This window comes from Pinus tabuliformis, chromosome 4_2 (assembly GCF_031772625.1).
Source record: "Pinus tabuliformis cultivar Carrire ecotype Pingquan chromosome 4_2, CPIR1, whole genome shotgun sequence".
NCBI classification, from domain to species: Eukaryota; Viridiplantae; Streptophyta; class Pinopsida; order Pinales; family Pinaceae; genus Pinus; species Pinus tabuliformis.
Genome location: NC_142304.1, coordinates 529,111,855 through 529,183,943, shown reverse-complemented (window position 1 = coordinate 529,183,943; position 72,089 = coordinate 529,111,855). Strand labels below are relative to the sequence as shown.

Genomic DNA, 72,089 nt, shown 5'->3' with positions numbered 1-72,089 from the left:
CCTAATTGTTGCCCTGGCGGATGGTTATGTGCTAAGGGAGCAAGTCAACGAATGGTCAGGTAACTTTGCCGTGGAAAACTAACAACTGTACCCACTCCCCCAACAACTCCACCAATGCATCACTAACAACAAGACCTGTAGGGACAAAGGCCAGGTAAAGAAAATCGATGACAAGATCAACTCCCTCGAGGCTAGGGTACAAAAAATTGAGGAGGAATCGAACAAGACAAAAAAGAAAATTCTTGATATTAGGCCACCAGTCGATAAGCATTTGATTACTCTGCGGGAGGTATGTGATGAGGTCGAAGAATAGTGGAGCACCATGTAGAACACCCACCCCAATCAACTGAACTGCATATCAACGTTTGAATTTCTCAAAAAGGCAGAAACCCTCATACGCATCTGGGAGATGACATTGGAAGATTATAACCGTTTCCACGAGGAAACAATTGTTGCAGTACCTGAGTTGGCGCCTTCATTTGGAAAAGAAGGAAAAAGTGTAGCAAAAGTTGTCCGGCATGACTCAAGACCAACACAACTAGAGGCAGAATCAGCAGCACTGAAAGAAGAAGAACCAGCACATCAATAAGAAATAACAGCAGAGTCTCTGCCAGGAACAAAAACAGAGCTGACAACACTTGAGATAGATGGTCGGGGCCTCTTCGGGCCTTTGTTTTGAATTTTGGAGTTTGGAGGGAAGAAATGTCAGGAATAGGTGGCAGGGATAATGGTTCAGGTTGCAGAGCTGATAACCAAAGGAAAGGGACAGGAATAATGGTTCAAGTTGCACTGCTTAATATTAAGTGACTGCTGGTTCTAGTAATGATTGCTTCTTCGTGCGTGGTGCATTAATCCGACTAACTTCGGAGAGATTGTTTTCAAAAGCCTGAATTACGTTTTCAAAATATTGGCTCGTCGATTTTGTGAGCTTTTCAAGCCTGATACATAAGTCATCAAAATCACACAACGTCTTTTTCCCAGTCGAAGTATCAGTGTCAGCTTTAAGGGTGATTTCTATATGATCTTGCAACTCTTGTTCAACGCAATGATGAAGTCGTTCTAAACTAATTTCAGCTTCACCTTGCAGGAATTCGAAAATAATTTGTTTTATGCGAACAATATCGGCTTCCTGATCATGATCGCTGGATGCTGGGGTTAAATAATAGCCATATGCATATGTCCATTTAAGCATGTGCCTGCATTCTGCTATCTGCAACCATGCATCTACCACACATTTGAACTCTGTTAAACCAGATCGACTCATTCTCGTCTGTTTACACTCATTCAATAACGCATGCAGATCAGATAACGCCTCTTCCTCTGACTTTTCATTTGCCTTCCATCTTTCCATATAAAATACCAACCTATCTGATGAAGAATATGTTTTAGCTGCAAACCTTTTCCTAGAATCGACTGAGGCCAAATTCCTGGATTAATTCCCTGCATCAATTCTTCCTGATGTTGTTGCAACCTGATCAGGACTATATTGATTGCAAGAATCATGTTTAAACCAATCACCAAGGCATAACCAACTGAATTGAAATTCACACGGGGACGTACATGTCATGTGCATACACCCTTGATTTTTCTCTATTGGTCGATCACACTTTGGACACGGTTTGGAATTACAAAATATCCAGTACGCATTAAGTGAATCACCATTATTAATTTGATCAATCCATTTTTTGATATTGTCGCAGCCTATTGGACGATGAGACTCCTCTAAACAATTCCGGAAAAATTTATGTGAACAATTGCAGACAACCTCCTCATGAGATACATTGGAATTAGCAGAGTCAACCTCCACACAGTTGTTGGAAACTTTTCTGGTAAAATTCCAAAAACAAACAAACTGAACACAGAGACAATGCTCTGTTTCTGCCACAGGATCTTAGCACAGGGAAGCTTTAAAAGAAATTTCTAAGAATAGAGTATTGCACACCCATAAAAGGATTTGTATTCATTAAAATAGAATTCCTGATACAAAATTCATCCTCTTTCACTCAGAGGGATTCACCAAAAAAAAATATACACAGTGCAACTCTATTCATTCCTTTCCCATTACATTGTATATACTACGATGCTACGTATTACATTTCACGTTCAATAACAACATTTCATTCACATGCGCTGCTGTGCTTCTACCCTCTCTCTAAACAGGCAACAAAGCAAAAAAAATTAAATTACTTTTAAAATCTGAATGATTTAATGAACAAAAATGGAGTCCCATGCTGTGAACTGCTCGAGGTTGTCCTTCTCGTCCTTGGCTGAGGAGCACTTTAACTGCAGTAGCTAAGAATTCAATGTGCAAGAGTTGGATCGCAACCTACTTCTTTGCGTGCCATACTGTGAATTGAAGGCAGTTGCCTGCTGCGCTGTACTTCTCCATGCTTGCTTTAACCAGTTCCACGCCACTGAGAAATCCTGCCCGCTTTGCCATTTTTTTTTAATATCAAAGGACCACATATATATGTCTTTTCTATCGAGTCCGCCTTTCGGGTCGCAATGTAGATCTTAACCGGCCAATCCTCTGTTTCTTTATATTTGAAAATACACGCAAAAATGCTGAAAATTTATCAGAAATTTTTATAATGCTATCGGGTCTGTCCCATTGGGTCGGATGCATGTCATATGTATAGGCCCCATCCCTTTGGCTATCCTGATAGTGAAATGCCGATGCGATATATTTTGACTTATGCCTAGAAAACATTAAAAACATGGGAAAAAGGCCACTGGAGGAACTGAAACAATATGAAATAAAATGTTGAATACCCGTCGGGTCCGGCTCATCGGATCGCAAATATATATATATATATATATATATGTGTGTGTGTGTGCGAAAGGCCCTGCCCCCTTTGAGAGCGTCGATGTGACATGCCGATGCGATATCGACAATCGCTCATCGCAAGATATAAAAGCCCAGACCTCTTTGTAAGTCCTCCATTGCGACTCGCCGATGCGATATCGGCGATCACTCATCGGCGATGTCTTGTGCCCCGACCCTTGGTGATTTTCTGGAGCTGTTTTAGTAGGAATACATGCGCACGGTTATTGTCTTAATGCTGCTACACGGCTCATCTGTTCTGCAGTTGAAATTACGTTTTCAACAACAGTATGCAGTGTTTGGCACTAGACTTTTTTTTCGGGCCTTGCGGAATTCACATAAACAAAACGCGGAATCCACAGAAACAAAATGCTCTGAACGTGTTTAAGCAAGTTAAAGTTAAACTGCAATGTTGTGAAGAAACTCTGTTTGCTACCTTTTTGTACTAAATCAATTTTTGCTTCGCTGATATTTATACTCATGTCACTTGGCGCAGATACCAAAAACCATTCAAGAGCCGACATTGGTGATTATGGGCTTGATTTTAAACGTAATTTAAAATAATGCTTACAACCCAAAGTAAAGCGCTTTCCCAACCATATATTTCTCCGAGGAACATTCAGTTGTCATTATTAATGAATCACAAATCTTAACATCCACTAAATATATCTCTGAAATTACATTGAATTAAAATATTAAATTTTAACCAAATTTTTCTTGATATTTCTCTTAAATATGCCTAAAATTTCACTACTTGAAGTATCCCAGAAAAAAATGTAATGAAAATGTAAAAGTGATTCATTCAAAGTATAAAAACCCTAGGATTATACGCTCTCATACCAAATGTTATAACCCAAATACATAGGATTCAATAGTTCACACCATGTACAACAATGTGGGCATTAATGACAACACAAATATATATAATAATAGCAGAAATGCCTCAAAATACCTCAAATAGATTCGTACATCAAAATAACATCCATACCATCCATAATGAATACATCCTCACTATATACACCAATCCACACATTACACATGCAATCCCTTCATTATTAGGATGATCCTATTACATATACATTTACATATTCCATAATAAGGCTGAGAATGCAAAATATGTTCATTTAAGGCATCAAAATGACTCTTGATGTTTTTGACTTGAATTTTCCAAACTAGTACTGCTGGAAAAAATAGCCTTGTGCATTGATTCCTCCACTTTTTCTACTTTGAAAGCATCAAGATGGATGAAAAAGAAGATACTCATCCAATCCAGATCATACACCCCCATTTTGGGAGGATTTTAGTCCCTAAAAGCATCTACTGAAGGAGGTGAGTATATTTTGATGAAAACTTGACTAAACTGAGAGGGTGGGGGTGACTCAGTTTCGTACATTCATGGACATCAAAATTATTTTCCTGTAGCTGATTGTCTGAAAAATTAAATGAGCATATTCAAACATAATTACCAATAGATTTAATATACGAACATCTAGTAATAAGTTAACCTAAACATCACTTATCTCCATTAAAGGAATAACCTCTTCTATTTTTTTCTTAGCTTGAAACACATCAACATAAGTCTAGTCACACCTCAAGTGTTTTGTTAGGGGAGAAAGATGACAAGTATACCAAGCTTTTGATAATATGGGTTAAACACATTCCCTCGTGTTACTCCACTCTGAGCGAGCCTATTCAGTAACCCAACAGAACCGCCTCAAGGAGATGCAAGCATGGCTTCATTTCCAGCAGACCTGTTTAATACCATGATGAAGTTGTTTGCATCACCTCGTTGTGGAGGAAGCCTTTCTCTTCATCAACCTTTATTTTATTTCCTCAAAGGTATGCTTGAAGCATTTATTGAATATTTGTAGTACGGGTGGAAGAGGCATTGTGACTTATTGAGAACAAGAGAGGCTGCTCCATGTTTAAGCGATTTGAAATATAACTGAAGTTAGCATTTTGAAGTTTTCTCCTCTCCCTTTTTACTTCGTATATTCAATATATCAAAACACCATTAAATACAAGGCTTTCTCGGAATGAAGATCCTAATAAAGATATGGGCTTTCTTAGGTCCCTATAATACTAGTGTATTCCCTTATTATTATTGTCATTGTAACCCTTATTGTTATTCTTGTGCCCATGTTGTCCCCATATTGTTATTATTGTGCCCCATAGAAGCCCACTATTGTTATTGTTGTGCCCTTACATTATTATTGTTATGTTGCCCTAACAGAGTCTACAAAGTTACCTCACGACGATTTCAAATCAGCATCATGATCTCCTATAATGTTTCCAAGATTTGTTGAAGCTTTCCAACAAGATATTTGTGCTAAGCCTCAATGTATGCACAAAAGCAATTCTCTACGGCTTACTTCTGTCCTTTTGCTTACATCTCTCTCACTTGATCCTCACCTTCTTTTGTATCTTCATCATCTGCCAGAACTTTGGCTTCTTGACCTTTCGACCTCTTCTTTTGTTTGCTTGACCTTCCAGATTCCTCCGTTCCTTCAAGTTCACGAGTTGTGAACTATTATCTCTTCTCTATGATATATTCTCGTGATACATTAGCCATATGGAGGCCCCACATGCCATGTCATCACCGTTAATCGTGATTTTAACTTCATTAAAAAATGTAATTATTCCTTTAATCCCACAAACGAACGCTAGTCCCACGTGAATGCACAAGCCCGAACCCCAAATAAAATAATCCTGTGTCCATAAAATTCTCGGGTCCACTCAGTCCCAAGTCTTATCATATTAATTCTCCACCATTGATCTCATCATCAATCCGACGGTTGTTGATCCACCCGATCAACAAACCAAATCACCGATATTCCATCGTTTGATCAAGGCATGCTGGATCTAATGGTTCACAACGATATTGGTCTGGGAACTTTAACGACGCTTAACTGCCCTTACAGAGCCGATAAGGATTATAAATCCTTGATATATAAAATTTCGGGTCCATTTTGAGATTAACGTCTGATCACTTTTTGACCTGATATCCATTGGATATATGAGGATATCAAATCTACGGCCTGCGGGTCTTCAACTAGCACATGGTTTAAAAACATGCCTAACCCTCGCCGTTGATTGCGACGTAAGTGTTTGAAAATGCGATCGACAACTAGGATTTAGCGCGGGCCTTTAGCCACGATCAAAACATCTGTACACTCCTAACCTCCACTCTTCCGATAGCTGTTGCTGTTGTGACCCCTTTTCACTCTTCCGCTCTTCTGATAGTTGTTTCTCTTATGGCTTATCTTCCTGTGACCTCCAATAACTCTGTTTATGCTCCTCCCTCTTTTTCTTCATATCAGTTCTTCTTAGGCATATATTACATGTGATACTTCTGATAGGGCTCCTCTGATGTTTTCTTCTTTTCTCCTTTGATATCGTTGTTGCTCTTTGTTCTTCTGATAACACTTACCCTTGGGCATATGCGATAACCTGCTTCCTTGATGGCTTCTAATGAACTCTTCCTCTTATTCTTTGGCTTCTTGCTCTTGTTGCTTTACTGGATCTACTGCATCATTTACTGTTCAATTGTTGTTTAATTGATGTTCAATTGCTATTTAATTGACCTCCTGTGTCATTTGTTGTTCAATTGACCTCATGCTATTAAATTGCTGTTCAATTGACCTCGCGTCATTTGTTGTTCAATTGATGTTCAATTGACCTCCTGCTGTTCAATCCACTTGGGTCCTCCATCTCATCATATCATCATATATCAAGCTTTCATCACTATGAGCATTATGATTGATGGGCATCAATGGGCAATCATGTATCAAAGAATTTGCAACCACAAACAGTGCTATATTGACATCAATGACAACCTAGATTAACATGTTCATTTTATGTAATGTAAAGGATGTTTCCCCCTCGAAGAGACTACTTTTGAAGTCGTTGATCTATCTCTTTCTTCTATTTTTGTGAGCTTGTTGCATAACAATTGGTATGAGAGCTTTGGAACAGGTCATTGTGGAGTTTTCGCTAAAAATTTTGTTTCTAAAATGCTCCAGAAGCTGAAATTAAAACCCACTTGAGCCAAAATCGTGATAAACCTCGTGACTGAATTTCAGATCTTGTCTCGCTATAGTTTCAAAGATATGAACTAAGGAAGTTAGGGTGTTTGGAGGCTCCTAAATTCGACCTCAAACATGTCAGCTTGGGAAAATCGTCATAACTTTCTCTTTGACCATCAAATTCCAATTTTGTAAGATGTGGCAGAAAGAGGACGGGTTATAGTTTGTTGGGTATCATTTTCGGAGACGAAGGTAGAAATCATGACATGTGGTACGTCGTACAAGTTCTCTCTACTGAGGTAGTCTATTATTCATTTTTTCTATATCAAGATACATTGTCGATTCTTTTTCAAATTATTAGCATGAACCATCCCTTTGTTTTGCTAGTTAATTAATAATTTTCAAGAGGGTTCTCCATTGTTGGTTGATATTTTTGCTATATTCCAGTGCTTCCATGGCAACATGACTCAATGGATATGGAAGCAATATTTATTCTTGATTGTATTATTCGGCCATGATAATGGGAACAAATTCCAGAAACAATAGTGTCTTGCTTAGGGGAGTAAATTTAAATTTAGGTTATGGTGCCAAATTGTGTTCGAAAAGCATCATTGTAAAAATATGCCCTCTATATATTTAGTTTCCCAAATAGAGAATTATTTCATAAAAGGCTTATTTGGTATTCTTTATTCATTCATGAATTACCTAATTATTTGGAACAATCATTTATAAAGAAACTATGTTAAGGAAATCTATGTAAATATTATTCATGTAGATTGTACAACTGATTCCACCATATTTGAAGCTGCGGAATTGTAATGAATTTGAAAGGACAAGACATTAGCCTTTATATATCTCCATGTGGTTCATTGTTTTAGATGTTAGCCTTTATATATCTCCATGTGGTTCATTGTTTTAGATGTTTGCCTTTATATATCTCCATGTGGTTCATTGTTTTGATATTTGTATACAATATTGTTTTAAATTTGTTCTTTTCAGGAGGGGTATATGCGTTGAATATATTTCCACCAATGTGATGTTGCATTTTGATCCACAGTCTATAAGGTAGTTATCCTTTAATTTTCATTTTATTGGTGAAAAACTGGTTTTTCATAAAAGATTTGTTTCCTAATATGGTCGTATGCAAAATTCTCTTCATGTTTTCTTCTCCATTTCATGGTTTGCAATCCAAAACTCATGCAAAGTCCTGTTAACTCTTGTACCAAAATCAAACTGCATGCAAAACCCACTGCATGCAAACTAGTTTCCTTTTTTGGTAAGGCATGTTTTGAGGAAAATTCAAGCCTTAAAGAGGAAAGAAATTTCAAAAGATTAGATTCAGTAGATAGAGGCAAGACGTCGATCATATCCAGGCAAAGGAGAGGAGGAAGTGAGTATGACAAGGAGACCAAGTTAATTTCAAGCCCCTAGTCACTTAGCTAAGTAATTATTTGGAAAAATGGTTTCTGAAGAAACTCTGTTAAGGATATCTATTAAGCTAGATTTGTACAACTCATTCCAACATATTTGAAGCTCTGGAATTGTAAAGAATGCGAGAGGACTGGATGTTGGACTATATATATCTGCACATGATTCATTGTTTTGATATTTGTATGAGATTTTGTTTTAAATTTTTTCTTTTCAGCAGGGGGTATATGCATTAAAGATATTTATCCCCACTGTGATGTTGCATTTTGATCCACATTCTATAAGGTAGTTATCCTTTGAAGTTCAAATCCCATCATATTTCCACTGAAAAAATGACAATAAAAGCAACACAAATGCACACAATTCGTGTCATTTCCTTCACTTCTTTCTCTAAAATCCAATTGCACTTCTCTCTTTTCTCTACATCCAAATTATATGATTCTCTGTGTCTCTTTCTTTCTTTACACCTCGAGGAAATGCCAAGAGCCTATAATTCTACCTAGAATGGAGTTATCAATCTCATATATGGATGGGTGTGTAAAGCTACCATCAATGTGAATAAAATGAGTGCTTCTCAAGTGGTGGCATTCACTTTGGAGACATCATTGCATGATTCCCAAAAGGATATCCCATAAGAGCTCCTCCTTACCTAATAATATCTCACTCCACCCTGAAAATGGTTGGTTAGTTTTCTCATGCAGATTAAGTCTTGGATTGAGGCTCATCACTATGAAACTCATGGAATTCAGGTGGTACAGGCCTTAACAAAATGAAATCTGTTTTAATTTAACGAGCAACGTGAAACAAACCATAGTCATTCGGGGCTTTAGAGTGTGTGATTCGATGAAAATTTATCAAGCATGTTTTTAATCATAAACTAGAATCAAGTTATGTGAAATTGAATGTCCTTACTAAGGTTTTCTATTGCCTTTAGGTAATTGGAATTAATATAGGTTGTGAACTCCTTTGTTTTTAGGTATGATAGGTAGTCATAGTCCACCATGATGATGTTTGTCTTTTGATTTGGAAACAATGGTTAGTGCTAAGGTTCTGGGTTGAGCTCTGGCTGGTAAACCAGAACTTTCATCAAAGAAAGTTACAAGATGGATTACTTGGCATCAAGTGAGACAAGTTTTCTCCTCAAATTTATTTATTTCTACATATTTTTTTGAGACTAAGGTGAATGCAACATAAAATATGTAAAATCTTAGATTACTGTAGTATGGTATTTTTAAAGGCTTGTGAAATTCTATTCTCTAGCAGGAAAAACAATATATGAAAGGAATAAGAATTAAAAAAATACACATAAATATGTAGTTTTAGATCTCTAGTTTAAGTGATAAAATTTTCAAAGAATAGTTGTATAATTCCTTGTTCTCTATTCTAGCTATTTTTTTTTATTTTTTATGGATTACCATGTTATATTTGTTATGTTCATCAATTCTATTAATTTCTCTTTTGGCTAGATAATTTAGGGCCTTCCTATCTAAAGTTTTCTGATGAAAGTTAGAGCTGAAGGAAATTGTGAAAATGAGTGTCCCCAAATAGTGGAGATGACAGTGTTCAATTACTTTGTGAATACAAAACAAAATCCTTTAGTTTATTCAGGTGAGGTTTTGTGCTTAGATGTAAGTAGGAAAAAACAACCCAACTATCTTCTAGTAGAGGTGAGTATGATACTACTCTATGTATTATGCAGTGGTCGTTTAAAAAAAACACAATTGCATTAAAATCTTTAGGTACCAATATATGCCTAGTGAAGGCTTGAAATTGTGAAATTTATAGGTGCCCATATATACCATTTCCATGGAAAACGGTAATTAAATTATATGGTTGACCTTTATAGAAGGAGTGGATTAAAAGAACACCAAGTCACTAACCATTCTACACTGGAAGAGTTCCTTTAAAAGGACACGGGAATGCGATTTAACCCAATTATCTATGCAAGCATTATAAACCAATTTTTATCTAGTCTCTCTAGGTGCTAAAACATGTTGAATAACTACATCAAAGCTAAGCCAGAATTGAACATTTCCTAACTATGAAGAACTTGTTGCTTCCCACTATAGAATCCAACCCCTTTAAAGATTAAATTGACAAAGATATAATGTAATTTATTATACTTATAAATGAATGTCATAAGACCATTTAATATAACCTCGATAAATGAAATCACACATAAAATATAAATATAAATCATCACTTTTTTATTGAAATAAGTATTACAAACATACAATAATATTGAACTACTTATCAATCACAAGGATTTGGTTGCCATGAACCAAGATCCTTATTATGTTCAAACAAAGATATACATGAGTAATATGATAGAGATAATAAAAATTAATCTTCCAGGGAAAAGAACTACTTAGACATGGAGATGTGCTTTAATCCACTTATCTATACACAGGTCACAAGACAAGTCCACATGTTGGATAGATACATCAAAAGTAAGACTTCATGAAAATTGAACCTTGCATTACAATTTAAGCTCCAAGTTAAACTCTTTGCTTCCATCTATGAAGTTCCACTGAAAACAAAGATTAACCCTAGGTAAAATCACACATTAAATATAAATATAAATCGTCACATTTTATGAAAATAAATAATCATCAAATATTTATAAGAGACAATAATATTGACTGGATAATCAATCTAAAGGATTTGGTTTCCAAATACATAAAATTCAATAGTTCAGACCATGTACAACAATGTGAGCATTAATGACAACCCAAATATAGATAATAATAACAGAAAAGCCTCAAAATACGTCAAATAGATTCATGCATCGAAATAACATCCATACCATCCATAATGAATACATCATCACTATATACACCAATCCACACATTACACATACAATCCCTTCATTATTAGGATGATCCTATTACATATACATTTACATATTCCATAGTAAGGCCAAGAATGCAAAATATGCTCATTTAAGGCCTCAAAATGACTCTTGATGTTTTTGACTTGAAATTTTCCAAACTAGCACTGCTGGAAAAAATAGTCTTATACATTGATTCCTCCACTTTTTCTACTTTGAAAGCATCAAGATGGATGAAAAAGAAGATACTCATCCAATCCAGATCATACACCCCCATTTTGGGAGGATTTTGGTCCCCAAAAGCATCTACTGAATGAGGTGAGTATATTTTGATGAAAACTTGACTAAACTGAGAGGGCCTATTCAGCTGTGAGCGAGCCTATTTAGTAACCCAACAGAGTCACCTCAAGGAGATGCAAGCATCGCTTCATTGCCAACAGACTTATTTAATACCAAGATGAAGTTGTTTGCATCACCTCATTGTGGAGGAAGCCTTTTTCTTCTTCAACCTTTATCTTATTTCCTTAAAGGTATGGTTGAAGCATTTAATGAATATTTTTAGTACGGGTGGAAGAGGCATCGCGACTTATTGAGAACAAGAGAGGTTGTTCCTTGTTTAAGCGATTTGAAATATAACTGAAGTTAAAATGTGCATTTTGAAGTTTTCTCCTCTCCCTTTTTTACTTCGTATATTCAAGATATCGAAACACCATTAAATACAAGGCTTTGTCGGAATGAAGATCCTAATAAAGATATGGGCTTTGTTAGGTCCCTATAATACTAGTGTATTCCCTTCTTATTATTGTCATTGTAACCCTTATTGTTATTGTTGTGCCCATGTTGTCCCCATATTGTTATTATTGTGCCCCATAGAAGCCCACTATTATTATTGTTGTGCCCTTACATTATTGTTATGTTGGCTCTCATTATATTGTGACCCCTTAGGCTCCTATATATTTGTTATTTTTACCAGTTAAATCATTTATATTTAGAACACAAAATGAACAATAGGAATAAATGTTTTTATTAATATAATCTTTATAATAAATCTGGTACAATATATATAAGGCTCTAATATGTTTCCAAGCACCAACTTGGTCTTTTGTGAGGCTCCAACCTCTAGGGTAGCAACCCTATCTTCTCAAGGCACCAACCTTGTGTTTAGGAGCACCAACTCCAAGGACACCAATCCTTCCAATTCTGAGGCACCAACCCCACGGGCTCCAACCCTATCTTGTCAAGGAACCAACCTTGTTTATTTGAGGCTCCAACCTTTAGGGCACCAAACCTCTAGTGCTTCAATGTCGGTGCAGGCTATTGCTATGAAACAAAACACTATGAACGTGTTTAAATAAGTTAAATTTAAACTGAAATGTTGTTAAGAAACTCTGTCTCCTTACCTTTTTGTACTAAATCAATCTTTTCTTAGATGATATTTATACTCATGTCACTTGGTGCAGATACCAAAAACCATTCATGAGCCGACATTAGTGATTATCTGGTTGATTTTAAATGTAATTTAAAATAATTCTTACAACCCAAAGTAAAGCGGTTTCCCCGCCATCTATTTCTCCCACCAGGAGAAGCATTTTGTTGTCATTGAGAAACATTCCGTCGTCATTATTAATGAATCACAAACCCTAACATCCACCAAATATATCTATGAAAGTATAGTGAATTAAAATATTAAATTTTAACCAAATTTTTCTTGATATTTCTTCTAAATATGCCAAAAATTTCACCATTTGAAGTATCACAGAAAAAAATGTAATGAAAATGTAAAAGTGATTCATTCAAAGTATAAAAACCCTAGGATTATATGCTCTCATACCAAATGTTATAAGCCAAATACATAAAATTCAATATTTCACACAATGCACAACAATGTGAGCATTAAAGACAACCCAAATATAGATAATAATAGCAGAAATGCCTCGAAATACCTCAAATAGATTCATACATTGAAATAACATCCATACCATCCGTAATGAATACATCATCGCTAGATATAGCGATCCACACATTACACATGCAATCCCTTCATTATTAGGAATATCCTATTATATATACATTTACATATTCCATAGTAAGCCCGATAATGAAAAATATGTTCATTTAAGGCCCCAAACTGACTCTTGATGTTTTTGACTTGAAATTTTCCAAACTACAACTGCTGGAAAAAATAGTCTTGTGGATTGATTCCTCCACTTTTTCTACTTTGAAAGCATCAAGATGGTTGAAAAAGAAGATACTCATCCAATCCAGATCATACACCCCCATTTTGGGATGATTTTGGTCCCCAAAAGCATCTACTGAATGAGGTGAGTATATTTTGATGAAAACTTGACTAAACTGAGAGGGTGGGGGTGACTCAGTTTTTTACATTCATGGACATCAAAATTATTTTCTTGTAGCTGATTGTCTGAAAAATTAAATGAGCATATTAAAACATAATTACCAATAGATTTAATATGCGAACATATAGTAATAGGTTAACATAAACATCACTTATCTCGATTAAAGGAGTAACCTCTTCTACTTTTTTCTTAGCTTGAAACATATCAACATAAGTCTAGTCACACCGCAAGTGTTTTGTTAGGGGAGAAAGATGACAAGTATACCAAGCTTTTGATAATATGGGTTAAACACATTCCCTCGTGTTACTCCACTGTGAGCGAGCCTATTGAGTAACCCAACAGAGTCACCTCAAGGAGATGCAAGCATTGCTTCGCTGCCAGAAGACCTGTTTAATACCACGATGAAGTTGTTTGCATCACCTCATTATGGAGGAAGCCTTTCTCTTCTTTAACCTTTATTTTATTTCCTTAAAGGTATGCTCGAAGCATTTATTGAATATTTGTAGTACGGGTGGAAGAGGCATCGTTACTTATTGAGAACAAGAGAGGTTGTTCCTTGTTTAAGAGATTTGAAATACAACTGAAGTTAACATGTGAATTTTGAAGATTTCTCCTCTCCCTTTTTTACTTCGTATATTCAAGATATCGAAACACCATTAAATACAAGGCTTTGTCGGAATGAAGATCCTAATAAATATATGGGCTTTGTTAGGTCCCTATAATACTAGTGTATTCCCTTATTATTATTTTCATTGTAACCCTTACTGTTATTGTTGTGCCCATGTTGTCCCCATATTGTTATTATTGTGCCCCATAGAAGCCCACCATTGTTATTGTTGTGTCCAATATGTTTCCAAACACCAACTTGGTCATTTGTGAGGCTCCAACATCTAGGGTACCAACCTTGTCTTCTCAAGGCACCAACCTTGTGTTTAGGAGCACCAACTCCAAGGACACCAACCTTTCCAATTCTGAGGCACCAACCCCAAGGGCTCCAACCTTATCTTGTCAAGGCACCAACCTTGTTTGTTTGAGGCTCCAACCTTCAGGGCACCAACCCTCTGGGCTCCAACCCACTGTTATATTTTGTCTAGATATGTTTGATAGTAATTCTCTGCTCCCACCATCTTCTTCACTGAATTCTGTCTATCTCCACCTTCACTGCTACATCAATGACAGCCTGTCTTCATATGAAGGAATCTTCACAACTCTTCATATTTCCCTAACAGAGTCTTAAAATTTACATGATCTCCAATAATATTTCCAAGATTTGTTGAAGCTTTCCAACAAGATATTTGTGCAAAGCCTCAACGTATGCACAAAAGGAATTCTCTATTTTCAAGCCTCTATACTTTACTATTGTGGTAACTATTTCAAGCATGACTGCTACTCACTATTCTTGCTATCGTGATCTCTTACTTCCTAGAACTATACTCACAAATGCTTTAATGTCGGTGCTGGCTACTGCTCCCCTCAAACGATGTCAGATGAAGCTTTATTTTTCCCCTTCAAAGAATTGTTCTTTAGGTTGCGTTATGTACTTGATTTATTAATCACAGGTTTTAGCCTTTTAAATATTAACCCAATCAATAGAATTACCTCGTCCTTCGGCTTGCCCTGTCCTGCTGGACCTTCGGTTTCCTCCTGTCCTACTGGAGCTTTGGCTTCCTTTTGTCTTTCTGGACCTTCGCCTTCCTTCTGCCCTACTGGACCTTCAGCTTCCTTCTATCCTGCTGGACCTACAGATTACTTCTGTCCTTTTGCTCACATCTCTCTCACTCGATCTTCGACTTATTTTGTATCTTCATCGTCTGCCAGACATTTGGCTTCTTGACCTTCCGACTTCTTCTTTCGTTCACTTGACCTTCCGGATTCCTCCGTTCCTTCAAGTTCACGAGTTGTGAACTGTTACCTCTTCTCTATGATAGATGTCTGAGATAAGTTACCCATATGGAGGTCCCACATGCCATGTCATCACCTTTAATTGTGATCGCAACTTCATGAAAAAAAGGAGTTATTCCTTTAATCTTGCAAACGAACACTGGTCCCACGTGAATGCACGCGACTGGACCCCAAATAGAATAAACTTGTGTCCATAAACGTCTTGGGTCCACTCAGTCCCAAGTCTTATTGGATTAATTCTCCACCGTTGATCTCATCATTAATCCGATGGTTGTTGATCCACCCGATCAACAAACCCAATAGCCGATACTACATCGTTTGATCAAGGCACACTGGATCCAATGGTTCACAATGATATCGGTCGGGGAACATTCACGACGATTAACTGCACTTACAGAGCAGATAAGGATTACAAATCCTTGATCTATAAAAGTTCGAGTCCGTTTTGAGATTAACGTCTAATCACTTTATGACCCGATATCCATCAGGTATATGAGGTCATCAAATCTATGGCTTTCGGGTCTTCAACTAGTACATGGTTTAAAAACAGGTCTAACCCTCACCGTTGACTGTGACGTAAGTGTTTGAAAATGAGATCGACGACTACGATTTAGCGTGGACCTTCAGCCATGATCAAACATCCGTACACTCCTAACGTCCGCTCTTTCGATAGTTGTTGCTCCTGTGATCATTCTTCACTCTTCTGCTCTTCCGATAGCTGTTGCTCCTATGGCTTATCTCCTGTGACCTCCGATAACTCTGTTTATGCTCCTCCACTATTTTCTTCATATCGGTTCTTCTTGGGCATATATTACATGTGATACTTCAGATATGGCTCCTCCGATGTTTTCTTCTTTTCTCCTCTGATATCGTTGTTGCTCTTCGTTCTTCTGATAACACTTACCCTTGGGCATATGTGATAACTTGCTTCCTTGATGGCTTCTGATGAACTCTTGCTCTTATTCTTTGGCTTCTTGCTCCTATTGCTTTACTAGATCTACTGCGTCATTTGTTGTTCAATTGTTGTTCAATTGACCTTGTGCGTCATTTGTTGTTCAATTGTTGTTCAATTGACCCCCTGCTGTTCAATTGCTGTTCAACTGACCTCGCGTCATTTGTTGTTCAATTTCTGTTCAATTGACCTCCTATTGTTCAATACACTTGGGTCCTCCATCTCATCATATCATCATATATCAAACTTTCATCACTATGAGAATTATGACCAATGGGCATCAATGGGCAATCATGTATCAAAGAATTTGTAATCACAAACACTGCTATATTGACATCAATGACAACCTAGATTAACATGTTCATTTTATGTAATGTAAAGGATGTTTCCCCCTCGAAGAGAATACTTTTCAAGTCGTTGATCTATCTCTTTATTCTATTTTTGTGAGCTTGTTGCATAACAATTGGTATGAGAGCTCTCGTTTCTAGGGTTTCGCTACTTCAAACAGGTCATCGTGGAATTTTTGCTATACATTTTGTTTCTAAAAAGCTTCAGAAGCTGAAATTAAAACCCATTTGAGTCAAAATCATGACAAACCTCGTGACCGAATTTCAGATCTTGTCTCGTTATAGTTTCAAAGATATGAACTGAGGAATTTAGTCTGTTTAGAGGTTCCTAAATTCGATCTCAAACATGTCAGCATGGGAAAATCGTCATAACTTTCTCTTTGACCATCAGATTCCAATTTTGTAAGAAGTGACAGAAAGAGGATAGACTATAGTTTGTTGGGTATCATTTTCGGAGACGAAGGTAGAAATCATGACATGTGGCATGTCATACAAGTTTGCTCTATTTGAAGCTATGGAATTTTAATGAATGTGAAAGGACTAGATGTTAGGCTTTATATATCTCCATGTGGTTCATTGTTTTAGGCGTTAACCTTTATATATCTCCATGTGGTTCATTGTTTTAGACGTTAGCCTTTATATATCTCCATGTGGTTCATTGTTTTGATATTTGTATGCGATTTTGTTTTAAAGTTGTTCTTTTCAGGAGGGGTATATGCATTAAAGATATTTCCACCAATGTGATGTTGCATTTTGAGCCATGGTCTATAAGGTAGTTATTCTTTAATTCTCATTTTATTGGTGAAAAACTGGGTTTCATAAAAGATTTGTTTCTTACAATGGTCCTATGCAAAATGTTCTTCATGGTTTCTCTACCATTTTACGATTTTCAATCCAAAACTCATGCAAATTGCTGTTAAATCTTGTACCAAAATCAAATTGCAAGAAAAAACCACTGCATGCAAACTAGTTTCCTTTTTCGGTAAGGCATGTTTTGAGGAAAATTTAAGCCTTAAAGAGGAAAGAAATTTCAGTAGATAGAGGCAAGACATAGATCATATCCAGGCAAAGGAGAGGAGGAAGTGAGTACGACAAGGAGCCCAAGTTAACTTCAGGCCCCTAGTCACTTAGCTAAGTAATTATTTGGAACAATGGTTTATGAAGAAACTCTGCAAAGAATATCTACTAAGGTAGATTTGTACAACTCATTCCAACATATTTGAAGCTCTGGAATTGTAAAGAATGTGAAAGGACTAGATTTTAAACTATATATATCTCAGCACGATTCATTTTTTTTATATTTGTAGGAGATTTTGTTTTAAATTTGTTCTTTTCAGGACGGTGTATATGGTTTAAAGATATTTCTACCCACTGTGATGTTGCATTTTTGATCCACATTCTATAAGGTTTTTATCCTTTGAAGTTGAAATCCCATCATATTTCCACTATAAAAATGACAATAAAAGCAACACAAATGCACACAATGAGTGTCATTTCCTTCACTTCTTTCTCTAAAATCAAATTGTGCTTCTCTCTTTTCTCTACATCCAAATTATATGATTCTCTGTGTCTCTTTCTTTCTTCACACCTCGAGGCAATGCGAAGAACCTATAATTCTACCTAGAATGGAGTTATCTATCTCATATATGGATGGGTGTGTAAAGCTACCATCAATGTGAATAAAATGAGTGCTTCTCAAGTGGTGGCATTCACTTTGGAGACATCCTTGCATGATTCCCAAAAAGATATCCCATAAGAGCTCCTCCCTACCTAATAACATTTCACTCCACCCTGAAAAAGGTTGGTTAGTTTTCTCATGCAGATTAAGTCTTGGATTGAGGCTCATCACTATAAAACTCATGGAATTCAGGTGGTACAGGCCTTAACAAAATGAAATCTATTTTAATTTAACGAGCAATGTGAAACAAACCATAGTCATTGGGGGCTTTAGAGTGTGTGATTCTATGAAAAATTATCAAGTATGGTTTTAATCATAAACTAGAATCAAGTTATGTGAAATTGAATGTCCTTACTAAGGTTTTCTATTGCCTTTAGGCAATTTGACTTAATATAGGTTGTGCACTCCTTTGTTTTTGGGTATGATAGGTAGTCATAGTCCACCACGATGATGTTTGTCTTTTGATTTGGAAACAATACTTAGTGCTAAGGTTCTGGGATGAACACTGGGTGGTAAACCACAACTTTCATCAAGGCAAGTTACAAGAGGGATTACTTGGCACCAAGTGAGACGTGTTTTCTCCTCAATTTTATTTATGTTTACATATTTTTTTGAGACTATGGCAAATGCAACAAAAAATATGTAAAATCTTAGATTACTGTCATATGATATTTTTAAAGGCTTGTGAAATTCTATTCTCTCGCAAGAAAAAGAATATGTGAAAGGAATAAGAATTAAAAAAATACACAGAAATATGCAGTTTTAGATCTCTTATTTAAGTGATAAAATTTGCAAGGAATAGTTGTATAATTTCTTGTGCTCTATTCTAGCTATTTTTTTAATTTTTTATGGATTAACATGTTATATTTATTATTTTCATCAATGCTATTAGTTTCTCTTTTGGCTAGATAATTTAGGGCCTTCCTATTTGAAGTTTTCCAATGAAAGTTAGAGCTGAAGGAAAATGTGAAAGTGAGCCTCCCCAAATAGTGGAGATGACAATGTTTGATTACTTTGTGAATAAAAAACAAACTCCTTTAGTTTATTCAGGTGAGGTTTTGTGCTTAGATGTAAGTAGGAAAAAACATCCCAATTATCTTCCAGTAGAGGTGAGTATGATACTATTCTATGTATTATGCAATGGTCGTTTAAAACAAACAAAATTACACTAAAATCTTTAGGTGCCAATATATGCCTAGTGAAGGCTTGAAATTGTGAAATTTCTAGGTGCCCATATATACCATTTCCCTGGAAAAAGGTAATTAAATTATGTGGTTGACCTTTATAGAAGGAGTGGATTAAAAAACACCAAGTCACTAGCCATTCTACACTAGAATAGTTGCTTTAAAAAGACACAGGAATGAGATTTAATCCAATTATCTATGCAAGCATTACAAACCATTTTTTATCTAGTCTCTCTAGGTGCTAAAACATTTTGAATAACTACATCAAAGCTAAGCCAGAATTGAACCTTGCCTAACTATGAAGAACTTGTTGCTACCCACTATAGAATCCAACCCCTTTAAACATTAAATTGACAAAGATATAATGTAATTTATTAAACTTATACATGAATTTCATAAGACCATTTAATATAACCTCGATAAATGAAATCACACATAAAATATAAATATAAATCATCACTTTTTTTATTAAAATAGATATTACAACATACAATAATAGTGAACTAGTAATTAATCACAAGGATTTGGGTGCCCTGAACCAAGATCCTTATTATGTTCGAACAAAGATATACATGAATAATATGATAGAGATAATAAAAATTAATCTTCCAGGGAAAAGAACTACTTAGACATGGAGATGTTCTTTAATCCACTTATCTATACTAGACATGGAGATGTTCTTTAATCCACTTATCTATACACAGGCCACAAGACAAGTCCACATGTTGGATAGATTCATCAAAAGTAGCACTTCATGAAAATTGAACCTTGCATTACAATTTAAACTCCAAGTTAAACTCTTTGCTTCCAGCTATGAATTTCCACTGAAAACAAAGATTAACCCTAGGTAAAATCACACATTAAATATAAATATAAATCTTCGCATTTTATTAAAATAAATAATCATCAAATATTAATAAGAGACAATAATATTGACTGTATAATCAATCTAAAGGATTTGGTTGCCACAAACGTCCAAGATCCTTATTTTTGCTGGAACCAACAGAGGTACGGAAAAATATGAGAAAAAATAATCCGAGACCAGCGGCCCTCTTGCACTACTTAATAATAAGTTGCAGTTGATTCTAATAATAATCGCTTCTTCATGCGCACCTGCTCGTGCATTAATCCGACTATCATCTAGGACCACACCATTCCTCACTTTCTCCTGACTTTTCAAACCATTGTTCGTTGGCATTAATAGAATTCCAATCGAAGTGACGTAAAAGAATAGATGCCTCGGCTTCAGAGATAACCAACAAAGTGGAAACGCTTTTGGTAGCATTATGCTGACGCTCACGGATGTCGTTCAGACTTAAAACCATATATTTCATACGTCTTTTATTGTCATCATGACGGCTGCGTGCTATTTCCACCATGCTTTCATATCTCAATTCTTCATATTCATCAACCCCTTCATTTTCCCTTTCATCGCTTTTGTTGTCATATATCTCGTTATCATCGTACAACGCCATATTGGTGGAGACCGAGTAGATCAGAGTCTGAGAATTTTTATTTTCGCAGCCTTGCGTAATCGACAGAAACAAAATGCTCTGTCCGCTTCACCTTTTTGTACAAAATCAATCTTTGCAATCAATCTTTGCTTAGATGATATTTATAGTGATATCCCTTAGCGTATATAACAAAAAATATTGAAGAGCCAACTTTGGTCATTATCTGCCTGCTTTTAAATTTAATTTAAAATAATGCTATTCTGTTGTCCGTTTATTACCGACGGTATATGAGTTTCACACAAGACCATTCTTATTGTTGAATTGAGGCTTCTGTGATCCAGAATAAGCATACGATAGAGGTTTATGCGTAAATGACATCATCAATCATTTGTCAACCCCTATCATTTGTCCATAAATGGTTGATGATGTGATTTACGGAAACCCCTATCATATACCATTCTCATTATTTTCATTTCCATAAAAAAATAAAATAAAAAATTAGTGATTTTTTTTGCTTTATGTGGAATTAATATGTAGTTTCTTTTGCTTTAAGTGGAATTAATTTCTTAGGTTTATCTTTATTTACGATTTTTTCAAGCGTTTCTTTATTTCCTCGATAACTTTTTTACCATGAAGTTATCGATTCTTAAATTTAAAAGATGGTTTGTTTTATATTTTAATAAAAAATTAAATTTTGTATATTTATATATATTGTGTACAATAATTTACATTTCAAATATAAAGTGTACAACAAAGATATTAAACCTTGATTCTTAAATTTAGAAAATGGTTTGTTTTATATTTAAATAAAATATTAATTTTTGTGCATTTATTTATATTTCTTATAATAATTTACACTTCAAATAGAAATTGTGGAACAAAGATATTAAGCATAGTATATAAATAATAGTGTTTTTCATTTTATCACACTCATAATATCATCATTTAGAAAAATATAGGCGACACCATGCCATGAACAACAATGTTATGGCTACCCTCTCACCCAACATAAAAAATAGCTATGGTAGCCATGGTTAGGATAGCAAATGTATTTATCCCAAAGCATAAAGTCAAGATATTATTTTTTAAATGAAAAGTATAAAATAAATAGATAAGAAACAATAGAAAGTAATAACTTTCTAGTTGAAATATCAACATAAAGTGACATGTTTCCATACAATCGGTATCTTCACTTTTTCAACAAATAGAGATTGATGAGATCCATAGCAACTCCTTTTATTTGTAACTTATGTTGGGGGACACAGACTTGCCTTGCCTTGTGGAGTTTTTAAGGTATTTGTGGAAGGGAGTGGTGTTGCGGCACTACACACTTTCTCTACTCATAAAATTTCAAAAGGGATACGACATTATTCCTACCTTTGCAACTATCAATTTGTACTTCTATCTCATTTAGGAAGTAGCCTCCAACCCTTCTAGCTTTAGTCTAGGAAAACCTATTTTATCCTCCTCAAAAATTAACTAACCAAGATCATTCAATATGATGGTATGAACAAATAATAACAAATAGTCACAAAAAATGGGTAGTCACAGATAGTCATGAAATCATATCTACCTTACATCACATGTATCATTCATTGTTAAAAGATCACTGATTACCAATTAGTAGACTCTGCAAGGGAATTCCTATTTTTTATGCCATGTAAGATTTCCCAAGTCAAAGCATATCAACACGATTAAATGGCATTAGAATATTAGATTCTCCTAGAAGTTTTGCATGTTTTGGTTCCCATGCTCGTGCTTCTTCCACTTTCCATCTCCTCAATTTTATAGATTCTCGTTCTCACACTGCTTTTACTTGTCATCTCCTCAATTTCATAGATAACCTGACCATCAAATAAAGAATAAGATTTGAGAAAGGAACAGAAGAAAAGTTAACCAAATCTGAACACCAAAGGGAAAGCACATAAGGCAAGCATAAATGATCATCGAGGTGGAAGGCAGAGCAATTAGGCAATTTTGTAGCAAATGGTTTAGGGAATTGTGGCAACACTCATTAACAATACCAAGAAAATGTCAATACCAAGTGTTTTTATTAGACTAAAAAATTAATGTTAAGCAAGTAATTGTAGAGGATGCTAGCAATTCTTCATTATGAAAGCAATTTCCTCACAAATATGCTTTTTAGTCCTAATTTTTGCGCATCTTGGCCTTAGGAAGAGGCAAAATAATATTTTAAAATTGTTCATTACTACCAAAAAGCATTCTCAAGATTTAACACACTCGAGGAGAAATATATTATAACATTTTCCTTCAAGGTTTAGGTTTGATTTTTAATTCCCGTGTCGCGATTAATACTACGCATTGTATTGATTACTATAGGTCCTACTACCTTATAGAAGGGACAAATAATACTAGTTAAGATTGTTCATTACACTGTAACCATGAATGACTACCCTATAGAAGATGGTGATATATTTATTGAACTATGAATGAACTTGAATTACAGTACCCTTACAACTATATAGGCCAAACCATAGACTGTATAGGCTAAACCCAAGAGTAGAAAAAAAATTCAAGAAGGAGATAGATGAAATGGTGAATGCAGGAATCATCTTTCCTGCAGACGAAGCAGAATGGACCAGGGCAATATTCATCCAGAACAAAAAGGCTACTATGGAAATAAGGGTATGTGTATAGTACAACAACCTTAGCAATGCTTATGTCCATGACCCATTCCCCATGCCTTTCAATGATGAGGTCTTGTATAATGTTGCGGAGAATGAAACCTAATCCTTCACAGATGGGTTCTCAGCGTACCATCAAGTTCGAATAACCGAGGAAGACAAGTAGAAAACAATGTTCACCAAAGAATGGGGCTTGTATGCATACCACATCATGCCTTTTGGCCTAAAGAATGCACCTTTTGTGTTCTCCCAAATTATTATCACCGTTCTCAGAGACTACATTCACCGGTTCTTGGAGGTATACATGGATGGCTGGATAGTTTACAATCTGCTGAAGAAGCATTCTAGCTTACTTAGAGTAATGTTCGATCGGTGCAGACAACTACAAATCTCCCTAAACATGAAGTGTATCTTTGCAGTTCTAGTTTCAGGAACCACAGAACTATTGCACCCATTAATAACAGTGCTACCTTGAATCTTGTACAGAGTTCCAGTCCGAACTCCCCACATCAATACCAGTGCTCCCTGAAGCATATTGAAGGTATATTTCGCGTACACTCTTTTTAGACCTACAACATCCATCTTGCTTATATAAATTATATTTCTGACTAATGCACAAATATGCATAGCACCCGGAAGTGTTCTAATCCTTCTACCTTGCAACTTCAACTTGACTTTTCTGCGAACAAGGATTCTTGCCTTCCTGTCATCCCCTAAGAAGATATCATCACCATCATATTTCTCATACTCGCATAACCACTCTCTACGGGGATTGAAGTGAAAGGATGCACCTGGGTCAATGAACGATGACTCGTGATCTACATGTTTACTTGAAGAAGAATCCAAGTACACATCTCCACCTTCATCTGAGGTGGTTTTTTCACATATGCAGAAGGAGCATCATCAGATCCCTTTCCTTTCTCAGGTACTTTAGATTTATAGTCCCTTTTGAAGTGCCCTTCCTTTCCGCATTTCCAGCACACCTTTACAGGTTTTCCTGGAGATTTACAACTCCTTCTAGATTTAAATCTCCCACTCGATGGCTAATTTTATTTTTATGTTTTGGGACAGTCCTCGTACATACAAGGCATCACCATTCTGGCCCTCCATATTTTTCCATCTCATCTCCTCTGACAACAAGGATGAGACCATTTCATCAAATCGCAACGCAGTTGCATTGATACATATTGCGACAACCAAATTGCCCACGAATCTGGTAGAGAACACAACAAACGGATGCACCTATCTTCATCTGAAATTTTAATATCAACAGATAGTAACTGGCCTACCACACTATTAAAGGCATTCATATGCTTTTTCAAAGAGTCTCCATCTTTCATCCTCCGGTTATACAACATTTTTTGTAGGAACAATTTATTCACTAGAGACTTAGATTGGTACAATGTCCATAACTTGTCCCACAAAGCCTTTGCTGAAGCTTCCCCTAATAAATTCAACAATACTGAATCCAAGACACACAATTGTATTGTGCTCTTTGCTTTCCGATCCAACTTCGCCAAGTCTTCAACTGACATTGTTGTTGGTTTAGTACCCGGATTTACCACGATCACTGATCTTTATCCACTAGTAGATTCTCCATCTTGAGTTTCCACAACTCAAAACTTTAACCATTAAATTTCTCGGTCTCTATCTTTACATTGCTCACCATATTCTTTCACCATAAGAATTGATCGTGTGAATCTCCTACTGAATAGGGTATACCACATGCATGAGAAGAAAACCCCTCAACAAGAAGAGGTGTCCCCGATTGAACTGTTTGAAGCCTCATTTCCAATAAATTTGGTCGTTGTTCTAGAGCTAATCATTATGCCTCCCGCTCCTAGGTTTCTTGAAACCACGCAGCCTGCAACTTCCCCCCAAGGCCACTCAGAAAAATCTATTCCTAGCGACCAACCCTTGCAAAGCAACATCTCAGACACATCAACTGTTATGAAACCAGCTCACAAAAAGATAGAAAAGAGAGATCCACGCCTTAGAATTCAGCCTCTTCGAGGGGGCAACCTCCTTTACATTACATAAATGAACAATTCTTGGATGATACAAATGAAAATACCTCCTTTCTATATATAGGAGTCTAAGTGGTCCCAATACAATCAAAGCCTACATAACAATAATATTGTAGGGCACAACAGTAACAATGGTGGGCTTCTATGTGGCATAATAGTAACAATATGGGCACTACATGGGTACATCAATATAATAAGTGGGTTATACTAATAACAATAAGGGGTTACACTAGTAGTATAGGGGCCTAACATGCCCCTCTCCTTCAAAAAGCGTTGTCCTCAACGCTTGAGTAGTTCTTGATGCTTCTATATAAAATTCTTGTCCTCCCATGTGGAATATTCAGCGGGTAAGTTCTTCCACTTGATGAGATACTCTGAAATTGATCGATTTCATAGCTATCGGGTTCTTGTTTTTGTGACTTCTCCAGGTTCCAATATGATTTTTCCTTCCTCTTCAATTTCTGGCAATATTGCTTGAATTGGGATCTTTTGCAACTTTTGAATAAGTGGCCATACTTCTTCGTTCTTCTTCCATTCATCCGTTGCTTCGTTTATCCAATTTGGGTGGATAATATAAATAGCACAAAACAATGCTTCCACATCCTCATCCTTGAAGCGTCTTCCCATTCGGTAAGGTCGCCATTTTTTAAGTGCATGTAGTATTGCCAACATTTCCTTCTCATAAATAGCTTGCTTGAGATGTAGCAGTAAAAATACCCAATCACTCACATCAAAACATTTTTCACTACGATGTTGATCTACCTGTTGTTTCATTTGATTTTGCACCGAAGTGGCGTTATCCTTTAAAAGTTGGAGAACTTGTTGTTGATGCTTGATATGATCTTTCTCTACTTGAACCTTTTTCTTCTTGATATGTCCTTCTATCTTTTGAGGAGTGGTAATTTCTTCCAGTCCTTTACAAGATATGGTCGGATTCATTTCTTGATGCTCGATGTGATCTTTCACTTCTTGAACATTTTTCTTCTTGATGTGTCCTTCTATCTTGATAGTTTGAGGAGTGGTAATTTCATCCATTGAATTACAAGATATGGTTGGATTCGTTTCTTCTTTCTCGATGTGATCTTTCACTTCTTGCACCTTTTTCTTCTTGATATGTCCTTCTATCTTGAGAGTTTGAGGAGTGGTAATTCTTGCCAATGCTTTACAAGATATGGTCTGATTCATTTCTTCTTTCTCTGGGGTGGTGTCTTGACGTATATCCTCTTCTTTTGATGTTTCTTGATCCTTTTCTTCCCCCTCTTCATATTCTATGTAAAATAATTTCTTCTCAGCACACCTATGACCTTTAGTGCATTTGCTATTACAATTGTAACAAAGCCCTTTTTCTCTTTTTTCTTCCAATTGTTGTGGTGTATACCTTGTAGGTTGTGGAAGGCTGGGAGAAACAACACTTCCATCTTTATAGTTGTGAGGGGTATGCTTCCTGGTTTCCATAATTTTACTTTCCATTATGTCACAAAGCCCTTTTACTCTTTCCAATTGTTGTGGTGTTGCTCTAAAGAAGGTGTTTCTCTTTATATCCTCATAATGTGTTATCATTTCCTCCGTGAAAATTGACCACGTAACAAGTTTTTTACGAGAACAGAGCCCTTTGTACCATAAAAATTGATCTGGTTCTAAATATGAAGATGCAATACATATCTTTTGTAACAATTGTACACCATGTATATCAAAATATTTCTCCATCTGAAGTATCCAATTTACCGGATCCTTGCCATCAAACTTCCTCATCTTGCTTTTTCTTGATTTTAGGAGCTTTACCTTGAAACGACTGTAAATATGTACTTTCGGATCTTTAAGTTCTGAACTTGTGACCTGTAGTAGCCCTCTGTGTCCTCTTTCCAATTCCACAAGTCTGATCCAAATTGGATTCTCCAAGAAAACGTTATGCACAATCTCCCGCAGTGACCTGATTATAGACTAGTTCAGTAGAGCTAACTTGTATGAAGTGCCACGTGTCACTGTTTCAACCTTTGACTCTGAAAAATATATAAACAGAAACTACAATCCATCCTCTTTCTGTACCTTCTTACGAAATTTCAATCCGATGCTCAGAAAGAAAGTTATGACGATTTTCCCCAGGTCACCTGGTTTGAATGTAATTCATGAGTCTTCAAAAAGACCAACTTCCTCAGATCATATCTCCGCAAATATCGCGCGAAACGCTCTGAAATTTGGACCCAAGGTTTAGCGCGATTGTTTCTCAAATGGGTTTTTTTTTGCGACTTCTGAAACGTCACAGAAAAAAAGTTATAGCGAAAATTCCACGATGACCTGTTTGGAGCAGCGAAACCCTAGAATCCAAAGCTCTGATACCAAATGTTATGAAACCAGCTCACAAAAAGATAGAAAAGAGAGATCCACGCCTTAGAATTCAGCCTCTTCGAGGGGGAAACCTCCTTTACATTACATAAATGAACAATTCTTGGATGATACAAATGAAAATACCTCCTTTCTATATATAGGAGTCTAAGTGGTCCCAATACAATCAAAGCCTACATAACAATAATATTGTAGGGCACAACAGTAACAATGGTGGGCTTCTATGTGGCATAATAGTAACAATATGGGCACTACATGGGTACATCAATATAATAAGTGGGTTATACTAATAACAATAAGGGGTTACACTAGTAGTATAGGGGCCTAACATCAACAATGCAACTCGAGAACCTTTAGCACTAGTCATTTTCAGAGTTGTTCGAATTTATCCAACATGCAACTCATAGGGCTGAACAGATCCATAATGACTTGGTCAGCGAGCATGAGCACCAGAAGCATTAGCTTGTGACTATCACCACAGAGTGAGATCAACTCTGACATACTAATCAAAAACTGTAATCACAGGTCGAGCATGTGACATGAAAGCTATAAGCACTATAGCCAAATGTGGCTGATTTAGTTATTGAAGCACCTGAGGAATTTTCGGCTTGCACATTGGCCCGCTGATGCGATCATATTTAGACAACATAAATGGAACTTGTGGTCACCAACAAGGAGCTGAAGAAGAGTTTACATACACTCTGACTAGCGCTGCCGAATCCAGCCACAAGCTACATCGCAGAGATCGATTAGAAACTCCACACGGCCGTTGTGCTAAAAGCTTCGCTAACTGTTGCCCTGGGAGATGGTTATGTGCTAAGGGAGCAAATCAACGAATGGTCAGGTAACTTTGCCGTTGAAAACTAACAACTGTATCCACTCCCCCAACAACTCCACCAATGCATCACTCACAACAAGACCTGTAGGGACAAAGGCCAGGTAAAGAAAATCGATGACGAGATCAACTCCCTCGAGGCTAGGGTACAACAAATTGAGGAGGAATCGGACAAGACAAAAAAGAAAATTCTTGATATTAGGCCACGAGTCGATAAGCATTTGATTACTCTGCGGGAGGTATGTGACGAGGTCAAAGAATCGTGGAGCACCCTGCAGAACACCCACCCTGATCAACTGAACTGCATATCAATGCCTTAATTTCTCCAAAAGGCGGAAACCCTCACACGCATCTGGGAGATGACATTGGAAGATTATAACCGCTTCTGCAAGGAAATGATTGTTGTTGGCGCCTTCATTTGGAAAAGGCAAAAGTGTAGCAAAAGTTGTCCCACATGACTCAAGACCAACACAACCAGAGGCAAAATCATCAGCACCAAAAGAAGAAGAACCAGCACATCAACAAGAAATAACAGCAGAGTCTCCGCCAGGAACAAAAACAGAGCTAACAACACTTGAGATAGCTGGTCGAGCAGAAACTCCACACGGCCGCTACACTAAAAGCTTCTCTAACTTGGCGGATGGTTATGTGCTAAGGGAGCAAGTCAACGATTGGTCAGGTAGCTTGGCCATGGAAAACTAACAACTGTATCCACTCCGCCAACAACTCCACCAACGCATCATTGACAACAAGACCTGTAGGGACAAAGGCCAGGTAAAGAAAATAGATGACGAGATAAACTCCCTCGAGGCTAGGGTACAACAAATTGAGGAGGAATCGGACAAGACAAAAAAGAAAATTCTTGATATTAGGCGACGAGTCGATAAGCATTTGATTACTCTACGAGAGGTATGTGACGAGGTCGAACACCCACCCGATCAACTGAACTGCATATCAACGCCTTAATTTCTCCAAAAGGCGGAAACCCTCACACGCATCTCGGAGATGACATTGGAAGATTATAACCGCTTCCGCGAGGAAACGATTGTTGCAGTACCTGAGTTGGCGCCTTCATTTGGAAAAGAAGGCAAAAGTGTAGCAAAAGTTGTCCCACATGACTCAAGACCAACACAACCAGAGGCAGAATCAGCAGCACCGAAAGAAGAAGAACCAGCACATCAACAAGAAATAACAGCAGAGTCTCTGCTCCGCCAGGAACAAAAACAGAGCTAACAACACTTGAGATAGCTCGTTGGGGCCTCTTGGGGCCTTCGTTTTGAATTTTGGAGTTTGGAGGGAAGAAATGTCAGGATGGCGGGGATAATGGTTCAGGTTGTGGAGCTGATAACCAAAGGAAAGGGACGGGAACCGGGAGTGAATGGGCAATTGCTGCAAGGTGGTGGAAGAATACAAAAGAAATCGAGCAAGGGAAATAGAAGCCATCTGAGCGTGGAGTCAACGGAGGCCGAATTCCTGGATTGATTCCCATCATGTCTTCCTGATGTTGCAGCCTCAGACCTATATTGGTTGCAACGATGGGCAGAATGAGTATCGTTATACCAATCACCAAGGCATAACCAACAGAATTGAAATTCACACGGGGACGTACATGTCATGTGCATACACCCTTGATTTTTCTCTATTGGTCGATCACACTTTGGACACGGCTTGGAATTACAAAATATCCAGTACGCATTGAGTGAATCACCATTATTAATTTGATCAATCCATTAAATGGTGTCTGGCGCTGGACACCATTTAACCATACTGTTTTGTTCAACATATGACCTCACAAGATAGGTTCTATATTTGTTCGTATCTTCCTCAGATAACCCCAGAGAAAAAACCATGTCTTCACTCACAATGGCACGGCATCGTGGACCTTGATGTGGACATCGTAGGTTGAGGCATCCTGCACCATCATGATTTATTGATGTGTGAATAAAAGTTCGCCAACAATCTTGGCAAAATAAATGGTCGCAGTACTTGAGTGACTTCATGTCTCTGATCTTGAAATCATAGAAACATATCGGACAGGTAGTCAACTCCATTTTTTCTTCTTTGGTCTCATGTTTATTGTCCTGCTGCAACAATAGGCCCAAAGCATTTCTCACTTTCTCCTCGTATGCAAACCATTGATCGTTGGCATTAACAGAATTCCAACCGAAGTAACGCAAGAGAATAGCTGCCCCGGCTTCCGAGACAGCCAGCACAGTGGAAACGCTTTTGGTAGCATTGTGCAGACGCTCACCAATGTCGTTCAGACTTAAAACCGTATATCTCATGCGTCCTTTATTGTCATCATGACGACTGCGTGCTATTTCCACCATGCTTTCATATCTCAATTCTTCATCTTCGTTTTCGCTTTCGTTGCTTTCCCTTTCATCGCTTTCGCTGTCATATATCTCATTATCGGACATTTCATCGTATAAAGCCATATTGGTCGAGTTCGAGTAGATCAGAGAATGAGACTTTTTTCCGGGCCTTGCGGAATCCACAGAAACAAAACTCTCTGACCGCCGTGTTCAAGCAGGTTAAAGTTAAACCTGCAATGTTGTCCAGAAACTGTGTCCCCTTACCTTTTTGTACTAAATCAATCTTTGCTTGGCTGATATTTATACTCATGTAACTTGGCGCAGATGCCAAAAACCATTCATGAGCCGACATGGGTGATTACCCGGTTGATTTTAAACGTAATTTAAAATAATGCTTACAACCCAAAGTAAAGCGGTTTCCCCGCCATCTATTTCTCCCACTAGGAGAAGCAAGTAAAGCGGTTTCCCCGCCATCTATTTCTCCCACTAGGAGAAGCATTCTGTTGTCATTATTACTCTTTTTTTTGAGGAGAAACATTCCGTTGTCATTATTAATGAATCACAAACCCTAACATCCACCAAATATATCTATGAAAGTATAGTGAATTAAAATATTAAATTTTAACCAAATTTTTCTTGATATTTCTTCTAAATATGTCAAAAATTTCACCATTTGAAGTATCACATAAAAAATGTAATGAAAATGTAAAAGTGATTCATTCAAAGTATAAAAACCCTAGGATTATATGCTTTCATACCAAATGTTATAAGCCAAATACATAAAATTCAATAGTTCACACAATGTACAACAATGTGAGCATTAATGACAACCCAAATATAGATAATAACACAGAAATGCCCAAAATACCTCAAATAGATTCATACATTGAAATAACATCCATACCATCCATAATGAATACATCATCGCTATATACACCAATCCACACATTACACATGCAATCCCTTCATTATTAGGATGATCCTATTACATATACATTTACATATTCCATAGTAAGGTCGAGAATGCAAAATATGTTCATTTACATATTCCACTTTTTCTACTTTGAAAGAATCAAGATGGATGAAAAAGAAGATACTAATCCAATCCAGATCATACACCCCCATTTTGGGAGGATTTTGTTCCCAAAAACATCTACTGAATGAGGTGAGTATATTTTGATGAAAACTTGACTAAACTGAGAGGGCGGGGGTGACTCAGTTTCATACATTCATGGACATCAAAATTATTTTCTTGTAGCTCATTGTCTGAAAAATTAAATGAGCATATTAAAACATAATTACCAATAGATTTAGTATGTGAACATCAAGTAATAAGTTAACCTAAACATCACTTATCTCGATTAAAGGAATAACCTCTTCTATTTTTTTCTTAGCTTGAAACATATCAACATAAGTTTAGTCACACCTCAAGTGTTTTGTTAGGGGAGAAAGATGACAAGTATACCAAGCTTTTGATAATATGGGTTAAACACATTCCCTCGTGTTACTCCGTTGTGAGCAAGCCTATTGAGTAACCCAACAGAGTCACCTCAAGGAGATGCAAGCATCGCTTCATTGCCAGAAGACCTGTTTAATACCACGATGAAGTTGTTTGCATCACCTCATTGTGGAGGAAGCCTTTCTCTTCTTTAACCTTTATTTTATTTCCTTAAAGGTATGCTTGAAGCATTTATTGAATATTTGTAGTACAGGTGGAAGAGGCATCGTTACTTACTGAGAACAAGAGAGGTTGTTCCTTGTTTAAGCGATTTGAAATATAACTGAAGTTAACATGTGCATTCTGAAGTTTTCTCCTCTCCCTTTTTTACTTCGCATATTCAAGATATCGAAACACCATTAAATACAAGGCTTTGTCGGAATGAAAGTCCTAATAAAGATATGGGCTTTGTTAGGTCCCTATAATACTAGTGTATTCCCTTATTATCATTGTCATTGTAACCCATAATGTTATTGGTGTGCCCATGTTGTCCCCATATTGTTATTATTGTGCCCCATAGAAGCCCACTATTGTTATTGTTGTGTTCAGTATGTTTCCAAGGACCAACTTGGTCATTTGTGAGGCTCCAACATCTAGGATACCAACCTTGTCTTCTCAAGGCACCAACCTTGTGTTTAGGAGCACCAACTCCAAGGACACCAACCTTTCCAAATCTGAGGCACCAACCCCAAGGGCTCCAACCTTATCTTGTCAAGGCGACAACCTTGCTTGTTTGAGGCTCCAACCATCAGGGCACCAACCCTTTGGGCTCCAACCCACTGCTATATTTTTTCTATATATGTTTGATAGTAATTCTCTGCTCCCAACATCTTCTTCACTAAATTCTGTCTATCTACACCTTCACTGCTACATCAATGACAGCCTATCTTCATATGAAGGAGTCTTCACAACTCTTCATATTTCCCTAACAGAGTTTGCAAAGTTACCTCATGATGATTTCAAATAGGCATGATGATCTCCAATAATGTTTCCAAGATTTGTTGAAGCTTTCCAACAAGATATTTGTGCTAAGCCTCAACGTATGCACAAAAGGAATTCTCTATTTTCAAGTCTCTGTTCTTTACTATTGTGTTAACTGTTTCAAGCGTGACTGCTTCTCACTATTCTTGCTATCGTGATCTCTTACTTCCTAGAACCAGACTCAAAAATTCTTTATTGTCGGTGCTGGCTACTGCTCCCTTCAAACGATCTCAGATGAAGCTTTATTTTTCCCCTTCACAAAATTGTTCTTCAGGTTGCGTTATGTACTTGATTTATTAATCACAGATCTAAGCCTTTCAAAGATTAACCCAATCAACATAATTTCTTTGTCCTTCAGCTTCCTCCTGTCTTGCTAGACCTTTGTTTTCCTCCTGTCGTGTTGGACCTTTGGCTTCCTTCTGTCTTGTTGGACCTTCGGCTTCCTTCTGCCCTGCTGTACCTTCGGCTTCCTTCTATCCTACTGGACCTACAGATTACTATTGTCCTTCTGCTTACATCTCTCTCACTCGATCTTCGGCTTCTTTTGTATCTTCATCGTCTGCCAGACCTTTGGCTTCTTGACCTTTCGACTTCTTCTTTCGTTCACTTGACCTTCCGGATTCCTCCGTTCCTTCAAGTTCACGAGTTGTGAACTATTACCTCTTCTCTATGATAGATGCCCGCGATACGTTACCCATATGGAGGTCCCACATGCCACGTCATCACCTTTAATTGTGATCGCAACTTCATGAAAAAATGGAGTTATTCCTTTAATCCTGCAAACGAACGCTGGTCCCACGTGAATGCACACGACCGGATGCCAAATAAAATAAACTTGTGTCCATAAACTTCTCGGGTCCACTCAGTCCCAAGCCTTATTGGATTAATTCTCCACCGTTGATCTCATCATTGATCCGACGGTTGTTGACCCACCCGATCAACAAACCCAATAGTCGATACTACATCGTTTGATCAAGGCACGCTGGATCCAATGGTTCACAACGATATCGGTCGGGGAACATTCACGACACTTAACTGCCCTTACGGAGCCAATAAGGATTATAAATCCTTGATCTATAAAATTTCGAGTCCGTTTTGAGATTAACGTCCAATCACTTTATGACCCGATATCCATTGGGTATATGAGGTCATCAAATCTACGGCTTGCAGGTCTTCAACTAGTACATGGTTTAAAAACAGGTCTAACCCTCCCTGTTGACTGTGACGTAAGTGTTTGAAAATGAGATCGATGACTAGGATTCAGCGTGGGCCTTCAACTACGATCAAACATCTGTACACTCCTAACCTCCGCTCTTTCGATAACTGTTGCTCTAGTGATAACTCTTCACTGTTCCGCTCTTCCGATAGTTGTTGCTCCTATGGCTTATCTCCTGTGACCTCCGATAACTTTGTTTATGCTCCTCCACTCTTTTCTTCATATCGGTTCTTCTTGGGCATATATTACATGTGATACTTCCGATATGGCTCCTCCGATGTTTTCTTCTTTTCTCCTCTGATATCATTGTTGCTCTTCGTTCTTCTGATAACACTTACCCTTGGGTATATGTGATAACTTGCTTCCCTGATGGCTTCTGATGAACTCTTCCTCTTATTCTTTGGCTTCTTGCTCCTATTGCTTTACTGGATCTACTGCGTCATTTGTTGTTAAATTGTTGTTCAATTGCTGTTCAATTGTTGTTCAATTGACCTCCTGCGTCATTTGTTGTTCAATTGACCTCCCGCTGTTGAATTGTTGTTCAATTGACCTCCTGCTTTTCAATCCACTTGGGTCCTCCATCTCATCATATCATCATATATCAAACTTTCATCACTATGAGAATTATGACCAATGGGCATCAATTGGCAATCATGTATCAAAGAATTTGTAATCACAAACACTGCTATATTGACATCAATGACAACCTAGATTAACATGTTCATTTTATGTAATGTAAAGTATGTTTCCCCCTCGAAGAGACTACTTTTCAAGTCGTTGATCTATCTCTTTCTTCTATTTTTATGAGCTTGTTGCATAACAATTGGTATGAGAGCTTTGGATTCTAGGGTTTCACTACTTCAAACAGGTCATCGTGGAATTTTTGCTATACATTTTGTTTCTAAAAAGCTTCAGAATCTCAAATTGAAACCCATTTGAGCCAAAATCGTGACAAACCTCGTGACTGAATTTCAGATCTTGTCTCACTATAGTTTCAAAGATATGAACTGAGGAAGTTAGTCTGTTTAGAGGCTCCTAAATTCGATCTCAAACATGTCAGCATGGGAAAATTGTCATAACTTTCTCTTTGACCACCAGATTCCAATTTTGTAAGAAGTGACAGAAAGAGGACAGACTGTAGTTTGTTGGGTATCACTTTCGGAGACGAAGGTAGACATCATGACATGTGGCACATTGTACAAGTTCGCTCTATTGAGGTAGTTTATTATTCATTTTTTCTATATCAAGATACATTGTCCATTCATTTTTCAAATTATTGGCATGAACCATCCCTTCTTTTTTCCAGTTAATTAATAATTTTCAAGAGGGTTCTCCATTGTTGGTTGATATTTTTGCCATATTCTAGTGCTTCCATGGTAACATGACTCTATGGATATGGAAGCAATATTAAATCTTGATTGTATTATTTGGCCATGATAATGGGAACAAATTCTAGAAATAATAGTGTCTTACTTAGGGGAGTAAATTTAAATTTAGGTTATGGTGCCAAATTGTGTTCGAAAAACATCCTTGTAAAAAGGTGCCCTCTATATATTTAGTTTCCCAAATAGAGAATTATTTCATAAAATTCTTATTTGGTATTCTTTATTCATTCATGAATTACCTAATTATTTGGAACAATCGTTTCTAAAGAGACTGTGTTAAAGAAATCTATGTAAATATTATTCATGTAGATTTGTACAACTGATTCCACCATATTTGAAGCTATGGAATTGTAATGAATGTGAAAGGACTAGACGTTGGCCTTTATATATCTCCATGTGGTTCATTGTTTTGATATTTGTATGCGATTTTGTTTCAAAGTTGTTCTTTTCAGGAGGGGTATATGCGTTGAAGATATTTCCACCAATGTGATGTTGCATTTTGATCCACAGTCTATAAGGTAGTTATCCTTTAATTCTCCTTTTATTGGTGAAAAACTGGTTTTTCATAAAAGATTTGTTTCTTACAATGGTCCTATGCAAAAGAAGTTGAAGATATTTCCACCAATGTGATGTTGCATTTTGATCCACAGTCTATAAGGTAGTTATCCTTTAATTCTCCTTTTATTGGTGAAAAACTGGTTTTTCATAAAAGATTTGTTTCTTACAATGGTCCTATGCAAAATTTTCTTCATGGTTTCTCCACCATTTTACGATTTTCAATCCAAAACTCATGCAAAGTCCTGTTAAATCTTGTACCAAAATCAAATTGCATGCAAAACCCACTGCATGCAAACTAGTTTCCTTTTTCGGTAAGGCATGTTTTGAGGAAAATTTAAGCCTTAAAGAGGAAAGAAATTTCAGTAGATAGAGGCAAGACATAGATCATATCCAGGCAAAGGGGAGGATGAAGTGAGTGCGACAAGGAGCCCGAGTTAACTTCAGGCCCCTAGAAACTCTGCTAAGGATATCTATTAAGGTAGATTTGTACAACCCATTCCAACATATTTGATGCTTTGGAATTGTAAAGAATGTGAAAGGACTAGATGTTAGACTATATATATCTCCACACGATTCATTGTTTTCATATTTGTATGAGATTTTGTTTTAAATTTGTTCTTTTCAGGAGGGGGTATATGCTTTAAAGATATTTCTACCCACTTTGATGTTGCATTTTGATCCACATTCTACAAGGTAGTTATCCTTTGAAGTTGAAATCCCATCATATTTCCACTAAAAAAATGACAATAAAAGCAACACAAATGCACACAATGAGTGTCATTTCCTTCACTTCTTTCTCTAAAATCAAAGTGTGCTTCTCTCTATTCTCTACATCCAAATTATATGATTCTTTGTGTCTCTTTCTTTCTTCACACCTCGAGGCAATGCCAAGAGCCTATAATTCTACCTAGAATGGAGTTATCTATCTCATATATGGATGGGTGTGTAAAGCTACCATCAATGTGAATAAAATGAGTGCTTCTCAAGTGGTGGCATTCACTTTGGAGACATCCTTGCATGATTCCCAAAAAGATATCCAATAAGAGCTCCTCCCTACCTAATAACATTTCACTCCACCCTGAAAAAGGTTGGTTAGTTTTCTCATGCAGATTAAGTCTTGGATTGAGGCTCATCACTATGAAACTCATGGAATTCAGGTGGTACAGGCCGTAACAAAATGAAATCTATTTTAATTTAACGAGCAATGTGAAACAAACCATAGTCATTGGGGGCTTTAGAGTGTGTGATTCTATGAAAAATTATCAAGTATGGTTTTAATCATAAACTAGAATCAAGTTATGTGAAATTGAATGTCCTTACTAAGGTTTTCTATTGCCTTTAGGCAATTTGACTTAATATAGGTTGTGCACTCCTTCGTTTTTGGTTATGATAGGTAGTCATAGTCCACCACGATGATGTTTGTCTTTTGATTTGGAAACAATGCTTAGTGCTAAGGTTCTGGGATGAACTCTGGGTGGTAAAACACAACTTTCATCAAGGCAAGTAACAAGAGGGATTACTTGGAACCAAGTGAGACGAGTTTTCTCCTCAATTTTATTTATTTTTACATATTTTTTTGAGACTAAGGCAAATGCAACAAAAAATATGTAAAATCTTAGATTACTGTCATATGGCATTTTTAGAGGATTGTGAAATTCTATTCTATGGCAAGAAAAAAAATATGTGAAAGGAATAAGAATTAAAAAAATACACAGAAATATGCATTTTTAGATCTCTGGTTTAAGTGATAAAATCTGCAAGGAAAAGTTGTATAATTCCTTGTGCTCTATTCTAGCTACTTTTTTATTGTTTATGGATTAACATGTTATATTTATTATTTTCATCAATGCTATTAGTTTCTCTTTTGGCTAGATAATTTAGGGCCTTCTTATCTGATGTTTTCCAATGAAAGTTAGAGCTAAAGGAAAATGTGAAAATGAGCCTCCCCAAATAGTGGAGATGACAATGTTTGATTACTTTGTGAATAGAAAACAAACTCCTTTAGTTGATTCAGGTGATGTTTTGTGCTTAGATTTAAGTAGGAAAAAACAGCCCAATTATCTTCCAGTAGAGGTGAGTATGATACTATTCTATGTATTATGCAATGGTCGTTTAAAAAAAACACAATTACACTAAAATCTTTAGGTGCTAATATATGCTAGTGAAGGCTTGAAATTGTGAACTTTCTAGGTGTCCATATATACCATTTCCATGGAAAAAGGTAATTAAATTATATGGTTGACCTTTATAGAAGGAGTGGATTAAAAAAACACCAAGTCACTAGACATTCTACACTAGAATAGTTGCTTTAAAAGGACACAGGAATGAGATTTAACCCAATTATCTATGCAAGCATTACAAACCAATTTTTATCTAGTCTCTCTAGGTGCTAAAAAATGTTGAATAACTACATCAAAGCTAAGCCAGAATTGAACCTTGCCTAACTATGAAGAACTTGTTGCTTCCCACTATAGAATCCAACCCCTTTAAACATTAAATTGACAAAGATATAATGTAATTTATTAAACTTATACATGAATGTCATAAGACCATTTAATATAACCTCGATAAATGAAATCACACATAAAATAGAAATATAAATCATCACTTTTTTATTAAAATAGATATTACAACATACAATATTATTGAACTAGTAATCAATCACAAGGATTCGGGTGCCCTGAACCAATATCCTTATTATGTCCGAACAAAGATATACATGAATAATATGATAGAGATAATAAAAATTAATCTTCGAGGGAAAAGAACTACTTAGACATGTAGATGTGCTTTAATCCACTTATCTATACACAGGCCAGAAGACAAGTCCACGTGTTGGATAGATACATCAAAAGTAACACTTCATGAAAATTGAACCTTGCATTACAATTTAAACTCCAAGTTAAACTCTTTGCTTCCAGCTATGAATTTCCTTTGAAAACAAAGATTTACCCTAAGTAAAATCACACATTAAATATAAATATAAATCGTCACATTTTATTAAAATAAATAATCATCAAATATTAATAAGAGATAATAATATTGACTGTATAATCAATCTAAAGGATTTGGTTGCCACAAACGTCCAAGATCCTTATTTTTGATGGAACCAAGAGAGATATGGAAAAATATGAGAAATATTAATCCGAGTCCACCGGCCCTCTTGCACTACCTAATAATAAGTTACACCTGATTCTAATAATAATTGCTACTTCATGCGCACCCTGCTCGTGCATTAATCCGACCATCATCAGGTTGCAACAATAGGACCACAACATTCCTCACTTTCTCCTCACTTGCAAACCATTGTTTGTTGGCATTAATAGAATTCCAATTGAAGTGACGTAAAAGAATATTTGCCTCGGCTTCAGAGATAACCAACAAAGTGGAAACGCTTTTGGTAGCATTATGCTGACGGTCACGGACGTCGTTCAGACTTGAAACCATATATTTCATACGTCTTTTATTGTCATCCTGACGGTTGCGTGCTATTTCCACCATGCTTTCATATCTCAATTCTTCATATTCATCAACCCCTTCATTTTCTCTTTCATCGCTTTTGCTGTCATATATCTCGTTATCATCGTACAATGCCATATTGGTGCAGATCGAGTAGATCAGAGTATGAGAATATTTATTTTCACAGCCTCACGGAATCGATATAAACAAAACGTTCTGTCCGCTTCACTTTTTTGTACAAAATCAATCTTTGCTTAGCTAATATTTATAGTGATGTTCATTAGCGTATATACCAAAAAATATTGAAGAGCCGACTTTGGTCATTATCTTCTTGCTTTTAAATGTAATTTAAAATAATGCTATTCTATTGTCATTATTGCTTTCTCTGAGAAGAAGCATTCCATTTATTACCGATGGTATATGAGTTTCACACAAGACCATTGTTATTGTTGAATTGAGGCTTATGTGATCCAGAATAAGCATACGATAGAGGTTTATGTGTAAATTACATCATCAATCATTTGTCAACCCCTATCATTTGTCCATAAATGGTTGATGATGTGATTTACGGAAACCCCTATCATATACCATTCTCATTATTTTCATTTCCATAAAAAGAAAATAAAAAAATTAGTGATTTTTTTTTATTTATGTGGAATTAGTATGTAGTTTCTTTTGCTTTAAGTGGAATTATTTTCTTAGGTTTATCTTTAGTTACAATTTTTTCAAGTGTTTCTTTATTTCCTCGATAACTTTTTTACCATGAAGTTTTTGATTCTTAAGTTTAAAAGATGGTTTGTTTTATATTTTAATAAAAAATTAAATTTTGTATATTTATATATATTGTGTACAATAATTTACATTTCAAATATAAAGTGTACAACAAATATATGTAGAAATTTGAATAATATAACACTTATTCACAGAGATTATCCTGATTATACACTATTTGCGGAATGCATGCATAATACATAACCTCGTCTACCATTGATCATCAATTTGCGGAATTAAAAAAACAATGGCATGCGCACATTGAAACATCAATCACACATATCAACACAATATGTAATGGGGAAAGCATATAGCTGAAAACCCCTAACTATCTGTATATTATAATGATAGAGAACATGTAATAATACATAGTACAATACTCCTCACAAGTACTCAGTACTATCTCCACATGCTACACACAAACTAGCTCAGATCTGAACAAGTCACGTGTTCAAATCTCCTCCACTGTTTGCTTGCCTCTACTGCGCAATCCAAGTTGAGAATAGATCAGATCCAAGTTTGAATTCGCTTGGCTTGTACTGTGCAATCCTCATTGGCAATCTTAATCAATGATTGTTCAAATATCGTGCACAGCTATAGTCACAACTAATAGTAGTCTCACCCTTTCACCCACCTCTAACACTTGTCTCCACTGCACTGTCCATGCACTGACTTAACTGATGTATTCTTTAGTTGATTTATGAGTTAATAATTAGTGAATCAATTAATAATTAATTCACATCACTCATCACTAGTGTATTTGGCAGTTAGACTAAATACAACTAGTTCAACTAAGTCAAACTAAACACAACTCCATCAACTCCTCAATCAACTCCACCAAACTCAATCACTTGAGTTCTAACTGAAGTCCATCATGCAATAGCTCAACTAACCCATAGGAAAAGTGTGTTTCCTTCTGGCAGTTGCATGTGCCACATCCATAGCTTGAACTGAAGTGCTGCAAGAGGATAAGATAATGTTTATGGTCCAAATATTGAGCTAATAATATTCGACTCTTCTATTTTTTGACTGGCAGTCTAAAAATAGACTCCGCCCATATGTCTAAAAATAGAGGTCCATCTATTTTTACCAACATGACCAATCATCCATAAATAGCATCCTACAAATCATAGACCATGATCCATATGTCTAAAAATAGACATAGTCTAAAAATAGACTTTGCACCAAAAATAGCGTGTGGGCCCACTTAGTGAAAGCGACTTCTTTTCACTAAGCTCCATCATCTTGTTGCATTTTCAACACTCCCTCTCAACAAGATATGGATTATCTGCAACCCCTATCCTGCCTCTGTGGTATTCGAATTTGCTCCTGGTGAGCGCCTTCGTCAAGATATGAGCATCCTGATCCTCCGTGGGAATGTATGAAAGTAACATGATTTTCCGCTGCACACAATCTCTGATATGATGGTACCTGATGTCGATGTGCTTGGATCTATCATGAAATACTGGATTAGCTGAGAGTTTAATGCAACTCTGGTTATCACAATAAATCACAATAGGCTCCAAGTGTGACCCAAACAACCCGACCAGGATCTTCCTCATCCATATAGCCTCGCATGCAGCCAAACTTGCTGCCATATATACTCGACCTATGCTGGACTGAGTGCCACAGATCTCTGCTTCCTACTGTACCAAGAAACTGTTGTCGACTCGATACTGAAGATCCCTCTAGATGTGCTCTTTCTGTCTTGGGCTCCCTACCCAATCTGCATCTGTGAAGCCACATAGCTTCACCTCAGCCTCCTGCCTGTACCACAATCCAGATCCCGATGTGCCTCTGAGGTAACGCAATACATGCTTGCCTGCCTTCCAGCAGAGCTTGGTTGGCTTAACCATAGCTTGTGAAAACTGGTCAACAACATAGCAAATATCGGGTCGTGTATTGACCAGATACATAAGCGACCCCACAAATTGCACTATAAATTCAGGCATTGGGTCGGTTGCTAGGGAGGTTAGAAGCTGAGCATTTTTTAGGGTAAAAGCTGGTGAAATTAAGAATTCCTTGTTGAGCTTGAGAGGAGAGATCACATACCTTTTTGGCTTCATTGGGAAGAGAGTGAAACTTGTCAAAGTAGAGGAGACTTCTTGCTGGACCCTGGGAAGAGCTTGTACAGCGTCAAGGCATAGGTTGTAAAGTTCTTTTTTGATTTGAATTAATACAATCAGATTCATTTTTCTCAACAAATTGTCTCATGTCATTTGTTTCATGAATTTCTTGACTTTCATGTTAAATATGTTTTATGATATTGGCTTTTCAGGTGCTATTTAATTTGTTTGCTTGTTTGTGCTTGCAGATTCGCGACAAGGGAGCTCATTTGGATCGAAGGAGCGAGGCTTCCACAAACTTGCATTGGACCCAAGGTAGGCCTAAAAGCACTTGTTTGCCTTTGTTTATAAATGCATATTTAGAGAAAGATAGTTTGTGATTGGTTTGCTTGTCATTAGGTCTTCTTTAGATTCTAGGAAGGTCTATCTTCTCCGCAAGATCGACTCATTTCGTGTGACAGGAGTGGTGTTGTGGCACTATGCACTTTCTCTACTCATAAAATTTCAAAAGGGATATGACATTATTCCTACCTTTGCAACTATCAATTTGTACTTCTATCCCATTTAGGAAGTAGCCTCCAACCCTTCTAGATTTAGTCTAGGAAAACCTATTTTCTCCTCCTCAAAAATTAGCTAACCAAGATCATTCAATATGATGGTATGAACAAATAGTCACAAAAATGGGTAGTCACAGATAGTCATGAAATCATATCTACCTTACGTCACATGTATCATTCATTGTTAAAAGATCACCGATTACCAATAAGTAGACTCTGCAAGGGAATTCCTATTTTTTATGCCATGTAAGATTTCCCAAGTCAAAGCATATCAACACGATTAAATGGCATTAGAATATTAGATGTTCCTAGAAGTTTTGCATGTTTTGATTCCCATGCTCGTGTTGCTTCCACTTTCCATCTCCTTAATTTTATAGATTCTCATTCTCACACTGCTTTTACTTGCCATCTCCTCAATTTCATAGATAACCTGACCATCAAATAAAGAATAACATTCGAGAAAGGATCAGAAGCAAAGTTAACCAAATCTGAAAACCAAAGGGAAAGCACATAAGTCAAGCATAAATGATCATCGAGGTGGAAGGCAGAGCAATTAGGAAATTTTGTAGCAAATGGTTTAGGGAATTGTGGCAACACTCATTAACAATACCAAGTGTTTCTATTAGACTAAAAAATTAATGTTAAGCAAGTAATTGTAGAGGATGCTAGCAATTCTTCATTATGAAAGCAATTTCCTCACAAATATGCTTTTTAGTCCTAATTTTTGCGCATCTCCGACTAAGAAAGAGACCAAATAATATTTTAAAATTGTTCATTGCTACCAAAAAACATTCCCAAGATTTAACACACTCGAGGAGAAATATATTATAACATTTTCCTTCAAGGTTTAGGTTTGATTTTTAATTCCCGTGTCGTGATTAATACTATGCATTGTATTGATTACTATAGGTCCTACTACCTTATAGAAGGGACAAATAATACCAGTTAAGATTGTTCATTACACTGTAACCATGAATGAATACCCTATAGAAGATGGTGATATATTTATTGAACTATGAATGAGCTTGAATCATAGTACCCTTACGACTATATAGGCTGAACCGTAGACTGTATAGGTTGAACCCAAGAGTAAAAAAAAATTTCAAGAAGGAGATAGATGAAATGGTGGATGCAGGAATCATCTTTCCAGCAAACGAAGCAGAATGGATCAGAGGAATATTCATCCAGAACAAAAAGGCCGCTATAGAAATAAGGGTCTGTGTATAGTACAACAAGCTTAACAATGCTTATGTCCATGACCCATTCCCCACGCCTTTCAATGATGAGTTCTTTTATAATGTTGCGGGGAATGAAACCTAATCCTTCACAGATGGGTTCTCAGGGTACCATCAGGTTCGAATAACAGAGGACGACAAGTAGAAAACAATGTTCACCAAAGAATGGGGCTCATATGCATACCACATCATGCCTTTTGGCCTAAAGAATGCACCTTTTGTGCTCTCCCGAATTATTATCACCATTTTCAGAGACTACATTCACAGGTTCTTGGAGGTATACATGGACGGTTGGATAGTTTACAATCTATTGAAAAAACATTCTAGCTTACTTAGAGTAATGTTCGATCCATGCAAACAACTACAAATATCCCTAAACATGAAGTGTATCTTTGTGGTTCTGTTTGGCACGTTGTTGGGACACATCATTTGCAAAGACAATGTTTGTGTGTACCTTGTAAATACCATGTTTTTGTTGACCAATTCTGCTTCCCGTATACACAATTTTCGCAGAAATCAAAATCCAGAGAGTTAGACATATGTTCTACCATACCTTTACCATGAATTATTTGAAGGCGCTTCTCTCCAATATTTCCAAGCCTTTGATGCCATAGCATGGTATTTTCTCCAGAGACCACTAGATTTTCTGCTCCAGTTTCAGGAACCACAGAACTATTGCACCCATTGATAACAGTGGTACCTTGAATCTTGTACAGAGTTCCAGTCTAAACTCCCTACATCAATACCAGTGCTCCTCGAAGCATCTTGTAGGTATATTTCTCGAACACTCTTTTTAGACCTACAACATCCATCTTGCTTACATAAATTAGATTTCTGACCAAATACGAATATGTAGAGCACCTGAAAGTGTTCTAATCCTTCTACCTTGCAACTTCAACTTGACTTTTCTGCGACCAAAGATTCTTGCATTCCTGTCATCCCCTAAGAAGACATCATCACCATCATATTTCTCATACTCGCATAACCACTCTCTACAGGGATTGAAGTGGAAGGATGCACCTGAGTCAATGAACCATGACACATGATCTACATGTGTACTTGAAGAAGAATCCAAGTACACATCCCCACCTTCATCTAAGGTGGTTTTTTCGTATCTGCAGAAGGAGCATCATCAGATCCCTTTCCTTTCTCAGGTACTTTAGATTTACAGTCCCTTTTGAAGTTCCCTTCCTTTCAGCATTTCCAGCACACCTTTACAGGTTTTCCTAGAGATTTAGATCTCCTTCTAGATTAAAATCTCCCACTCGACGACTAATTTTTGTTTATGTTTTGGGACCGTCCCAAGAAAAGCAGAAAAAACCAGTCATACAGAACTATTTTTAACGAAATGAACAATACGATTCATTGGATTGTTCTTTATCCAACTGAATAATGGCAATATTCATTATATTACCGATACAATCTGTACATACTATGATATACACCTTTGCTCCACCATTCATTTTGTTACACATGAACTCTTCCATCTTTGAGGGATGGCTGAGCGGACCAAAGCGGTGGATTGCTAATCCGTAGTACGGATCATCCGTACCGAGGGTTCAAATCCCTCTCTCTCCGTTCGTCCACTATTGATCCTGAAAACGAATAACCCCGAATCTTTCTACGGAATGGAAAAGGCCCATTAACCTAGAGACTTCCTATTTTGACCTTTTTTTTCATTGCATAGCACAAAATGATAAAGTTATCATTTTGACTAAGCATTTGAACTCAGTATTTTATTTTTTTCCCGTAGTGCAGTAAAGTATTACTGTTTATGGAACAGTAATAGCTCCACTCTTTAGTAGAAAAATGATATTTTTTCATCAAAAATTATTTCTGACTTAGTCCATAAATTGCAAAGGTATCGTTCATGAACGAATGGAAGGATTAGAATATCTCATTTCTTTCCTCTTTTTTTATCAATATAAATGGGACCAATCCCTACATTGTGTATTGGTACATACAAACGATAAAATATCTTTGCCTCTCCCTGCTATTATGTATGAAAAAAATTGTTTCAAACCTGTTCCATCATTAGCAATGTCCAAGTGAATAGATGTTCACTTTCGAGATGATCCGGGTCTAGCTCGATAACATGATCTCTTCCAATCCAATGTGAGAAAGTTACATAGTGTCTACTTTTTCCGATAAAGGGGTGTTTGCATGGGTTTGCCTTGGTATCGCGTTCATACCGTTGTATTGAATGATCCTGGACGGTTAATTTCTGTACATATAATGCATACAACTCTAGTTGCTGGTTGGGCTGGTTCAATGACTCTGTACGAATTAGCAGTTTTTGATCCATCCGATCCTGTTCTTGATCCAATGTGGAGACAAGGTATGTTCGTTATACCTTTTATCACTCATTTGGGAATAAAGGATTCATGGAGTGGATGGAACATCACCGGAGAAACTGTAATTAATCTTGGTATTTGGAGTTATGAAGGTGTGGCCGGGGCACATATCATGTTTTCTGGCCTGTGCTTTTTGGCAGCTATCTAGCATTGGGTATATTGGGATCTGGACATATTCTGTGATGAACGTACGGGAAAACGTTGTTTAGATTTGCCAAAAGTATTTGGAATTCATTTATTCCTCTCAGGAGTAGCTTGTTTCGGATTTGGAGCATTTCATGTAACGGGTTTGTATGGTCCTGGGATATGGGTGTCTGATCCTTATGGACTAACTGGAAAAATACAACCAGTGGATCCAGCATGGGGAGCTGAAGGTTTTGATCCTTTTGTTCCAGGAGGAATAGCTTCTCATCATATAGCAGCGGGTATTTTGGGTATATTAGCAGGTCTATTCCATCTCAGTGTTCGTCCTCCCCAACGTTTATACGTAGGATTACGCATGGGGAATATTGAAACGGTCCTATCCAGCAGTATTGATGTTGTGTTTTTTGCAGCTTTCATTGTTGCTGGGACCATGTGGTATGGCTCCGCAACTACTCCGGTCGAATTATTCGGTCCCACTCATTACCAGTGGGATCAGGGATACTTCCAACAAGAAATAGATCGACGGGTTCGTGCCGGTCTGGCCGAAAATTTAAGCCTATCAGAAGCTTGGTCCAAAATTCCCGAGAAACTCGCTTTTTATGATTACATTGGTAATAATCCAGCTAAGGGGGGGTTATTCAGAGCAGGTGCAATGGACAATGGAGATGGAATAGCTGTTGGTTGGTTAGGACACCCTATCTTCAAAGATAAGGAGGGAAATGAGCTTTTTGTACGTCGTATGCCTACCTTTTTCGAAACATTTCTAGTAGTTCTGGTGGACAAAGAAGGAATTGTGAAAGCCGATGTTCCTTTTAGGAGGGCAGAATCAAAGTATAGTGTTGAACAAGTAGGTGTAACTGTTGAGTTCTACGGTGGTGGACTTGACAGGGTCAGTTTTGGTGATCCTGCTATAGTTAAAAAATACGCTAGACGTGCTCAATTAGGTGAAATTTTTGAATTAGATCGTGCTACTCTAAAATCTGATGGTGTTTTTCGTAGTAGTCCAAGGGGTTGGTTTACTTTTGGACATGCTACATTTTCTCTCCTTTTCTTTTCTGGACACATTTGGCATGGTTCTAGGACCTTACTCAGAGATGTTTTTGCTGGTATCGACTCGGATCTGGATGCTCGAATAGAATTTGGAGCATTCCAAAAACTGGGAGATCCAACTACTAAAAGACAAGTGGTATGATATTGCTCCTATCTCTTCTCTAATAAATATTAGTACGAAAGCTATCTCCATAATTGTAAATTAAGATCAAATCAAATCTATGGAAGCATTGGTTTATACATTCCTGTTGGTATCGACCCTAGGGATAATCTTTTTCGCTATTTTCTTCCGAGAACCACCCAAACTTCCGACTAAAGGGGGGAAATAATTTTTCTTCTCCAAATCGTCATTCTTTCTCTCCCATCAAAGAAAGAATGACCTTCCCTATATGGAAGGTCATTCTTCCAATTAGTCCTCGTGATCCTCAAAAGGATCCCTAAGTTGTTTAGAGGGTTGCCCAAAGGCGGTGTATAGGGCATAACCAGTAAAGCTTACAAGTAAACAAGATATGGAGATGGTGACTAAGGTTGCAGTTTCCATTATTAGGTGATCCCAATATCATGGTATGTTTACCATATAATAACAAAGTTAACAGATCTCAACCAATACAATAGTTTCTATGGCTACACAGACGATTGATGATACTTCCAAAACCACGCCAAAAGAAACCCTTGTAGGAACGACCTTAAAACCGCTTAATTCAGAATATGGTAAAGTAGCTCCTGGATGGGGAACTACTCCTCTTATGGGTTTTGCAATGGCTCTATTTGCAGTATTCCTATCTATTATCTTGGAGATTTATAATTCTTCCGTTTTATTGGATGGGATTCCGGTTAGTTGGGGCTGAGGAACTCCAAAATTCACCTGGTGAGCTCTTGAAGAAAAAAAAAGAACTGAGGGATTCAAACCCAGACCAAATAGTAGCTTTGAGTTTTTAGCTTATCTTGTTCCAATAGTTTGATCGTGTAATTACTTTTCTCTAAGGATTTTTGGAATATGGGTGTGCGACTTGTTGAAATCGATCCATATTTATAGTACAAAAGACCGATCTATTATCTTCATCAAGATGGTCCTACCTCGTTGGATATTTAATTTCTAGAATATTGAATCTCTAGAGCACGAGGTCTATCATAGATATGTTCCGGAAGATCTAAACTATGGTTTGTACCTATCATTTCCTCGTCACCAGACTTCCAATAAAGAAATTGAAAGAGGTATTTCCTATAATAAATCGAAGGATCTATCCCCTCTCATAATTATGCTGATTATGAACAAAGAATGATATAGTATCTGATTTCTCTTAGTTAGCATATTTCGTCGAATGAGCGAAAATGAAAAGGTTATTACCCAGAAAACCTTTTGGGGATTTGATAAAATCATCGGGGTCTAATTGAAATCTGAGGTTTGGATTGATTCATCTATTGAGATCTCGACAAGATAATTCCTATAAATCGTCTATATTAGTTCTTTTCTCGGGAACTGATATCACACGAATAGGGTAAAAGATCGTAAAAAGATCATTGAAATTTTGGCACTTTTTGAAATTTTGGCACTATAGAGTCTTCTAATAGAAATGTTGGATTGTTTCGAATGATCTTCATTTCTCCAGCCGGTCAGGCAACAAACCCTCAAGTATCTCTTTTCCAAAATTTATTTATTATCGTACGTACAAGGAATCACCATTCTGGCCCTCCATACTTTTCCATCTCATCTCCTCTGACAACAAGGATGAGACTATTTCATCAAATCGCAACGCGGTTGCATTGATACATATTGTGACAACCAAACTACCCACGAATCTGGTAGTGAACACAACAAACGGATGCACCTATCTTCATTTGAAATTTTAATATCAACAGATAGTAACTGGCCTACCACAATATTAAAGGCATTCATATGCTTTGTCAACGAGTCTCCATCTTTCATCCATGGTTGTACAACATTTTTTATAAGAACAATTTATTCACCAGAGACTTAGATTGGTAGAATGTCCCTAACTTGTCCCACAAACCCTTCGCTGAAGCTTCCCCTGATAAATTCAACAATACCGAATCCAAGGCACACAATTGTATTGTGCTCTTCGCTTTCCGATCCAACTTCGCCAATTCTTCAACTGACATTATTGTTGGTTTAGTACCCGGATGTACCGCAATCACTGATGTTTATCCACTAGTAGATCCTCCATCTTGAGTTTCCACAACTCAAAACTTTAACCATTAAATTTTTCGATCTCTATCTTTACATTTCTCACCATCTTCTTTCACCATAAGTATTGATTGTGTGGATCTCCTACTGAATAGGGTCTGCCACATGCACGAGAAGAAAACCTCTCAACAAGAAAAGGTGTCCCCGATTCAACTGTTTGAAGCCTCATTTCCAATAAATTTGGTCGTTGTTCCAGATCTAATCATTATCCCTCCCGCTCCTCGGTTTCTTGAAACCACATACCTTGCAACTTCTCCCCAAGGCCACTCAGAAAAATCTATTGCTAGCAACCAACCCTTGCAAAGCAACATCTCAGTCCCATCAACAATGCAACCCGAGAACCTTTAGCACTAGTTGTTCGAATTTATCCAACGTGCAACTCATAGGGCTGAACAAATCTATAATGACCTGGTCACCTAGCACGAGCACCAGAAGCACTATCGGCTTGCACATTCACCGGCTGATGCAATCGTATTTAGACAACATAAATGGAACTTGTGGTCACCAACAAGGAGCTGAAGAAGAGTTTACATATGGTAAGACTAGTGCTTCCCAATCCAGCCACAAGCTACATCACAGAGATCGAGCTGAAACTCCACAGGGCCGCTGCGCTAAAAGCTTCGCGTTGCCCTTGCGGATGGTTATGTGCTAAGGGAGCAAGTCAACAATTGGTCAGGTAGCTTGGCCATGAAAAACTAGCAACTGTATCCACTCCGCCAAGAACTGTAGGGACAAAGGCCAGGTAAAGAAAATCAATGACGAGAACAACTCCCTCCAGGATAGGGTACAACAAATTGAGGAGGAATCGGACAAGACAAAAAAGAAAATTCTTGATATTAGGCCACCAGTCGATAAGCATTTGATTACTCTGCGGGAGGTATGGAGGTATGTGATGAGGTCAAAGAATAGTGGAGCACCGTGCAAAACACCCACCCTGATCAATTGAACTGCATATCAACGCTTGAATTTCTCCAAAAGGCAGAAACCCTCACACGCATCTAGGAGATGACATTGGAAGATTATAACCGCTTCCATGAGGAAAGATTGTCGTAGTACCTGAGTTGGCACCTTCATTTGGAAAAGAAGGCAAAAGTGTAGCAAAAGAGGTTGTCTCGCATGACTCAAGACCAACACAACCAAAGGCAGAATCAGCGGCACCAAAAGAAGAAGAACGAGCACATCAACAAGAAATAACATCACGCCAGGAACAAAAAACAGAGCTCACAACACTTGAGATAGATGGTCCGAGCCTCTTGGGGAGTTCGTTTTGAATTTTGGAGTTTGGAGGGAAGAAATGTCAGGAATAGGTGGCGGGGATAATGGTTCAGGTTGCGGAACTGATAACCAAAGGAAAGGGACAGGAACAGAGAGTGAATGGGCAATTGCGGTAAGGTGGTGGAAGAATACAAAAGAAACCAAGGAAGGGAAATAGAAGCCATCTGAGCATGGAGTCAACCAAGCGGAATTGGCAGTGGGAAAAAGATAGCACAAGGAAGAGGTCGGCAATGAAGAGGGTGAGAAAGGGTAGGACTATCCTCTTATTTTCTTATTTCCATTCTAGTGAGTTGCATTCTATGAAACTATAAGTTGGAGATTTCCAAGAAACTATAAGTTGCTATATGTGTCAAGAAAAATTCTATTGAAATACAAGATACTTGAATGAGATTTAATCCAATTATCTATGCAAGCATCACAAACCATTTTTTATCTAGTCTCTCTAGGTGCTAAAAGGTGTTGAATAACTACATCAAAGCTAAGCCAGAATTGAACCTTGCCTAACTATGAAGAACTTGTTGCTTCCCACTATAGAATACAACCCCTTTAAACATTAAATTGAAAAATATATAATGTAATTTATTAAACTTATAAGTGCATGTCCTAAAACCATTTAATATAACCTCCATAAATGAAATCACACATAAAATATAAATATAAATCTCCACTTCTTATTAAAATAGAAATTACAAACATATAATAATATTGAACTAATAATCAATCACAAAGATTTAGGTGCCATAAACCAAGACCCTTATTATGTCCAAACAAAGATATACATGGGTAATATGATAGAGAAAATAAAATTAATCTTCGAGATTACTTGCACCAAAAGAAATTGCTTAAACATGGAGATATACTTTAATCCACTTATCTCTACACAAGTTACACTTAACAAAACAAGTCCACATATAAAGAATAGATACATCACAAGTAAATCTTTGCTTCCCGTTATGAGATTCCACTAAAAACAAAGATGAATTTTATTAAAATAAATAATCATGAAATATTAATAACAGACAATAATATTGACTGGATAATCAATCAAAAGGATTGGGTTGCCACAAACGTCCAAGATCGTTAATACGCTGGAACCAACAAAGATACGACAAAATGTGAGAAAAATTCATCCAAGTCCAGCGGCCCACTTGCACTGCTTAATAATAATAAGTGACTGCTGGTTCTAGTAATAATTGCTTCTTCATGCGCACCCAGCTGGTGCATTAATCCCACTAACTTCTGAGAGATTGTTTTCAAAAGCCTGAATTAGGTTTTCAAAATATTGGCCCGTCGATTTTGTGAGCTTTTCAAGCCTGATACAGAAGTCATCAAAATCGCGCAACGCCTTTTTCCCAGTCGAAGTATCAGTGTCAGCTTTAAGGGCGATTTCTATATGGTCTTGCAACTCTCGTTCAACGCAATGATGAAGTCGTTCTAAACTACTTTCAGCTTCACCTTGCAGGAATTCGAAAAGATTTTGTTTTTTGCGAACAATATCAACTTCCTGATCATGATGGCTGGATGCTGGGGTTAAATAATAGCCATATGCATATGTCCATTTAAGCATGTGCCTGCATTCTGCTATCTGCAACCATGCATCTACAACACATTTGAACTTTTTAAAACTCATTCTCATCTGTTTACACTCATTCAATATTTTAATCTCTACCTCTCGCACAGCCTGCAGATCAGATAACGCCTTTTCCTCTGACTTTTCATTTGCCTTCCATCTTTCCATATAAAATACCAACCTATCCGAAGAAGATGTTTTAGCTGCAAACCTTTTCCAAGAATCGACGGAGGCCGAATTCCTGGATTGATTCCCTGCATCAATTCTTCGTGATGTTGTTGCAACCTGATCAGGACTATATTGATTGCAAGAATTATGTTTAAACCAATCACCAAGGCATAACCAACAGAATTGAAATTCACACGGGGACGCACATGTCATGTGCATACACCCTTGATTTTTCTCTATTGGTCGATCACACTTTGGACACGGCTTGGAATTACAAAATATCCAGCACGCATTGAGTGAATCACCATTATTAATTTGATCAATCCATTTTTTGACTGTGTCGCAGCCTATTGGACGATGAGACTCCTCTAAACAATTCCAGCAAAATTTATGTGAACAATTGCAGACAACCTCCTCATGAGTTACATTAGAATTAGCAGAGTCAACCTCCACACAGTACCCACAGTCTGGCGCTGGACACCATTTAACCATACTGTTTTGTTCAACATATGACCTCACAAGATAGGTTCTATATTTGTTCGTATCTTCCTCAGATAACCCCAGAGAAAAAACCATGTCTTCACTCACAATGGCACGGCATCGTGGACCTTGATGTGGACATCGTAGATTGAGGCATCCTGCACCATCATGATTTATTGATGTGTGAATAAAAGTTCGCCAACAATCTTGGCAAAATAAATGGTCGCAGTACTTGAGTGACTTCATGTCTCTGATCTTGAAATCATAGAAACATATCGGACAGTTAGTTAACTCCTCCATTTTTTCTTCTTTGGTCTCATGTTTATCGTCCGGCTGCAACAATAGGCCCACAGCGTTTCTCACTTTCTCCTCATCTGCAAACCATTGATCGTTGGCATTAATAGAATTCCAATCGAAGTGACGCAAGAGAATAGCTGCCTCGGCTTCTGAGACAGCCAGCACAGTGGAAACGCTTTTGGTTGCATTGTGCAGACGCTCACCAATGTCGTTCAGACTTAAAACCGTATATTTGATACGTCCTTTATTGTCATCATGACGACTGCGTGCTAGTTCCACCATGCTTTCATATCTCAATTCTTCATCTTCGTTTTCGCTTTCGTTGCTTTCCCTTTCATCGCTTTCGCTGTCATATATCTCATTATCGGACATTTCGTCGTATAAAGCCATATTGGTCGAGTTCGAGTAGATCAGAGTCTGAGACTTTTTTCCCGGGCCTTGCGGAATCCACAGAAACAAAACTCTCTGACCGTGTTCAAGCAAGTTAAAGTTAAACCGCAATGTTGTCAGGAAACTCTGTCTCCTTACCTTTTTGTACTCAATCAATCTTTGCTCAGCTGATATTTATACTCATGTCACTTGGCGCAGATACCAAAAACCATTCATGAGCCGACATTGGTGATTATCTGGTTGATTTTAAATGTAATTTAAAGTAATGCTTACAACCCAAAGTACAGCGGTTTCCCCGCCATCTATTTCTCCCACCAGGAGAAGCATTCTGTTGTCGTTATTACTCTTTTTTTAGGAGAAACATTCCGTTGTCATTATTAATGAATCAGAAACCTTAACATCCACCAAATATATCTATGAAAGTATAGTGAATTAAAATATTAAATTTTAACTAAATTTTTCTTGATATTTCTTCTATATATGTCAAAAATTTCACCATTTAAAGTATCATAGAAAAAAAGTAATGAAAATGTAAAAGTGATTCATTCAAAGTACAAAAACCCTAGGATTATATGCTCTCATACCAAATGTTATAAGCCAAATACATAAAATTCAATAGTTCACACAATGTACAACAATGTGAGCATTAATGACAATCCAAATATAGATAATAATAGCAGAAATGCCTCAAAATACCTCAAATAGATTCATACATTGAAATAACATCCATACCATCCATAATGAATACATCATCGCTATATACACCAATCCACACATTACACATGCAATCCCTTCATTATTAGGATGATCCTATTACATATACATTTACATATTCCATAGTAAGGTCGAGAATGCAAAATATGTTCATTTACATATTCCACTTTTTCTACTTTGAAAGAATCAAGATGGATGAAAAAGAAGATACTAATCCAATCCAGATCATACACCCCCATTTTGGGAGGATTTTGTTTAGGAGCACCAACTCCAAGGACACCAATCTTTCCAATTCTGAGGCACCAACCCCAAGGGCTCCAACCTTATCTTGTCAAGGCACTAACCTTACTTGTTTGAGGCTCCAACCTTCAGGGCACCAACCCTTTGGGCTCCAACCCACTGCTATATTTTTTCTATATATGTTTGATAGTAATTTTTTGCTCCCAACATCTTCTTCACTGAATTCTGTCTATCTACACCTTCACTGCTACATCAATGACAGCCTGTCTTCATATGAAGGAGTCTTCACAACTCTTCATATTGCCCTAACAGAGTCTGCAAAGTTACCTCATGATGATTTCAAATAGGCATGATGATCTCCAATAATGTTTCCAAGACTATATGAAGCTTTCCAACAAGATATTTATGCTAAGCCTCAACGTATGCACAAAAGGAATTCTCTATTTTCAAGTCTCTGTTCTTTACTATTGTGGTAACTGTTTCAAGTGTGACTGCTTCTCACTATTCTTGCTATCGCGATCTCTTACTTCCTAGAACCAGACTCACAAATGCTTTAATGTCGGTGCTGGCTATTGCTCCCTTCAAACGATCTCAGATGAAGCTTTATTGTTCCCCTTCACAAAATTGTTCTTAAGGTTGCGTTATGTACTTGATTTATTAATCACAGATCTAAGCCTTTCAAAGATTAACCCAATCAACAGAATTTCTTTGTCCTTCGGCTTCCTCCTGTTTTGCTAGACCTTCGGTTTCCTCCTGTCGTGTTGGACCTTCGGCTTCCTTCTGTCTTGCTGGACCTTCGGCTTCCTTCTGCCCTGCTGGACCTTCGGCTTCCTTCTATCCTGCTGGACCTACAGATTACTTTTGTCCTTCTGCTTACATCTCTCTCACTCGATCTTCGGCTTCTTTTGTATCTTCATCGTCTACCAGACCTTTGGCTTCTTGACCTTTCGACTTCTTCTTTCGTTCACTTGACCTTCCAGATTCCTCCGTTCCTTCAAGTTCACGAGTTGTGAACTATTACCTCTTCTCTATGATAGATGCCCGAGATACGTTACCCATATGGAGGTCCCACATGCCACGTCATCACCTTTAATTGTGATCGCAACTTCATGAAAAAATGGAGTTATTCCTTTAATCCTGCAAACGAACGCTGGTCCCATGTGAATGCACACGACCGGATGCCAAATAAAATAAACTTGTGTCCATAAACTTCTCGGGTCCACTCAGTCCCAAGTCTTATTGGATTAATTCTCCACGGTTGATCTCATCATTGATCCGACGGTTGTTGACCCACCTGATCAACAAACCCAATAGCCGATACTACATCGTTTGATCAAGGCACGCTGGATCCAATGGTTCACAACGATATCGGTCGGGGAACATTCACGACACTTAACTGCCCTTACGGAGCCGATAAGTATTATAAATCCTTGATCTATAAAATTTCAAGTCCGTTTTGAGATTAACGTCCGATCACTTTATGACCCAATATCCATTGGGTATATGAGGTCATCAAATCTACGGCCTGCAGGTCTTCAACTAGTACATGGTTTAAAAACAGGTCTAACCCTCCCTGTTGACTGTGATGTAAGTGTTTGAAAATGAGATCGATGACTAGGATTCAGCGTGGGCCTTCAACTACGATCAAACATTCGTACACTCCTAACCTCCGCTCTTTCGATAACTGTTGCTCTAATGATAACTCTTCACTGTTCCGCTCTTCCAATAGCTGTTGCTCCTATGGTTTATCTCCTGTGACCTCCGATAACTCTGTTTATGCTCCTCCACTCTTTTCTTCATATCGGTTCTTCTTGGGCATATATTACATGTGATACTTCCGATATGGCTCCTCCGATGTTTTCTTCTTTTCTCCTCTGATATCATTGTTGCTCTTCGTTCTTCTGATAACACTTACCCTTGGGTATATGTGATAACTTGCTTCCCTGATGGCTTCTGATGAACTCTTCCTCTTATTCTTTGGCTTCTTGGTCCTATTGCTTTACTGGATCTACTGCGTCATTTGCTGTTAAATTGTTGTTCAATTGTTGTTCAATTGTTGTTCAATTGACCTCCTGCGTCATTTGTTGTTCAATTGACCTCCCGCTGTTGAATTGCTGTTCAATTGACCTCGCATCATTTGTTGTTCAATTGACCTCCTGCTTTTCAATCCACTTGGGTCCTCCATCTCATCATATCATCATATATCAAACTTTCATCACTGTGAGAATTATGACCAATGGGCATCAGTGGGCAATCATGTATCAAAGAATTTGTAATCACAAACACTGTTATATTGACATCAATGACAACCTAGATTAACATGTTCATTTTATGTAATGTAAAGGATGTTTCCCCCTCGAAGAGACTACTTTTCAAGTCGTTGTTCCATCTCTTTCTTCTATTTTTATGAGCTTGTTGCATAACAATTGGTATGAGAGCTTTGGATTCTAGGGTTTCACTACTTCAAACAGGTCATCGTGGAATTTTTTCTATACATTTTGTTTCTAAAAAGCTTCAGAAGCTCAAATTGAAACCCATTTGAGCCAAAATCGTGACAAACCTCGTGACTGAATTTCAGATCTTGTCTCACTATAGTTTCAAAGATATGAAGTGAGGAAGTTAGTCTGTTTAGAGGCTCCTAAATTCGATCTCAAACATGTCAGCATGGGAAAATCGTCATAACTTTCTCTTTGACCATCAGATTCCAATTTTGTAAGAAGTGACAGAAAGAGGACAGACTGTAGTTTGTTGGGTATCATTTTCGGAGACGAAGGTAGACATCATGACATGTGGCACATTGTACAAGTTCGCTCTATTGAGGTAGTCTATTATTCATTTTTTCTATATCAAGATACATTGTCCATTCATTTTTCAAATTATTGGCATGAACCATCCCTTCTTTTTTCCAGTTAATTAATAATTTTCAAGAGGGTTCTCCATTGTTGGTTGATATTTTTGCCATATTCCAGTGCTTCCATGGTAACATGACTCTATGGATATGGAAGCAATATTAAATCTTGATTGTATTATTCAGCCATGATAATGGGAACAAATTCTAGAAATAATAGTGTCTTACCTAGGGGAGTAAATTTAAATTTAGGTTATGGTGCCAAATTTTGTTCTAAAAGTATCCTTGTAAAAAGGTGCCCTCTATATATTTAGTTTCCCAAATAGAGAATTATTTCATAAAATGCTTATTTGGTATTCTTTATTCATTCATGAATTACCTAATTATTTGGAACAATCGTTTCTAAAGAGACTGTGTTAAAGAAATCTATGTAAATATTATTCATGTAGATTTGTACAACTGATTCCACCATATTTGAAGCTATGGAATTGTAATGAATGTGAAAGGACTAGACGTTAGCCTTTATATATCTCCATGTGGTTCATTGTTTTAGATGTTAGCCTTTATATATCTCCATGTAGTTCATTGTTTTAGACGTTAGCCTTTATATATCTCCATGTGGTTCATTGTTTTGATATTTGTATGCGATTTTGTTTTAAAGTTGTTCTTTTGAGGAGGGGTATATGCGTTGAAGATATTTCCACCAATGTGATGTTGCATTTTGATCCACAGTCTATAAGGTAGTTATCCTTTAATTCTCATTTTATTGGTGAAAAACTAGTTTTTCATAAAAGATTTGTTTCTTACAATGGTCCTATGCAAAATTTTCTTCATGGTTTCTCCACCATTTTACAATTTTCAATCCAAAACTCGTGCAAAGTCCTGTTAACTCTTGTACAAAATAAAATTGCATGCAAAACCCACTGCATGCAAACTAGTTTCCTTTTTCGATAAGGCATGTTTTGAGGAAAATTTAGGCCTTAAAGAGGAAAGAAATTTCAGTAGATAGAGGCAAGACATAGATCATATCCAGGCAAAGGAGAGGAGGAAGTGAGTATGACAAGGAGCCCCAGTTAACTTCAGGCCCCTAGTCACTTAGCTAAGTAATTATTTGGAACAATGGTTTATGAAGAAACTCTGCTAAGGATATCTATTAAGGTAGATTTGTACAACCCATTCCAACATATTTGAAGCTCTGGAATTGTAAAGAATGTGAAAGGACTAGATGTTAGACTATATATATCTCCACACGATTCATTGTTTTCATATTTGTATGAGATTTTGTTTTAAATTTGTTCTTTTCAGGAGGGGGTATATGCTTTAAAGATATTTCTAACCACTTTGATGTTGAATTTTGATCCACATTCTACAAGGTAGTTATCCTTTGAAGTTGAAATCCCATCATATTTCCACTAAAAAAATGACAATAAAAGCAACACAAATGCACACAATGAGTGTCATTTCCTTCACTTCTTTCTCTAAAATCAAGTTGTGCTTCTCTCTATTCTCTACATCTAAATTATATGATTCTCTGTGTCTCTTTCTTTCTTCACACCTTGAGGCAATGCCAAGAGCCTATAATTCTACCTAGAATGGAGTTATCTATCTCATATATGGATGGGTGTGTAAAGCTACCATCAATGTGAATAAAATGAGTGCTTCTCAAGTGGTGGCATTCACTTTGGAGACATCCTTGCATGATTCCAAAAAAGATATCCAATAAGAGCTCCTCCCTACCTAATAAAATTTCACTCCACCCTGAAAAAGGTTGGTTATTTTTCTCATGCAGATTAAGTCTTGGATTGAGGCTCATCACTATGAAACTCATGGAATTCAGGTGGTACAGGCCGGACCAAAATGAAATCTATTTTAATTTAACGAGCAATGTGAAACAAACCATAGTCATTGGGGGCTTTAGAGTGTGTGATTCTATGAAAAATTATCAAGTATGGTTTTAATCATAAACTAGAATCAAGTTATGTGAAATTGAATGTCCTTACTATGGTTTTCTATTGCCTTTAGGCAATTTGACTTAATATAGGTTGTGCACTCCTTCATTTTTGGTTATGATAGGTAGTCATAGTCCACCACGATGATGTTTGTCTTTTGATTTGGAAACAATGCTTAGTGCTAAGGTTCTGGGATGAACTCTGGGTGGTAAACCACAACTTTCATCAAGGCAAGTTACAAGAGGGATTACTTGGAACCAAGTGAGACAAGTTTTCTCCTCAATTTTATTTATTTTTACATATTTTTTTGAGACTAAGGCAAATGCAACAAAAAATATGTAAAATCTTAGATTACTGTCATATGGCATTTTTAGAGGCTTGTGAAATTCTATTCTCTAGCAAGAAAAAAAATATGTGAAAGGAATAAGAATTAAAAAATACACAGAAATATGCAGTTTTAGATCTCTGGTTTAAGTGATAAAATCTGCAAGGAATAGTTGTATAATTCCTTGTGTTCTATTCTAGCTACTTTTTTATTGTTTATGGATTAACATGTTATATTTATTATTTTCATCAATGCTATTAGTTTCTCTTTTGGCTAGATAATTTAGGGCCTTCTTATCTGAAGTTTTCCAATGAAAGTTAGAGCTAAAGGAAAATGTGAAAATGAGCCTCCCCAAATAGTGGAGATGACAATGTTTGATTACTTTGTGAATAGAAAACAAACTCCTTTAGTTGATTCAGGTGATGCTTTGTGCTTAGATTTAAGTAGGAAAAAACAGCCCAATTATCTTCCAGTAGAGGTGAGTATGATACTATTCTATGTATTATGCAATGGTCGTTTAAAAAAAACACAATTACACTAAAATCTTTAGGTGCCAATATATGCTAGTGAAGGCTTGAAATTGTGAACTTTCTAGGTGTCCATATATACCATTTCCATGGAAAAAGGTAATTAAATTATATGGTTGACCTTTATAGAAGAAGTGGATTAAAAAAACACCAAGTCACTAGCCATTCTACACTAGAATAGTTGCTTTAAAAGGACACAGGAATGAGATTTAACCCAATTATCTATGCAAGCATTACAAACCAATTTTTATCTAGTCTCTCTAGGTGCTAAAAAATGTTGAATAACTACATCAAAGCTAAGCTAGAATTGAACCTTGCCTAACTATGAAGAACTTGTTGCTTCCCACTATAGAATCCAACCCCTTTAAACATTAAATTGACAAAGATATAATGTAATTTATTAAACTTATACATGAATGTCATAAGACCATTTAATATAACCTCGATAAATGAAATCACACATAAAATATAAATATAAATCATCACTTTTTTATTAAAATAGATATTACAACATACAATATTATCGAACTAGTAATCAATCACAAGGATTTGGGTGCCGTGAACCAATATCCTTATTATGTTCGAACAAAGATATACATGAATAATATGATAGAGATAATAAAAATTAATCTTCGAGGGAAAAGAACTACTTAGACATGCAGATGTGCTTTAATCCACTTATCTATACACAGGCCAGAAGACAAGTCCACGTGTTGGATAGATACATCAAAAGTAACACTTCATGAAAATTGAACCTTGCATTACAATTTAAACTCCAAGTTAAACTCTTTGCTTCCAGCTATGAATTTCCCTTGAAAACAAAGATTAACCCTAAGTAAAATCACACATTAAATATAAATATAAATCGTCACATTTTATTAAAATAAATAATCATCAAATATTAATAAGAGACAATAATATTGGCTGTATAATCAATCTAAAGGATTTGGTTGCCACAAACATCCAAGATCCTTATTTTTGCTGGAACCAACAGAGATATGGAAAAATATGAGAAATATTAATCCGAGTCCACCGGCCCTCTTGCACTACCTAATAATAAGTTACACCTGATTCTAATAATAATTGTTTCTTCATGCGCACCCTGCTCATGCATTAATCCGACCATCATCGGGTTGCAACAATAGGACCACACCATTCCTCACTTTCTCCTCACTTGCAAACCATTGTTTGTTGGCATTAATAGAATTCCAATTGAAGTGACGTAAAAGAATATTTGCCTCGGCTTCAGAGATAACCAACAAAGTGGAAACGCTTTTGGTAGCATTATGCTGACGATCACGGACGTCGTTCAGACTTAAAACCATATATTTCATATGTCTTTTATTGTCATCATGACGGTTGCGTGCTATTTCCACCATGCTTTCATATCTCAATTCTTCATATTCATCAACCCCTTCATTTTCTCTTTCATCGCTTTTGTTGTCATATATCTCGTTATCATCGTACAATGCCATATTGGTGCAGATCGAGTAGATCAGAGTATGAGAATATTTATTTTCGCAGCCTCACGGAATCGACATAAACAAAACGTTCTGTCTGCTTCACTTTTTTGTACAAAATCAATCTTTGCTTAGCTAATATTTATAGTGATGTTCATTAGCGTATATACCAAAAAATATTGAAGAGCCGACTTTGGTCATTATCTTCCTGCTTTTAAATGTAATTTAAAATAATGCTATTCTATTCTCATTATTGCTTTCTCTGAGAAGAAGCATTCCATTTATTACCGATGGTATATGAGTTTCACACAAGACCATTGTTATTGTTGAATTGAGGCTTATGTGATCCAGAATAAGCATACGATAGAGGTTTATGTGTAAATTACATCATCAATCATTTGTCCATAAATGGTTGATGATGTGATTTACGGAAACCCCTATCATATACCATTCTCATTATTTTCATTTCCATAAAAAGAAAATAAAAAAATTAGTGATTTTTTTTGCTTTATGTGGAATTAATATGTAGTTTCTTTTGCTTTAAGTGGAATTAATTTCTTAGGTTTATCTTTAGTTACAATTTTTTCAAGCGTTTCTTTATTTCCTCGATAACTTTTTTACCATGAAGTTATTGATTCTTAAATTTAAAAGATGGTTTGTTTTATATTTTAATAAAAAATTAAATTTTGTATATTTATATATATTGTGTACAATAATTTACATTTCAAATATAAAGTGTACAACAAAGATATGTAGAAATTTGAAAAATATAACACTTATTCACAGAGATTATCCTGAGTATACACTATTTGCGGAATGCATGCATAATACATAACCTCCTCTACCATTGATCATCAATTTGCGGAATTAAAAAAACAATTGCATGCGCACATTGAAACATCAATCACACATATCAACACAGTATGTAATGGGGAAAGCATACAGCTGAAAACCCCCAACTATCTGTATATTATAATGATAGAGAACATGTAATAATACATAGTACAATACTCCTCACAAGTACTCAGTACTATCTCCACATGCTACACACAAACTAGCTCAGATCTAAACAAGTCACGAGTTCAAATCTCCTCCACTGTTTGCTTGCCTCTACTGCGCAATCCAAGTTGAGAATAGATCAGATCCAAGTTCGAATTCGCTTGGCTTGTACTATGCAATCCTCATTGGCAATCTCAATCAATGATTGTTCAAATATCGTGCACAACTATAGTCACAACTAATAGTAGTCTCACCCTTTCACCCACCTCTAACATTTGTCTCCACTGAACTGTCCATGCACTGACTTAACTGATGTATTCTTTAGTTGATTTATGAGTTAATAATTAGTGAATTAATTAATAATTAATTCACATCACTCATCACTAGTGTATTTGGCAGTTAGACTAAATACAACTAGTTCAACTAAGTCAAACTAAACACAACTCCATCAACTCCTCAATCAACTCCACCAAACTCAATCACTTGAGTTCTAACTGAAGTCCATCATGCAATAGCTCAACTAACCCATAGGAAAAGCGTGTTTCCTTCTGGCAGTTGCATGTGCCACATCTGTAGCTTGAACTGAAGTGCTGCAAGAGGATAAGATAATGTTTATGGTCTAAATATTGAGCTAATAATATTCGACTCTTCTATTTTTTGACTGGCAGTCTAAAAATAGACTCCGCCCATATGTCTAAAAATAGAGTTCCATCTATTTTTACCAACATGACCAATCATCCATAAATAGCATCCTACAACTCATAGACCATGATCCATATGTCGAAAAATAGACATAGTCTAAAAATAGACTTTGCACCAAAAATAGCGTGTGGGCCCACTTAGTGAAAGCGACTTCTTTTCACTAAGCTCCATCATCTTGTTGCATTTTCAACACTCCCTCTCAACAAGATATGGATTATCTGCAACCCCTATCCTGCCTCTATGGTATTCGAATTTGCTCCTGGTGAGCGCCTTCGTCAAGATATGAGCATCCTGATCCTCTGTGGGAATGTATGAAAGTAGCATGATTCTCCGCTGCACACAATCTCTAATATGATGGTACCTGATGTCGATGTGCTTGGATCTATCATGAAATACTGGATTAGGTGAGAGTTTAATGCAACTCTGGTTATCACAATAAATCACAGTAGGCTCCAAGTGTGACCCAAACAACCCGACCAGGATCTTCCTCATCCATATAGCCTCACATGCAGCCAAACTTGCTGCCATATATACTCGAACCCTGCTAGACTGAGTGGCATAGGTCTCTGCTTCCTACTGTACCAAGAAACTATTGTCGACTCGATACTGAAGATCCCTCTAGATGTGCTCTTTCTGTCTTGGGCTCCCTACCCAATCTGCATCTGTGAAGCCACATAGCTTCACCTCAGCCTCCTGTCTCTACCACAATCCAGATACCGATGTGCCTCTGAGGTAACACAATACATGCTTGCCTGCCTTCCAGCAGAGCTTGGTTGGCTTAACCATAGCTTGTGAAAAGTGGTCAACAGCATAGCAAATATCGGGTCGTGTATTGACCAGATACATAAGCGACCCCACAAATTGCACTATAAATTCAGGCATTGGGCCGGTTGCTAGGGAGGTTAGAAGCTGAACATTTTTTAGGGTAAATGCTGGTGAAATTAAGAATTCCTTGTTGAGCTTGAGAGGAGAGATCACATACCTTTTTGGCTTCATTGGGAAGAGAGTGAAACTTGTCAAAGTAGAGGAGACTTCTTGCTGGACCCTGGGAAGAGCTTGTACAACGTCAAGGCAAAGGTTGTAAAGTTCTTTTTTTATTTGAATTAATACAATCAGATTCATTTTTCTCAACAAATCATCTCATGTCATTTGTTTCATGAATTTCTTGACTTTCATGTTAAATATGTTTTATGATATTGGCTTTTCAGGTGCTATTTAATTTGTTTGCTTGTTTGTGTTTGCAGATTCGCAACAAGGGAGCTCTTTTGGATCGAAGGAGCGAGGCTTCCACAAACTTGCATTGGACCCAAGGTAGGCCTAAAAACACTTGTTTGCCTTTGTTTATAAATGCATATTTAGAGAAAGATAGTTTGTGATTGGTTTGCTTGTCAATAGGTCTTCTTTAGATTCTAGGAAGGTCTATCTTGTCTGCAAGATCGACTCATTCCCTGTGATAGGAGTGGTGTTGTGGCACTACGCACTTTCTCTACTCATAAAATTTCAAAAGGGATATGACATTATTCCTACCTTTGCAACTATCAATTTGTACTTCTATCCCATTTAGGAAGTAGCCTCCAACCCTTCTAGCTTTAGTCTAGGAAAACCTATTTTCTCCTCCTCAAAAATTAGCTAACCAAGATCATTCAATATGATGGTATGAACAAATAGTAACAAATAGTCACAAAAATGGGTAGTCACAGATAGTCATGAAATCATATCTACCTTACGTCACATGTATCATTCATTGTTAAAAGATCACCGATTACCAATAAGTTGACTCTGCAAGGGAATTCCTATTTTTTATGCCATGTAAGATTTCCCAAGTCAAAGCATATCAACACGATTAAATGGCATTAGAATATTATATGTTCCTAGAAGTTTTGCATGTTTTGATTCCCATGCTTGTGTTGCTTCCACTTTCCATCTCCTTAATTTTATAGATTCTCATTCTCACACTGCTTTTACTTGCCATCTCCTCAATTTCATAGATAACCTGACCATCAAATAAAGAATAACATTCGAGAAAGGAGCAGAAGCAAAGTTAACCAAATCTAAAAACCAAAGGGAAAGCACATAAGGCAAGCATAAATGATCACCGAGGTGGAAGGAAGAGCAATTAGGAAATTTTGTAGCAAATGGTTTAGGGAATTGTGGCAACACTCATTAACAATACCAAGTGTTTCTATTAGACTAAAAAATTAATGTTAAGCAAGTAATTGTAGAGGATGCTAGCAATTCTTCATTATGAAAGCAATTTCCTCACAAATATGCTTTTTAGTCCTAATTTTTGCGCATCTCCGACTAAGAAAGAGGCCAAATAATATTTTAAAATTGTTCCTTGCTACCAAAAAACATTCCCAAGATTTAACACACTCGAGGAGAAATATATTATAACATTTTCCTTCAAGGTTTAGGTTTGATTTTTAATTCCCGTGTCGTGATTAATACTATGCATTGTATTGATTACTATAGGTCCTACTACCTTATAGAAGGGACAAATAATACCAGTTAAGATTGTTCATTACACTGTAACCATGAATGAATACCCTATAGAAGATGGTGATATATTTATTGAACTATGAATGAGCTTGAATTATAGTACCCTTATAACTATATAGGCTGAACCATAGAGTGTATAGGTTGAACCCAAGAGTAAAAAAAAATTTCAAGAAGGAGATAGATGAAATGGTGGATGCAGGAATCATCTTTCCAGCAAACGAAGCAGAATGGATCAGGGGAATATTCATCCAAAACAAAAAAGGCCGCTATGGAAATAAGGGTCTGTGTATAGTACAACAAGCTTAGCAATGATTATGTCCATGACCCATTCCCCATGCCTTTCAATGATGAGGTCTTTTATAATGTTGCGGGGAATGAAACCTAATCCTTCATAGATGGGTTCTCAGGGTACCATCAGGTTCGAATAACAGAGGACGACAAGTAGAAAACAATGTTCACCAAAGAATGGGGCTCGTATGCATACCACATCATGCCTTTTGGCCTAAAGAATGCACCTTTTGTGTTCTCCCGAATAATTATCACCATTTTCAGAGACTACATTCACCGGTTCTTGGAGGTATACATGGATGGTTGGATAGTTTACAATCTATTGAAAAAACATTCTAGCTTACTTAGAGTAATCTTTGATTAGTGCAAACAACTACAAATCTCCCTAAACATGAAGTGTATCTTTGTAGTTATGTTTGGCACGTTGTTGGGACACATCATTTGCAAAGACAATGTTTGTGTGTACCTTGCAAATACCATGTTTTTGTTTAACAATTCTGCTTCCCGTATACACAATTTTCGCAGAAATCAAAATCCAGAGAGTTAGACATATGTTCTACCATACCTTTACCATGAATTATTTGAAGGCGCTTCTCTCCAATATTTCCAAGCCTTTGATGCCATAGCATGGTATTTTCTCCAGAGACCACTAGATTTTCTGCTCCAGTTTTAGGAACCACAGAACTATTGCACCCATTGATAACAGTGGTACCTTGAATCTTGTACAGAGTTCCAGTCTAAACTCCCTGAATCAATACCAGTGCTCCTCGAAGCATCTTGTAGGTATATTTCTCGAACACTCTTTTTAGACCTACAACATTCATCTTGCTTACATAAATTAGATTTCTGACCAAATACGAATATGTAGAGCACCTGAAAGTGTTCTAATCCTTCTACCTTGCAACTTCAACTTGACTTTTCTGCGACCAAAGGTTCTTGCATTCCTGTCATGCCCTAAGAAGACATCATCACCATCATATTTCTCATACTCGCATAACCGTTCTCTACGGGGATTGAAGTGAAAGGATGCACCTGAGTCAATGAACCATGACTCATGATCTACATGTGTACTTGAAGAAGAATCCAAGTACACATCCCCACCTTCATCTAAGGTGGTTTTTTCGCATCTGCAGAAGGAGCATCATCAGATCCCTTTCCTTTCTCAGGTACTTTAGATTTACAATCCCTTTTGAAGTGCCCTTCCTTTCAGCATTTCCAACACACCTTTACAGGTTTTCCTGGAGATTTAGATCTCCTTCTAGATTAAAATCTCCCACTCGACGACTTATTTTTGTTTATGTTTTGGGGCCGTCATCGTACGTACAAGGCATCACCATTCTGGCCCTCCATATTTTTCCATCTCATCTCCTCTGACAACAAGGATGAGACTATTTCATCAAATCGCAACGCAGTTGCAATGATACATATTGTGACAACCAAACTACCCACGAATCTGGTAGTGAACACAACAAACGGATGCACCTATCTCCATTTGAAATTTTAATATCAACAGATAGTAACTGGCCTACCACAATATTAAAGGCATTCATATGCTTTGTCAACGAGTCTCCATCTTTCATCCATGGTTGTACAACATTTTTTATAAGAACAGATTATTCACCAGAGACTTAGATTGGTAGAATGTCCCTAACTTGTCCCACAAACCCTTCGCTGAAGCTTCCCCTGATAAATTCAACAATACCAAATCCAAGACACACAATTGTATTGTGCTCTTTGCTTTCCGATCCAGCTTCACGGACGTCGTTCAGACTTAAAACCATATATTTCATATGTCTTTTATTGTCATCATGACGGTTGCGTGCTATTTCCACCATGCTTTCATATCTCAATTCTTCATATTCATCAACCCCTTCATTTTCTCTTTCATCGCTTTTGTTGTCATATATCTCGTTATCATCGTACAATGCCATATTGGTGCAGATCGAGTAGATCAGAGTATGAGAATATTTATTTTCGTAGCCTCACGGAATCGACATAAACAAAACGTTCTGTCCGCTTCACTTTTCTGTACAAAATCAATCTTTGCTTAGCTAATATTTATAGTGATGTTCATTAGCGTATATACCAAAAAATATTGAAGAGCCGACTTTGGTCATTATCTTCCTGCTTTTAAATGTAATTTTAAATAATGCTATTCTATTGTCATTATTGCTTTCTCTGAGAAGAAGCATTCCATTTATTACCGATGGTATATGAGTTTCACACAAGACCATTGTTATTGTTGAATTGAGGCTTATGTGATCCAGAATAAGCATACGATAGAGGTTTATGTGTAAATTACATCATCAATCATTTGTCAACCCCTATCATTTGTCCATAAATGGTTGATGATGTGATTTACAGAAACCCCTATCATATACCATTCTCATTATTTTCATTTCCATAAAAAGAAAATAAAAAAATTAGTGATTTTTTTTGCTTTATGTGGAATTAATAAGTAGTTTCTTTTGCTTTAAGTGGAATTAATTTCTTAGGTTTATCTTTAGTTACAATTTTTTCAAGCGTTTCTTTATTTCCTCGATAACCTTTTTACCATGAAGTTATTGATTCTTAAATTTAAAAGATGGTTTGTTTTATATTTTAATAAAAAATTAAATTTTGTATATTTATATATATTGTGTACAATAATTTACATTTCAAATATAAAGTGTACAACAAAGATATGTAGAAATTTGAATAATATAACACTTATTCACAGAGATTATCCTGATTATACACTATTTGCGGAATGCATGCATAATACATAACCTCCTCTACCATTGATCATCAATTTGCGGAATTAAAAAAACAATTGCATGCGCACATTGAAACATCAATCACACATATCAACACAGTATGTAATGGGGAAAGCATACAGCTGAAAACCCCCAACTATCTGTATATTATAATGATAGAGAACATGTAATAATACATAGTACAATACTCCTCACAAGTACTCAGTACTATCTCCACATGCTACACACAAACTAGCTCAGATCTAAACAAGTCACGGGTTCAAATCTCCTCCACTGTTTGCTTGCCTCTACTGCGCAATCCAAGTTGAGAATAGATCAGATCCAAGTTCGAATTCACTTGGCTTGTACTATGAAATCCTCATTGGCAATCTCAATCAATGATTGTTCAAATATCGTGCACAGCTATAGTCACAACTAATAGTAGTCTCACCCTTTCACCCACCTCTAACACTTGTCTACACTGAACTGTCCATGCACTGACTTAACTGATGTATTCTTTAGTTGATTTATGAGTTAATAATTAGTGAATTAATTAATAATTAATTCACATCACTCATCACTAGTGTATTTGGCAGTTAGACTAAATACAACTAGTTCAACTAAGTCAAACTAAACACAACTCCATCAACTCCTCAATCAACTCCACCAAACTCAATCACTTGAGTTCTAACTGAAGTCCATCATGCAATAGCTCAAGTAACCCATAGGAAAAGCGTGTTTCCTTCTGGCAGTTGCATGTGCCACATCCGTAGCTTGAACTGAAGTGCTGCAAGAGGATAAGATAATGTTTATGGTCCAAATATTGAGCTAATAATATTCGACTCTTCTATTTTTCGACTGGCAGTCTAAAAATAGACTCCGCCCATATGTCTAAAAATAGAGGTCCATCTATTTTTACCAACATGACCAATCATCCATAAATAGCATCCTACAACTCATAGACCATGATCCATATGCCTAAAAATAGACATAGTCTAAAAATAGACTTTGCACCAAAAATAGCGTGTGGGCCCACTTAGTGAAAGCGACTTCTTTTCACTAAGCTCCATCATCTTGTTGCATTTTCAACACTCCCTCTCAACAAGATATGGATTATCTGCAACCCCTATCCTGCCTCTGTGGTATTCGAATTTTCTCCTGGTGAGCGCCTTCGTCAAGATATGAGCATCCTGATCCTCCGTGGGAATGTATGAAAGTAACATGATTCTCCGCTGCACACAATCTCTGATATGATGGTACCTGATGTCGATGTGCTTGGATCTATCATGAAATACTGGATTAGGTGAGAGTTTAATGCAACTCTGGTTATCACAATAAATCACAGTAGGCTCCAAGTGTGACCCAAACAACCCGACCAGGATCTTCCTCATCCATATAGCCTCGCATGCAGCCAAACTTGCTGCCATATATACTCGAACTCTGCAGGACTGAGTGGCACAGATCTCTGCTTCCTACTATACCAAGAAACTGTTGTCGACTCGATACTGAAGATCCCTCTAGATGTGCTCTTTCTGTCTTGGGCTCCCTACCCAATCTACATCTGTGAAGCCACATAGCTTCACCTCAGCCTCCTGTCTCTACCACAATCCAGATCCCGATGTGCCTGTGAGGTAACGCAATACATGCTTGCCTGCCTTCTAGCAGAGCTTGGTTGGCTTAACCATAGCTTGTGAAAAGTGGTCAACAGCATAGCAAATATCAGGTCGTGTATTGACCAGATACATAATCGACCCCACAAATTGCACTATAAATTCAGGCATTGGGCCGGTTGCTAGGGAGGTTAGAAGCTGAACATTTTTTAGGGTAAATGCTGGTGAAATTAAGAATTCCTTGTTGAGCTTGAGAGGAGAGATCACATACCTTTTTGGCTTCATTGGGAAGAGAGTGAAACTTGTCAAAGTAGAGGAGACTTCTTGCTGGACCCTGGGAAGAGCTTGTACAACGTCAAGGCAAAGGTTGTAAAGTTCTTTTTTTAT

General features: G+C 36.9%; 1 protein-coding gene and 1 pseudogene across 1 annotated transcript; both read right to left on the bottom strand.

The window, feature by feature from the left end:
* Positions 1 to 30,561: 30,561 nt before the first annotated feature.
* Positions 30,562 to 31,269, bottom strand: LOC149170345 (putative E3 ubiquitin-protein ligase ARI8). Its single transcript, XM_089425526.1, has one exon. The coding sequence runs from the start codon at positions 31,267 to 31,269 to the stop codon at positions 30,562 to 30,564; it is 708 nt and encodes a 235-aa protein (XP_089281652.1).
* Positions 31,270 to 53,102: 21,833 nt separating this feature from the next.
* On the bottom strand, positions 53,103 to 54,788 carry LOC149170344 (putative E3 ubiquitin-protein ligase ARI8 pseudogene; annotated as a pseudogene).
* Positions 54,789 to 72,089: the final 17,301 nt, after the last annotated feature.

What these genes read in the sequence shown, in the direction of transcription:
- LOC149170345 (XM_089425526.1), bottom strand. Translation starts at nt 31,269, where the DNA reads ATGGCTTTATACGATGAAATGTCCGATAATGAGATATATGACAGCGAA.